Genomic DNA, 61,165 nt, shown 5'->3' with positions numbered 1-61,165 from the left:
CCATGCAGCAGAAAAGACGATTGCCCTCCTGACATCTCGTCTTCTTAAAGAGGAAACGATGGCGTGGCCTGACGCAAATGATACGGCTTTCTTTTCCCACAATTTTCCATCTCACAATCGTCCTAACAGCTCAAACTTCACACCTGCATTTCGTGGTCGATGTTCTGGAAGAGGTGGTCGATTCAACAATAGACATCAATCGTACACTGTAAGGTTCTGCACATACCATCGATGGAACAACACCCCGGGACACACCATAGAGGTGTGTCGTAAGAAACAACGAGACGAAACCATCTAACACAGATAATGTCTATTTTTCCTATACGTGTTTTATCAGTGGCTGTTAAGATGATTGGTTCGTGGAGTCTGGCGCGACATAACACATGATGGACCAGTGCACCTTCTTTACCACATTCACTGAAATGTCATCCGGCAGCTGGAGTGTAAAGGGGATTGGCTCATCCAATCTTCACGTATGCGGCTATGGAGACATCGCATTCTTTGCTACGATCAATGAAACGCAGCAAACGGCTACGATCGAAAGAGTCCTATACGTACCTGGTTTAGGAACAAATTTAATATCGATCGCGGCAGTTACAAATGTTGGTCTATCAGTTCATTTTATTGAGACACAAGTTACTTTTGCAAAGGGCCAAGCTGTCATCATGGTTGGTGAGCGTATAGGAGAGAGCCTATACCATCTGGCAATTCAACCAAGAATTTCTGCTGCCAACTCAATTAAGGATTCGGCGTGCCTGGCGATACCATCACCTCCATCAATAGCTGTCTGGCATAAGCGTTTGGCACACACCAGCCACAATACCATCTCAAAGATGATCAGAAATCGCGCGGTAGATGGCCTACTTGTGGGACAGCTGATTCACTCGGACGTATGTAGTCCGATGCACGTAGTAACACCAAGTGGTTCACGATTCTTCGTACTCTTCACCGACGACTACAGCGGATGGCGCTGCGTCTACTTTCTGAAGCAAAAATCTGAGGTAGCTGAGACCTTCAAGGAATACACAAGCATGCACCGCCGTAAAACTGGTCACCTGATTCACACTCTTAGGTCCGACAATGGCGGAGAGTTCACAAGCCACTCATTCAAGAGTAGGCTACCCAAAAAAAGGAATCCGTCTTGAATCTTCCACCCCACACACGCCGGAACAAAATGGTGTGTCTGAAAGGACCAACCGGACTGTCCTTGAAGAATGTCGGGGTTTCTTACATGAAAAAATCTGCCCCTGGAGGTTTAGGGAGAAGCAATAGCCAATGCAGTATACACGTTGAATCGTGTAAGCAACAGCACTTCATCTATAACTCCATTTCAAATGTGGCATCATGAAAAGCTGAACGAGTCGCACCTGCGGATCTTCGGGTTCATATCTTTCATGCATATTCCGAAATCTGAGAGGCGGAAGTTGGACTCAAAAAGCCTGAAATGTTTTTTTTTGTATTCTCTTACCCAAAAGGCATACAGATTTTGAGACCCTGTTAGCAGAAGGATCAAGATAAGTTACACCACGTTCCAGATATTCCCTCCAATCATGAAACGGCTGATCCCTTTGAAATTTTATTTAGACCACCAACAGAAAGCCAGTCATTTAACAACAACGAAGAAAGAGGTGTAATGCCTCAGGCTGAAGGAGAATTCGATGTAAATGTCCAACCTGAAACATGACACACACCTTCCTCATCAGACATATCAACAAGGATGGTTGCCCCAACTGCTCCAACTCTAGGTCCGTCATGCGATCCAGAACCAGTCATCATTGACAACGGGCCATCAACATCTACAGGAATAACGCGTATATCTCCTTACCTGCATTCGTGAGCCTAAACGTCAGTGGCAATCTATGCAATCAATAACTGAAAGCCAAGATATTTACGAACCTATCAGTTATTCTGACACCATGACTTCTCCCAATGCTAATTTATGGAAAGCCGCAATAAAGGACGAGTATAATTCCCTTATGGTTGACAAAACTTGGTCCATCTCACAGCTACCCACTGGTCGTACCCCCATCAAATCCCGTTGAGTATTCAAGATTAAACCTGGTGGTCAAGGATCACCACCACGCTACAAAGCCAGGCTAGTGGCGAAAAGTTATTCCCAAATCAGGGTATTGATTACGAAGAGACGTTCTCTCCCGTCGTCAAGTACGACACCCTTTGAGTGATCCTGTCTTTTGTCGCAGTCAACGACCTGGAGATGTCAGACTAGACCTTCCTCTACGGCCAACTGGATGAGGAAATTTATTTAGAACAACCGGAAGGCTTCATCTTATCTGGACAAGAGGATTCAGTATGTCACCTGCACAAATGCCTTTACGGCCTGAAACAGGCTTCTCGGGTGTGGAACCAGACCTTCGCCACTTTTCTGAAGAAATTTTGCCTTCTCCCTAGCACTTCCGATCCCTGTCTCTATCTGCGTTATCTTCAAGGAGAGTTCCTGGCAGTCGTTATCTGGGTAGACGAGGGTCTAGTCTGCAGCAACAACGGCAACAACAACATCTAGTCAAATCCATCATCGACGATCTGAATATGTATTTTGACATGCGTTGTGCCCCAGCTAATCATTTTGTTGGGATCTTCTTCACCGCTTTCATATGTTCGATTGCAACCCAGAATGCTGCCTGCTGATCATGGAAATCGTCTGAGTAAAAAGAGTGATGAAGTTTGCACAGAAGAAGTACCGTTCAGGGAAGCTTTAGGAAGTCTCCTGTACCTCACCATCGCCTCAAGCCCGGATATTGCTTTTGGTAGAGATTTCCCAATTTTGCGAAGACCCCGGAAGAGAGCATTGGTTGGCTGCCTGGAGGATTTTCGCTTATTTGAAAGGGACTCTTCAACACGGGATTCGATATGGCCCAAAAACTGATGGACTCCAAGGCTTCTCCGACTCCGACTACGCAGGAGATCCAGTTTTTCGCCGTTCGACATCCGGATTTGGTTTTGTCCTACATGGAAGGCCCGTATCATAGAGAAGTCACCGCCAGTCTTGGTGTTATCCACGATGGAAGCAGAGCTTGTAGCTACATGCGAGGCCAGCAAAGAGTGTGTCTGGCTTGGACGGCTTATGGCAGAAATCTTACCGAAACGGTTCAACCCTTTGATGTGCGATAACCAATCAACCATCGATTTAATCAAGAATCCAATATTTCATCAGAGGACCAAGCATATTGAAGTCCGGAATTACTGTGTATGAGCGTCAGGAGGCAGGCGACATTGATGTCTTGCATATTTCGACAGATTATCAGCTGGCTGATCCTTTAACCAAGCCACTTCCGAATCCCCTTTCCTCTATCTTGCGAGATTTTATGGGCATTGTTTGCGTTAAAAATGTTTTTTTTGTTTGCTTATCTATCCATCCCATTACTGATTGTGTGTTTGAGAGGGAGTGTTGTTTTTGAGGCTTTTGGTGCAAACTCACACCACTAGATGGATATTTCAGTACCCACCGGCCTAGAATGTAGTGAAGGTCTCTCTCTTGTGGTTACTGTTTAGCCAACCTCTCTCTTTCTCTCTGTCTGCCTGTCATTCGGTAACGACGCTATAGTCACTTGTCAAACTTAAACTATCGTTCTTTCTTTTTCGTTCCAAATAAACTCTTTGGAAACTGCATACACCAGTATTGTGCTTGTTCGATTCTGGTGAGTATTTTGTAATGTAATAATAATGTGTAACTTATGTATATTCTACTCGTTGGGATTTCGTATCCTGTTAGAGTTAATACAGATGCCTCATGTGACTCGAATAACCTTGTGTATATATTTAACAGTTTGTAAACCTTTTCCATGTAATTTATGAAAACGAAAGAAATAAAAAGACAAGGTTGAAATAGGATCAGAAAACAAAATATTTTAGTCCAACAAAAAGTCTGTCGTTTTGATCTTTCCCATCTAATGGGTGAAAATCGAGGAGGTCATTAACTCGGTGTAAGCATTGTAAAGAAGGGTATAAGGGTTCAATAACGAAAGAAAAGGAATGGTTATCGAAATGTTTGGTATAATATAAACTAACCAACAAAACGGGGTCATCAATAGGAGAAACCGTTTCCATATTGAACACTGTCCCATGTTAGACAGTGTCCTAAAAAATAGATGAAATCGTGATAATTTTTTTTTCTTATTTAATTGTGATTCTATTCACTTTCCGCACATGGTGCAGAACTTTGAAACACCTATTTCAATTACATTTCTGGTAGTGAATAAAATAAGAATCTGTGCGAAAAATTCGCAATTTTTTCTCTCTTATTGCTAAATTTATTCATATTTTTTACTATACTATTTACGTTTAGTTATTTTAAGCTGACTTATTTAAGAATGTAATCTGAAAAGAAAAAGAAATTTTATTCCTTCTAGTTTATTAGATATAAAAATTTTCCCAAATCTCTTTTTTAGGGTCATATTGTACAAAAACCATGGGTAAGATTAGAAAATTAGTGGGAGTGTTTTGGGAGGGACCAAATCAACGCGCTGAAAAACTAACACATAGTTTTGCTATAAATTGTTCAATTTTTTAACAATTAAATTTAGTAAGCGTTTTTTAAAAAAGGTTTTCATTTTCTGGGCTATTTATTTGAGCATTACAACATTCAAAACCTATCTAAGTTAATTTAATTAAATTAACTGACACAATTTCTGGTTAACAAGTTATCGATATTACTTAGCTCCACCTCCCCCTATACTTCATTTATCGAAATCTTCTATCATAAGAAAACTTTTTTCCTTACTTTTTTTTCTTAAATTAATCTTACCTTAATTGTTCATTACATTAAGAGCTATGTTTGACATTTTTTCTGAAATTTAAGGCCAACCCTTGACCATTTTAGAACCACTTCTAAAGTGGGACAGGCGACCGTCCAATGCAACCCTGGTACAGGCAAAAACACAAAAAATTTTGAATCCCAATATCTTCTATAATTACCATTGTACAGTTTTAAAAAAATCAGTGGTTGGGAGAAAGGAAAAAACTTTCTTTGCAAAAAAAAAAAAAAAAAAAACTAAAAATCGGTTTAAAGGGATGGGAAAATAATATGGAAAACCTGGACCTGTCCAAGGTGGGAAGGGTCTCCCCTACTCATAAAGATAATTTTTTCAATTTTTCCAAATGTGATCAGATTTCTTTATGATCACAAAGCTTCCAACATTGTAAGCTTCCAACACTGTATTCAGTGCTATTAATTTTTAAAGAATCTGTTAGACTAATAATATCTTCTGCTGAAGAATAAAAAAATGATTCAGTGTCAACGTGAAGAAAGTTAGAAACGCATAATTGCATCGTTGATTTTACACACACAGAATCTTTCAAACAAAGACTTTTGTTGAAGTTGCGCAATGGCGTCAATAAGCTAGTGTGAATTGGGGATTAAGCAAATTATTAATTATATGGGAAGACGCCTTTATTTTTTCGTTTAATCTTTCAAAATTTATCGTTCATCCCAAATGTTCTCATGGATCCATATTTTCTCAAAATTGTTGGTAAATGTACCAAAAAGTGCATTTTTGGCCGCAGAGAAGCAGATGGATATAATCTTTTAAATTGTATCAGAAAAGAAGTGTAAATGATTTCAAAATAACATAACATTGATTCTGACGGTTTTGGAGCCATCGCAATGTCAATTATTTCAGATAAACTAAGTAAGTGCCAATATTGATTGTCAACCGGTATACAATCACCAAATGACAAAGGGAAAAATCTCAATAAAGCCCACATCTGTGCAGCGTACATTTAAATGATATGCCCTCTTTCCCATTATTTTTTATCAAACTGGGCTTGTTTTTTATCAATTTTTACCTTTGAAAACATTTTAGAAATTTCGTCATTAATTTCGTCCAGGTCAAGAAATTTCTGGGATATTAACCTTTGTATAATCATACCGCACACATACGGAATAAACCCTTGGATACATGTATGCATGCAATCATTGATCCAGTTTGCCATTATACAAAAAAAATTTAACCGATTCAGAATTCAAAATTTCTTAACTCCTCTAACGTGTACTTGATGTCTTTTAACGGTAAGGCTTCAACGTCTAGTTTATAAGATTCTGGGGTCCTACAGCGGAAATCTTTTTCTTTGAAACAATTCTGACTCTTTTTCGAGTACAATAGCACAACTGACAAAAATAATCATGTGCAAAACTTTCTGTTAAGCCAAATATTTGATTCATTGCCAAGTTGTCTCCGATAAATTGACTAAGCACAGCCTTCACTTAAAAAGTTCCCCTGGAAGGAATATTAATCTCAAAGCAATCGGTTTCCAAACTAAGCAAATCATCAACAATCGCTTCTAACAAAATGTCTTGCCCGTCATCATATTTCAGATCCGCGGAATTACAGATTGCAGCTAGATGAAGGTTTGAAAGAAATGCATAAAATTTTGGATTTTAATTATTAACAAGAAAATAAAACATTGTGCTGTTATGTTCCGTCACTGCTGAAGCAAGAGGATTAGTTAACCCGATGCCGTCTGCGTACAACTGAATGAAAACAAGGGTGTTTCTCCCGTCCAATTAAAAAAGAAAATTTTTATACTTCGACCCATCTTGAAATTTGGGATAAATTCCAGATTCCCCTTGTTGGTTGTAAATTTCGATTATGATACTCAAGAATAGAGGGTTATTCAACAGGAGTTATTTCAACGTTTTGTAATAGGAATATATTGAGCAACATTGGGTTTAGAAATTGAATTTGATAACTCCTTGCGATGTCATTTCGCTAACTATTCTGGCACTCAGAGGAACAGACTGAGGGGTAATAAACTGAGGATGGTCTTCGTACACTTTGCGGATGCAATGTTCAGATCTGAAATAATAAAAAACAGTGGAAACACTACTCAATGCACTAGCAATATTATCATTAGAATTAAAATCATCAAGAAGTGATTTTAGTTCTCCAACCAACAAATCAGTAAAAGACTTCATACATGTGACAAATTCTAACGTAACTGAATACGGCACATTTTACCTACCTCGAAAAAGCATGATTACATCAAGAATTTAGCCGGAAAGAATTTTTTACAAATTTTCGGTTGAAAAATTCCCTTGAGGGTCTTCTAGTACGAAAACTCAGTTTCCATTTCTTCAGCGTGTTTTTCCCCTGCGAGCACCACCCCAAAATCAACTCGATTACCTTGAGTGTCTTCGTTCTCGCCAACCTCATGATCCACATCAGCATCAGCGTGTACAGTCCTGATCTGACGTATATAAATTGAAACCGTTGATAAGCGTTCCTGACATAGGTCGCACAGATAGAGAACTCAAGGATTCCATTGTTGGAATGTACACGCAAATGTTTTCGTAGAGCCGAAATAAGAGCAAAGTTATCGCTGAAAAACTGTATCGGGCAATTAAGCATGATTATGAGCAACTTTTGAAAATAAAACAAATTAGTAATGGCACTGAAACTGGTTTTCCTCTTTCCTTACTAAATATTCGTTTCTAAAAACTCACTTGCAACACTCGTTATTTGTAATAGATGAACAGTAAAATTTTGTTTGTATAAACGTGAAAAAACTATTTTTGATCCAGTGCGGAAATATCGATCAGCGCTTGTGCAGAAGCGAAAACAGAGTAGCTAAAAGAATACAGAATACTAAGGTGGGCATTTATTTAGTTTGTTAGCCCCTTATTAGCCCCCGAAAATCTTACCATTGCACCGAAATTACGGGCAGAGGGCGCGGGGCGCGAGAAATATTTCGACATTCTCAGAAAATGCTGAGTCTTGTGTAAGCGCTTTACTAGTGATTATCGTTTTGAAGTCATTCTCACTCAGTGATTTATACAATGTCAGTTTTTGAATTAAGTCTGTGGATTGACCCTTGTATCGGTAATTCTAATTTTAACTGTAATACGGATATCACATTGGTTGTTGCTTCTACCCTTGAAGAGCCAATTTCTGAAGGTATGTGATAGCTTATGTAATTAAACTACTTGCTCAATTTGTGTAAAAATAGTAATAAGCATTTTTATCATTATTTAAAGATAAGTAAAATAAAATTTTTCCGGACCATGCCAAATTGTCAACTTACGTGGAACCGTCGTAAAGTCTGACAAAATATTGTTTAAGTTGCATTCTGATGGGACTCGCTTATTTGTCAAAGCGCCTAGTATAGTATCGACGGGTGTCGGGGCTGGTTAAGTACAGAGAGGTAGGGAAGTTGGTGTAGTATCAATGCGTGAAAGAGCTGGTGTAGCACAGAGAGATGATGGAGCTGGTGTAGTACAAAGGGGCGAGGTAGCTGGTGTAGTACAAAGGGGGGAGGAAGCTGGTGTAGTACAAAGGGATGCTGTAAGCTGATGGTGTAGTACAGAGGAGTGACGTAGCTGGTGAAGTACAGAGGGACGAGGAAGCTGGTGTAGTTTAGAGGGATGAGGAAGCTGGTGTAGTACAGAGGAATGACGGAGCTAGTGTAGAATTGATAGAAGACCAAAACAATGGTGATGATGCAGAATTGATGGATAGTGACGGGGATAGTCAAAGACTATTGTCTGACGACAAAATGGAAGATCTAGAGAATGAGGCGTTGATGGCATTAAATAATCACGAGTCGATTAACGGAGGTGGAAGAAGAAGCATCGATTGACACCGAAACCGATTCAGATGAGGGAGAAGACATCCTAGACCTCCACCGGGACGAAAACATAAACGTAAGGCCGACATTTTACTTTCAATTAAATTAGAAAGGTGGCCGTTTCTCCTCTATAAATTGATAAAATTATGAATTTATAAATCAATAGTAAAGCTAGTTCAGAAGCTAGCTGCATTACTTATAGTCAATATTTTGAGGGATTACAATGAATGTTTTTTTTGTTATCGGGTTTATTATAAACTAGGACAAATACTATCCGTTGCAGATCATAATTGTAATCATGCGGAAAGGAATCCGAGGATTAAAGGGAGCCGTGTTAATGGAAGTAATCCAAAAATAAAAAAGGCCTTCGGCAATGCATGCTTAATTTTGCTTGCATTAATTATGAACGCCGCTGGCTCATGTTAAACTGCAAAGAATTGGGGATACTAATCATTTACTTTTTTCTTATGATTATTCAAAAATTTTTAAAAAATTATACGGAAAGATAAATTCCCGAGCCCAACGGAATTTGTGAAAATGGCCGACTCCATAACGCATTCTTTCCCCAACACGGGAAATTCGGTACGTAGATTACTTAGTAGCCTAATCATATTTAATCCCACCAGTCTTTAAAATCAAAATTTCCATATAGGGGCCGTTCACATACTACGTAGTGGGATTTTTGCGGATTTTTACCCCCCTCCCTCCCCCTTGTAGTAGATTGAAGTGTTCGGGCTGACTCCCCCCTTAAAATTACTTAGTAGTTCGCTCGACCCCCCCCCATCCTAAAAAATATAGGCCTATATATATTTCGAAACTCAATTATTTTATTCTTTAATTGTTTTACACTTTTTGTTAAACTCTATTTGACATTGTTGTCTGGTCAAATCACTATGAACTTCAGAGTAAGCTTGATATAATTGTTGATATAGGTCCGGTTTTCCCGTAGGATTTTGTTAGACATTCTTAAGTTTCAATCCACTCACAAACGAATTTCAAAATACCATAACAATCGACTGCTCATGAGGAGCTTTCGCAAAAAATAAACAACGACAGCGTTGCCAGCTAAGGAAATTTTTTTTTTTTAAATTGGAAAATTTTTTAAAATTTGTTTCTACTACGTATCAAATCCCCGGGCTCCCCCCTCCCCCCTTAGTATTTTGAAGTAATTTGTCTGACCTCCTCCACCCCCCTAAGCCCACTACGTAGTATGTGAACGGCCCCATATCTCCGATAGAAAATATTTTACGATCCCGTAACGAAAACTGGGACTCAGAGAGATATGTCCGGCAAAAGAGAAGCCGCGAGAAAGGAAAATTCCAACAAACAATCCTCTTTCGCGGCTGACTGAAATAAAGACCTTTTTTCCAAGGGAAGTAAAACAAGCCGAAATATATATGAGAACAAATACGGTAAATAGGGCCAACAAGCCAAAAATGTTGCATTGTCTAACTGTAACTCGCAAAAGCTGACGAAATTTTGTAAAGGATAAACAAATATCCGATATTGGTCACGATAAATGAAGCAGTAGGTTTTTGTTTATGTCTTAATACCATGTCTTTCCACTTGAAATCATAAATGGTATGTTTTTAGGTATTAGAAGAATTTGAAGCTATAACCAGAAAGCCGTTAGATAGAGTTGTTCAAACATGGGATAAGATTTGATAATAGAGGAGGTTGAATCTAAATTTTGAAAAACCGCTTCGTCAGCTAGCGCGATGGAACTTATCTAGTCTGCAAAACAAGCCAAAGAAGATTTTCGTTTGCACCATAATTCATAATAGCGATAAAATATTTTTTAATAGAATTTTCTTCTCTTTCAGGCTCTTCAAATTATTCCCAGATAGTCCTCGAGTTATTACCACACATTTTCTCTAATAATGTCCCTAGAGAAAAGGTTAAAGGGGTCAAAACTTCTGACTGCCTTTCGTTGATGTTTCAGAAATTTGAGGTATATGGAATTATGGACTTATTCTTCTATCTTTCTATCTTTTGTCATAGAATCCATTGTCATTTGAAAAAAATATAAATTTTTTTATTTTAAGGGAGGGATGACTTTCGGTCGGGTTCTTTCTGAAACATCCGATATGATACAACCCGGTGTTATCCAAATCAGAAAAGATTTTTTGATCAAGATCGGGAAAAAAAACATTCGCAGCTAGAAAACACGAATTTGAAATCAGCTCGTTCTTTTCTGCTTGCGTGTTAGAATATTTTGTCCATCAAATATCCCCTTCCTATCAAATTTGGTTTTTGTGTTTTTTGAAGCTCTTGCTGATTTATCTTTATCCATAAAATCGGTTGTTGTTGTTCAACGGTTTGTGGATAATCTGTCGATCAATAAATAAACATACTGAAAGCCTGATAATTCCAAATTCTTTCTCACCCGCATTTTTGTAATTATTTTAAATTTTGAATCATGAACCCAATATAAACTATACGGGTATAATTAAATAGTCTTGAAATAATTTGTTCACAAAATAAATACTACATAAGGTTTAAATCAATCAAACAAACCGAACGGTATATGGCATACATGATGTAACACGTGTGTCATTGAACGATATAGTAACCTTGGTATACTAATAATGGCCTTGGTCAAATTTTTTAAAAGAGGAGGAGTATTTTTTTTCTTAAGAATTTTTGAAAGGAAGAAAAATATCCTTGAACTTTTCATACATCGCTTTGCTTTTTTTTGCGTACTTTTTGTATGGCACATTTTCTAAACACAACTGTATGAGCTCCATTCGTCATACCAAAAAAATGATGCCAGTAGACATTTTTTTTTCAGAGAAAGCGGCAAGAGGCGCTCTAATAGTTTCCATTTCGTCGATGCCCTGACACCAGGGGTCGAATTCCGAACAATTTGTTTGGGCTAGTCGAAATTTTAAGTTAGTGTAAGTTGCCTAGAGTGCAAGTTTAGTCTTTAAGCAGCCTAAAGTCTAAACTATTGTTATGTTCATTTCCGAACAATAAACTAGCCAAAACTTTGCTACACTTCATAAAACTATACTAAACTACACTTTGATTTTTGACTAGACTAGGGCAAATGAAAGGACCAATGAGAGACGTTCTTAAAAATATTTCTAGACAAAAATACAGCAGACGCTTCTACAGACACTTCTAAATTTAAAGTCTAAAAGTATTGTTGATCGTTTCTTAAAAAAATGAGTGGTAAATTTGGTCTACCCCTATCTCGTACCATTTTTATCTCGTACCATCTATCTCGTACCGGTACGAGATCATCGGTACGAGATTGGAGCTTCTAAGCGGTCAGTACGAGATCATCGGCTCTTGACAGAAGATATATTAAAAAATTTCTTCGTCGTAGAAGAGCCACTACTCTAACCAACCGCCCGGCATTGCTCCAAGCCGCTTAATGAAATCTGAGGGAAACTGGGCCGCCTTATATACGGTCGCAGGGGGTGAGCGCTGCGCCACCAAGCGGGGTTCGTCCCCTTTGGGTACGAGATTGTCGGTACGAGATTGCTTGTACGAGATTGTCGGTACCAGAGACTTAAGTAAGAACGATTTAATAAATAAATATATCAGGTTTAGCTCTACGTCCCCTCTTGTAAAATTTAATATTGCTTATTTTTTATTTTCTTGTTAAAATTTAATTTCCCGAAGTGATTTAGGGAGAGGCATTTTCCATTTTGGGGCGGAGGAAACGAATGAAATTTGCTTGTAGATTGGAGACGAAATTCGCCAATAGATGGATTTAGACTTTGAATAAATAAACTTACGGTAGAACTAATTCTGGAAAGAATCTTATAGATTACCAATTACGGATAAAAATGTTCTGTTAACGTTTTCATTCTATAGCATTCCATTTTTCGGAATTATTAAATTATTTAAAAATTGAAAAAAGAAATAAACGGCAGCAATAATTTTAACTTGGTAAAATAAAAACAAAGCAGACGACTGCGGATATTGATATGTCTTTCCAAGTTTCCAGCATGCTTTACAGAAATTGCAGCTCAAGTTCAGGAAATCCAGCCAAGGAGCAAGGTAGATATATATGAAAAAGATCACATCGGATTTGACGTTTCAGGCTTTTTTTATTCAGAAATCTACGATGAAGTTCAAAGTCGATTTGATGGATATGTAACTTCAATTGCCACAACTGATGAAGTTGAAGGAGAAGATTATGATGGAGCAGTTGCCATTGGAGGCAGGCAAACTTTCACAGCACGAGCTGCGATTCTCAATGATGTGGCAGGAGAAGACTTTGACCCATTTGCTGAACATCGGATATCAACTATTGCTGATAGAGAAGATGAATACAGAGCAATGCGTTGGAAGTTGATTATTTCCCCAGAACGTGTTGATTCATTTGCTGAAGGTAAATTTAATATTTGTTATTCATTTTGTATAATTGTGTGTTGTAATGCAATAGTGGAACACATTATTCAATGTAATCTTATTTTAAAATGAAGAACATCTGTGATTGTGAAGTAAACTCTTTTTGTTTATCTATATTCTCATATCGTGACCCAATGGCAAATTAAAAGAGTGCCATAGCAACCAGTTAAGTTAAAAGCTCTTGGAGGTGAGTAATCTAAGGCTCTCAAAGGGGAATTGTTACAAGAAACTATTAAGCATACTAGAAGCCAATATTAACCTAGAACAAGCTACTTAATTATAGGTGGATTATTCACTTGTGGGCCAGGAGCTGATCTGCTCAAATTCCCCTTCCGTAATCATAATAAATAACATAAGTAAAAAAATAATAATAACCACGTATGTATTTGTAACTTCTTGTGGGCGAAGAAACCGTTTAAGAGTTGTTTCTACTTTCCGTCGCTCACAGGGAGTTTTGGGTCTTGACTGCCAATTTTCCTATAAATTTTGATTACAAGATCTTCCTTACTTTGAATTAAAACCCATTTTTCTTTTTTATATTGCTATTCTGTGCAGGCGGTAAAACCCCAGACGTTGGATCTCGCACTTACGCTCACATTATTCGTGAACAACAATTGCGCGCCGAAATGCAAGAGGTAACAATAATGGATAATTTATGGTGTAGTTGGGATTGTACGTGTAATCATTTGTATTTATTTTTAGGTCCACCGTAAGCTTACCGACAAAGGATGGTACATTAAAAGCTGTATCCGTACCATCGGAATTATCACAAATTCAAATCATGAATTTGTGCTCCGAAGCCGATTGAAAACGAGAAGCCACCAAATCAAGACGGATCAGCAGCTAACACTTTTGACGACGGCGACCCTGGCGATGCTTTTAACGCGGACATCATCCTCGGTCATTTGGGCAAAATGGGATGGTTTCAAATCAAGTATCTTTTTTGCATCGGATATGGCCTGCTCTTTCCAACGTCGTGTATCCTTATTTTCGTCTTTGTGGGAGGCGTGCCTGCTTACAAATAACATTTTAAATTCAAAGAATGTAAATAACAAATGAAATGGGAAATGCCTTGTAGCACATATTTCTGCTGTTCTTTTTTATCCTTGGAATAATGCGTGCTCATTTTATGCGCGGACAGGTGTTTTGTTGATGGTTGCGATGGTCCAATTGATCCAGAGTACAAAGCCGATTGGCTAAACGGAACTGCCCTCAACAGTCTTCTGGCAACTCCTCGTGCATGGCGCTGTAACTACCAGGATTTTGATACCATACCGAATGCTACCACCCCGGAGTGTGCATATAAAAATTACACGGTCAACGCCACTTGCCACAACTGGATTTTCAACAAGTCTGTTTTTACAAGAACAATTGTTACTGACGTAAGATACAGTTGCCCATTTAAATATCCATACATTCTACAAGTTAATTTAGTTTAAATATTTTTTGCCCAGTACCTTCTCGTGTGCGATGAATCATGGAAGATTACCTTTGGTTCGTTCATCACAATGCTGGGAGTTTTGCTGGGTGCTTTTTTCCTCGGGCCTTTGCCGGATTTGTAAGTGCGCAGTTCCACGGAGGAACATCGCGTAGTTTGGACATTTATTCCTCAATTGTGAATCATTTCTAGAATAGGACGACGCACGTCAGTTGTTGCACTGGGGACGTGGATGGCGGCCTTAGGCATAGGTTCGTGTTTCGCTCCTAATTTTGACGCGTTTGCAGGACTTCGATTTCTTACTGGTATGGGAGGTATTGCTGTTTTACAACCCCTCATTATTTGGGGTAAGCCAATAAAGAATTTGAGTGTCTAAGAAAACATTTTCATGTAATATTTATGTTTATGAAGGATTGGAAGCACAGGCTCCAGTAATGCGAATCAAATTTATTTGTCTCATCTATTGCTTTCAATCCATTGGAAATCTTATTAGTGGATTACTGGCATATTTTATCCGTGATTGGATAATATTGCAGTTCTGCCTTTTTGTGCCGATGGGGAAAATGGTAGTTACATATTTGTAAGCTTCATTCACGTTTTGTTACCCTAATTATTTATAGCTCCAGTTGTTTGACGATTTTCTTGATTAGCATTTTGCCTGAATCGACTCGCTGGCTAACAGTTAAGAAGAAATATCCTGAAGCCAAGGGAATCTATGAAAATGCAGCCAAATTAAACAAGAAAATCATTCCTGCTTACTTACTGGTCATTTCTAAGAAAGTTACTGTTGACTTTCCGGTGGCTGTACATGACATGTCGGTAGATGATAGTTGAAGCCTCTCAGAATTCTCTTCGAGTAAGCAAGCGCCATGGGATTGTTACAAGGGTTGCGTCTGGAATGACCAAGGGTTGCGTCTGGAATGACCTTGGCTTGCTTTGCTTTGACGTCTTATATAAGAAGACAAAATTGAGAACTACGACAGTTGTGTTTCATCTTTTGCCAAGAATGGAGTGTCTCGTGTGTAAGATAGCGTTTAAAAAGGGAGATCAGAAAATTAAGTGCAATCAGTGCGAGAAATCGGTTCACCGACGCTGTTTTACATGTAAGTTCAGTCTTTGCTCTTAACTGTTTTGTATTCTACTTATTACTGAAAGATTTGAAAAGTATGAGATTGCAAGAGACTATTTTCTATGTCATTATTTCTTGTTTGCTGAAAACTTGTTTGTGAAATTGATGTCTTCCTATGATTTTTACTAATTTTTTTCATTTACTTCAGCGATTGACAAGGATTGCTACAAGATCGCAAAGCGGGACAATTTGTTTACATGTTTTTCTTGTGAACTGGAGAGTATTCCCTCAGCCGCCGTTGAAGCTAATTCGATTCCGCTCCAGCAATCACGACCTAAACGGAACAGAAAACCGAACCCTCGTTACGACCAAAGTTCTCCGAAAAGGCGAAATGCAGCAGTTATTCCTTTCTCGGATTCAGTTATCGCTTCAACTTCTTCAACTACAAACATAATTGTCAATGAAACATTTACTATTCATAGCTCCTCTAACCACTCAGTCGTCCTTGAAGAAGTTGTCCCTCCAATGCCGTCAATAAATATGGACTTTCCAGATATTCCACAGGAATTACTTGACATGGCAGTTGCCAATATGTCTCTGAATGACTCTGCAATTAATCCTTTTGATTTTTCTTTTAGATTAGACACTTCACTTCACCCGCCAAGCCCAGTTAGACCAGAAGATAATTCCACAGCTAGCAGGTATACAATTAAAAAATGTTTATTGCAAACGAAGTAACTAATAATATTTTGTCTTATCACTTAGATCATCCTTTGAATCAGAGAATGGAGATAGTGTTCATTCGCCTCGTCACGTTACTCCGGTCCCCATCAGAGAGAAAAGCGTGATTTACGAGGAGCCAATCACACCAGCAATCCGGGTGAAACACTTTTATATTGAATTTGGGGCTTCGATAAGGGGAAAGGATCAGTTGTTGGATGGAATAGGTAATCGATATGGGAGAAAAAGCGAGAAACCCACTAAAAGTGGAGTAGTCACTTGGCTTTGTACGAGGCGTGGTTTAAAAGGTGAGCAATCCTGTGCAGCGTTTGTAAAGCAAAAGGGAGAAGAATTTAAGGAAGGTGAAAAGGGTCATAGTCACCTTCCCGATCCCTCTCTGATTTTGAAAGTTCCCTTAGTAAAAAAAATTAAAGAAAATGCACTCTCCAAAAAATTTGAATCTGCTAAAGCTATTGCTGAAGAAGCACTTGTCCCAGCTGCTATGCAGCATCCAGATTTAGATCTACCGCACCCAGATAATTTAGCTAAGGCTGGCAATTACATCAGACAAAAGGACAGGCCTCTACATCCAACCACCCTCCAATTTGAATTGCAACACCATGCTCTGCCGAAGGATTTTTTTGTTGGTGACATCACTGTAGGGGATAGACGGAACATTTTGTTCGCCAGTAAAGAGCAGTTAAGGGATTTGCAAAATATGCGTAGATGGTATGTTGACGGGACTTTTCATGTGGCTAAACTTCCATTTAGCCAGTTGTTCACCATCCATGGGTTTGTCACGAAGAATGGAAAGTCAAAACAGATTCCATTGCTCTATGTGTTGATGTCCGGTCGCGAGCTAAGCGATTATGTCGCGGTCCTTGAAAAATTAAAATCTCTTTTTGATCCCGAGTACGAACCTTGCTTAGAAAAAGTGGTCTTGGATTTCGAAACAGCGACCAAAAGAGCATTTGAAGATGTTTTCCCTGATACGAAGATTTTTGGTTGCAATTTTCATTGGACGCAAAGTGTGTATCGTAATCTAAAAAGACTTGAATTTTCAGTAGCTTACAGGACAGATTCAAAAATCAAAGAGTTAGTGCGGGAAACATTAGCTTTGCCATTCGTTCCATATCAAGAAATTCAAGGTTGTTTCAAACAACTGAAGGATCGATCAGTCCAATTAGTTGATGATTTGATTGCATTAAACGAAGAAAGAACCGACGATAATCTTCCACCATTACCTATTACAGATGTGAGAACGTTCTTTGACTATGTCGAGAAACAGTGGATTACGAGTCGTGTTTGGTCTCCAGATACTTGGAGCGTCTTTTTTCAAGAAGTGCGGACGAATAATGATGCCGAAGGGTGGCATTACCGGATAAACATGCATGCTCCTAAGAAGGGCGATTTGAACCTATATCATCTAATTGAACTTCTCTATAAAGAAACTCAGATGAATTTGATTAATAAAAGATTGTTGTTACAGGGTAAAGACGTCAGGAGTCAGAACAAAGTGTATATGAGGACCAACGAGAGGATTAAAGATATTTGGGAGAAATATCAACACACCAAGGAATATACCGTAGATGACCTTCTGAAGTACTGCTCCAAGACTTATCGCATGCCCTGTGAATATGACCAATCTGATTAAGGTAATTTACAAATTTGATAAAGTCTAAACATCCATTTAAATAATCATTTATTTTATTAGAAGGCTTTCTTCGTCATCTGCAGCACTGGAAGCATCTCGTCTTTACTTGTTAGATGAGTTCAACTGCTTTTCTTGAAAACGAATTGAGAATCTATACAATCGTCAGTCAAGTCGTATAAATGTTCCAATAGTGTATTTTGATTTTTAAATTCAGTTGCTTCTTGCCAAAATACAGATATAACTACAATAAAGCAAGTTTTTTTTCAGAACTATTGTTTGTAATAAAACTAAATCGTTCTTACTTAAGTATCTCGTACCGGCAATCTCGTACTGACAGTCTCGTACCCAAAGGGAACGAACCCCGCTTGGTGGCGCAGCGCTCACCCCCTGCGACCGTATATAAGGCGGCCCAGTTTCCCTCAAATTTCATTAAGCGGCTTGGAGCAATGCCGGGCGGTTGGTTAGAGTAGTGGCTCTTCTACGACGAAGAAATTTTTTAAAATATCTTCTGTCAAGAGCCGATGATCTCGTACCGACTGCTTAGAAGCTCCAATCTCGTACCGATGATCTCGTACCGTTACGAGATATATGGTACGAGAATAAAGTAGTACGAGATCGAAGAACACCGTAAATTTATGAGGAAACCAAAAAGGGATCAATGGCTACAGAAAGAAGTCGATACTCTATTGGATCAAGCAATTATTTATAAGGTAATGGGAAATCCATTGAAGTTATTTCTATTTTATTACATTATTTTGATTGTTGTATAGGAAATATTGGATGGGAAACATGCTCACAATGTAAGCCAAATCGACAAGCAAAACATGTGGAAACAAATAACCATCATTATTCATCAAGAACATCCTGAATGTCCTGAAAAAACAGTTGACTTTGTAAAAAAGAAGTGGCAAAATTTTACAGCGGCAGCAAGGACTGCCATCAGGAATTATAATGCTGGTCTAACAGAAACAGGTAGAAAGAATAATTATTGAAGTCGTTACTCTTTTTTTAATATGTTTCCTTTGCTGTCACAGGTGGTAAGCCGTTAGGAAATAATGGTGTGTTATCTCCCATGTACTACAAATACTATGAGCAAGTTTTACGGCTCGACAACCCATCTGTTGCTGCAACTGCTATTCCAGTATAAAATTTTCTTGTCAACTGAAATTTACTTCTGTAACAGACAAATTTATGTTTATTACAGGGATCTGTGTCTACCGATGATCCAATTCTAAGTGACAAGACCAATCAACTTTTGATTATGGAACACATTCTTGGAAGACCTTCAAACAATAAAGCAGACTTCAATGACGATGAAGGGGACGAAAACCCTCATCAAGACGATACAATTAATTTCATTGAATGTGCTCTAACCAACACAAGTGACGAGTAAAACTCTTTAACAGAATTTTACTCATATTGTTTGTAACGTATTCTATCTTCGTTTTAAGACAGGGTAAAGATTATTTGTCAGCATCGGATAATGAGAGCCGTCCAAATGACATTTCACTCTTAAGGACTCCCACGCCAGGGCAGTTGGCCATTGAAAATGGATTGAACCCCGAACATCAATCAGCAGCTCTCACTAGTAAAAATACTGCTGCTGATAAGGGCAAATCACTAGGAAAGAAAAGCCACGTTGTCGCGAAACGTTCGAATTCCACACCCATTCCATCAATTTCTGCTGACATATCGAAGACAGTTTCCTTAAAATCAATCTCTGTTGATTCTTCTGTTGATTCCGTATCTCCATCACCAACCTCTGCCTTTCTATCGTTTAAGCAAAAAAGAGCGTCATTGACACTAAGGCAAACGGTGAAAAGAGCAAAGTTTTCAGTGTGTAATCTAGCAGACTCGGCGGCCAAGAGTAGGTTGACTGATGCCCGTTTACGTGTTCTCATATCGATCGTGACCGTTAGAGAAATGCTCAACGAACCACTTGAGAAAACCGAAATTCCACCGGATCTTTTGAATTTACTTTACAACGTCGAGGAGAATATCTAGATACATGATGTACATCAAATGCGAGATCAAAGAAGTCGATGTGTATTCGAATCTTTCAATAATACACAATTGACTCAAAACTAAAATGTATTGAATGCTACTTTCTGCCTTTTTTCATTCCCTTGTCTGCGCAATATGGTTTCTCTTTGACTTGCTGTAACTCCAGTTGGTCTTACTTCAAGATCCGCAAGCTCTTCATCCTCTTCAATGTCCAAGTCTTCAACTTCCCAGTCGTCAAGTAGTGGCATTTTCCAATTCAAAGCAAGATTGTGAAGAACACAACAAGCTACCGTTATCCTAAAAGTCGAATAATGAGACTGTTTTGTAAGAAGGGCCTTATTAAAAAACGGATAGTTAACGTAATTTTGAATATACCAAGACACTTTAGTTGGGGTCATCCTAGTTTCAGAATGAAAGACATGAAATCTTTTTTTTAATATGACAAAGCTTCGCTCAATAACGCAACGTGTGGTTTTGTGAGCTACGTTGAATCTAATCTTTATCAAATTCTAGCATTAAAAAACTGAATCAAGTAAGAATAATATAATGAAATTATAAAAAACCTTGTAGTTCTCTACTAGGTCGGTGTATGGGACAAACAAAAAAGGTGTGTTTGCATAACCACTATCACCCAATAAAAACCCCGATCCAAAATGCCCAGCTTCAAATTTCTTTCCAACAGCACTTCCTTTGAAAATGGAAGAATCGTGACAAGAGCCGGGTTTCGTAGCACAGATATTTAAAAATCTGTTGTTGGCATCACAAATCCCCTTTTGAATCAAAAATTAATGTGTGAGTTATGGACAAATGAAATGTTTTTATTTATTTTGTGAACAAGTCTACCTGCACATTAATGGAATGGTAATTCTTGCGATTGACGTACGCTTTCTCAAACAACGTAGGACGTTGTAGTCTGACATGGGTTCCATCTACACATCCTATTATCCCAGGAATGCGAGCAATGTCTGAAAAATCATTTTTGAGCTAAAAGAAAATGCATACTACGTTTAGTGTTAAAAAAACAATATGTTGTTGGCCAATAATTTACCATTGTCAGATTGTCAGAGAAGTAAATATGTTGGCCGGATATCAGCGATAGCGCGAGAGATACTGCGGTAATTGAACGGGAGACTGATGACTGACTGTAACGTAGAACGTTCCCGATCACAGTTTGAAATGTCCCGGTGGCGTAAAATTGCAAGGCTATTAGAACCATGTCAAGTGGTAAAAGATTCCTCTTTGCCTGAGTTTTTCTATTGGGTAAAAGATGTGCTATCAGCTCTGTAGGACATAAATAAGAGATTATTCACTAGTTTTCTAGTTTAAAAAGTTTAAGATAAATCCTGTGATATTTTCAATTGAAGCTCTGTTGAATCGGAAAGTCTTAATCAACTGTTCCTCAGAAAAATATGTCGAGACATCCTTTCTTGTTTGGTAAAAAGGGATGAGAAGTCTTCTTCTTAGATTTCTGCGTTCAATTCTTACCTCTCTTTCACTATCATCGGACGAGAAAATATCACTTCTATCTGTTAAATTCCCCAAATCTTGGAGAAAATCATCGATTTCGTCAATGTGTTCCATTTTGTAAACAAACTGTCAAAATTATCCACTGTTTAGTACCATTTTAGTTCAACTTAGGGAAACTAATTCAAAAACAAACTCAAATAAGTACCTAAAAAGTTATTTTTTAAAGCCAGCACTTTTGCCAACTTTAAGGCAAGACTTTGCTAACATTTCAAGTCGTAGTTCGAAAATAAACTAAGGATTTTCGGGTCGGAAATAGACTTTGCTGAAAGTTTAGCGAAATCCCAAAGTTTAGTCTAAAAAGAGTCTAAGTTTAGTCAAAGTTTAGTCTAAAACCGTTCGGAATTCGACCCCAGGGGCCGAATTCGGAACGTAAGTTCAAGTTTACTGAAAAACTTGACTTGAAAATGAGTAAGCCAATCCCTTTAAAGTTCAAGTAAAATTTCAAGTTTAGAAATGTGAAAGTGCTATTCCCATTTCTAATAATGAGTATACCAAACAAAGCTTGACTTAAATGGCAATATTTTACTCAAGCTTTTTGGCAAGTGGGAGGCACTTTCATCTTCCAATAAACACGAAGCTTACTGATGGTCTTGCAGACGATATTTCGAATAGAACTCTACAAATCTCGTAGTTGCTACGCCATAAAGTGTGCCTTTACTATACGTAAAGTTGTTTTGGTTGTTGTTGTGTTAAAAAAATAGGTCCAAAACCAAAAAGACGACCGGGAGAAAAATGAGACGTTTGGTCAGAGCGTGAGACAGAAACTCTTGTTGACCATTACAATCTGAAAAAGGTACGTAATATTATAGCTTTCGTAAGTATATGTGGTCAGTGTTTCTTTGTTTACCTTACATTTGTTCCCTTATCAAACTGTGTAAGACAAAAAATATCTTTAATTTGTTATATAGGGTGGTTCGAGGTTGCCATCTTGGCATGGTATTTTTGGACCCGTAGTGCAGCCGAAAATGAAAAGCATTGGCTTTTCTAAGTTTATGAAATAAAAGGAAGCTGTCAAAATTCCAATTGCTAGTTTTTCCCTGTATTTTACAATTATTAGAATGAGTAGATGTTGCTGCGTGAAAATTGTGCCAGTAAAGAAGTGAAAAAATCAAAGTGGGATTTTTTTCCAAAGTTAATGTTCGCTCTAATGCGAATTCTTTAGCTGCTGTCAAAACACAGCAAAAACGAAATAAGTGGCTTGCAGTTATCGACCCTTCAAACAGACTTGATTTATCATGTGAGAATTTAGTTTGCTCGAAACATTTTGTCTCAGGTAAAGCTACCAAAAGCATGCCTAGGGAAATACATCCTAACATTTATTATTTATTAGGTACACCATCAGACAATTGTGAAGATGTAGACTGGGTTCCTTCGTTGTTGATCAATAATGCTGATCCGGAATCTGATGGAATCATTGTAGAATGTAACCTGAATAATTCCGAAAGCAACATGAGTAATATGGGTAAGAAAATCTATTTCTGTTACACAGCCAACTACCATCACAGTAGTAATTAAAATTTCCGTACTATTTTGAGATCAAAATGTTCACTCTTCTGATCCCTTGAATGTCGAAGAAAGTAATTTGGAATGTAACATTAGTGACGTTCAAGAAGGTATTCTTTGCAAAATGTTTCATAATCAACGTCACACTATGAATTATAAATTATTTTTCTCTTTAAGGTAAAAATGAACACTGTTCTGATTCACTTGATTTCATGAAAAGTGAAATACTGAAACTGAAAATGGAGTGTGAAATGTGAAAGACCGATAAACAATAAATAGTCTTTAAGTTTTTGCCAAGTTACTGGTGGAATATCTGTGAGAGCGTCACGGGGTTTCTTCCACAGATCGTCGTCAATTCAATTTGGATTGTCAATTTGTAAATAGGGATAACTGTTCCAATAACCTACCCCAGAAAACACTCCGCGTTTTATTTTGGGACAAAAATCGTGCACAAAACCATTAAAAACACCCGGAAAAAGACGGCTTATTCTCGATCGCATACTGGTCTTCCCCTTTCATAATACAACCCGTTTAAAAAACGTCTTTAAATTGGTCAATTCTTTTTTTTTGAACGTCTGGTATTTTTTACTGTGAGTGAAAATTTGGTAATTGAAATTCCCAAGATAAGCCATCATATAGATGGCTTTTTCCGGTCTTAATCTGGGATTTTTTTTACCGAATGTTACGGTATTAATAAGCGCCTTTAATTGGGCTTTAATTTTTATATTAGATAACGTCGCAATCGCATATTCATAAAAACAAAACTATTTTTCTTTCTTTATGAAAATTTACAGCAAAAATAGACTTGGCAACTTAAGTTTTGTCGTAGTAGTCTCATCGTCGGTACATTTTGTCGGTGCTTCGTGAAAAATTTGATTTTTTAAATCTGATTTCATCGTTTAATATTAAAAAAATGGAAAGTGTTGGACCGAGACAGAAAAGAAGAAGAGTTGAAACTGCACTTAAAGATATTGAATTGTCTATAGAAGCAGAATCTTCTTTTACTGGAGTTCGAACGGAAGAATACAATCGATTGCCTGAAACTGCTGTAAGTGAAGAAATAGCCGACGAGCCAACAGATGTTGATACACAAGGAGATTTGATTACTAATCATCTAGTTACAGATGGTGCTGGTGCATTTCAGTGCCGAATGGATTTCTCTGAGACTTTAACAATAATTGATTTTGATTACGAGAGCGATGCGGAACCGCTCGATAGTTCCTGTGACGAATGTGAAATTTCAAGTGATGACGACTTTGACGACGATTCTATTTTTCAAAATTTGCTTAACGACGATTTACAAAGTAATGATAGTGATTCTGTTGTTTGTGATCCGCTTCCACACACATTTACAACTAAACTTGCGTCATTGGCTGTGGATTTTAAAATAAAACAAAATGCCGTTGACTCTTTACTAAGTCATGTATTACCAGCGCTACCAGAATACGAAGAGCTGGATCTACCTAAAACATGCAGGACACTGCTTAATACTGTGAAAAAAAACGGTCCTTAAATGTGTTGAACCAGGGCATTATTTTCATTTCGGTCTTTCTCGTGGCATAAGATTTATGCTCCAAAAATATGGCTTTCTTTTAAAAAATGTTTTGCTAGAAGTGTTCCGCTTCATTTTCAACACCGATGGACTTCCAGTAGCAAAAGCATCGGGAAGTCAAGTGTGGCCAATTCAATGTAAATTCTTTGATGCTCCAATGTCGAACTGGCCTCCGTTCGTTCTTGGGATTTTTCATGCAAATAGTAAACCAAAAAACGCAAATGACTACCTTAAAGATTTTGTCAAGGAACTAGTGAAACTCCAACAAACCGGATTTTTTCATAATGGAAAAGTTATAAAAATAGTGGTATTTGGCTTCAGTTGTGATGCCCCCGCAAATGCCCTTATCAAGTTTATTAAAATTCACACAGGATACGAAAGCTGTCCAAAATGTGAAGTTCACGGTAAATATGCGGGGCGCGTAGTAATTTTAGAGACATCGGCACCACTTAGAAGTCACGAAAATTTTATAAACAAAACTCAAGATGGGCACCATAACGGAACATCATTATTGGAACTTTTGGACATCGATATGGTTACCTCATTCGCTGTAGATTACATGCATTGTGTGTGTCTCGGAGTAATGAGGAAACTATTGTGGCTTTGGATTCGTGGCCCTCTTTCTACTAGAATAGGTTGCCAAAATATTGAGGGGATATCAGCTGCATTAGTGATGATCAAAAATTTTGTTCCTTGTTATTTCGCAAGAAAACCACGAGTATTGGCTGAACTACCCCGCTGGAAAGCTACTGAGCTGCGCCAATTTCTGCTGTACACCGGGCCAGCAATTTTAAAAGCACTTTTTAAAGGAAAGCCCCTGGAAGATTTTTATGATAATTTTATGCTTCTGCATACAGCTATCAAAATTCTTTCTCAACCACATCTGTGCCAGGAACCTGTAAACAACCGTTATGCAAAAGATTTGTTAGTTGCTTTTGTTGAAGAGTGCAAAATTATTTATGGCGAAAGGTTCATCTCATATAATGTTCACTGCCTCATACATTTGCCAGATGATGTGATGAGATTTGGTCATTTGGACAACTTCAGCTCATTCTCTTTCGAAAATAATATGAAGAAAATTAAATCAATGATCAGAAAACATGAACGTGTTCTAAGTCAGATGGTGAGACGAATTGCCGAAGAAGAACGTAATTTTATAGAATTCAACAAAATCGATACGGGAAAAACAGTTTTGAAAAAAAAACACACCAATGGACCAGTTCTGAGCACAGGCGCTGGAAAACAATATAACATTGCATTACAAATCTATAACTTTAAAATGTGATGAAGCTAACAGCTATTTTATTTTAAAAGATGAAACGGTTGTTAAAATGTTAAACATTATCGAGCAAGAAAACGTTATCACAATAATTGGCAAAGAATTAAACAATCGTGGGAAAAACGATCTCTTTTAAAACCACTTCAATCTTCAAAACTCGGCATTTATACAGTGAAAATTTCGAGTTTATCATCTCAAAAATCATGGCCCATAACAGAAATCAAATGCAAAGCCTTTGGCATTCCCTATTCTTCAAAAAACGAATTGGCAATTTTCCCGCTTATGCTCAAAGAAGACTAATTCTGGCGATCTGGCAAGTGGCAACGCTGAAAGAGCAGAAGAGGTATGGAAACAAAAGATGGGAGATAACGTCACGAGAGCCACAACTAAAAATTGGAATAAGTGTTTCATTGTTACCGTAAGAAACTGTTATATCGTGGTGGTGCTACTCTTTCATCAAATTGTATTGTGTGCCTTTATTCCCTATCTTTTAAAATCTGTGTCCCGTCGAGTTCCTAAAGTTATCTGATAAATGATGGCAACGAAGAGGCGTGGTTTGCCTTCAACTCTTGCTGCAACGCACGTACGTAAGTAATAAACTGATTGTTTCATTCTTCATTTTCACTAATTCATCTTCGTTGTAGTCTTTTGCCATAGTCAAATTTCATTTACCTGCTAACACGAGTCAGTTTGATATTGCCCCTTTGGAGTGGACCAAGAAGACGGGGAATAAAACCACATGTTATTGGTCAAATGAAGATGCAGCAGAGAATGCTACTGCATTGGTAAATTTGATAACAAAGAAAGCTGTTGTTGATAAAGAAAATTGGACGGTCTTCAATGTAACAATAATTGCTAAGTTTGGTAAGTTTATTTCTTTATGAGAACTTTTTTTTTTAATTTATCCATATTTTTCAGATTTATTTGTTTACGTAAACTTTTTGAGGAATTAATCCTTTTTTTCAAGTTTCTTTCTTTACGTAAACTTTTTGAGAAATGTATCCATATTTTGCAAGATTCTTACTTTACGAATAACTTTTTGAGAAAGTTATCCTTTTTTCAAGTTTCTTTCTTTACGAATAACTTTTTGAGAAAGTTATCCTTTTTCAAATTTCTTTCTTTACGACTAACTTTTTTAGAAATTTATCCTTATTTTTCATTTATTTTCAGACACTTCCAAAGGAGCACAAGACCGATTGAAGAATGCAATTAATGGTGAACAGGTGGTTAGCACTGATCTTGAAAAAAGAGGAAGAGATGGGCGCACTGAAGCAAAGAAACGTAGGGCAGCTGTTGTTGATGCTGTGTCTTCCCCTCTCCTCATTGTAAAGCCGTCGGATTCCAGGGATGCTGCGAGTACTGCGGTTTGCACTGTGGCAAATTATGGAACATCAGATCAGAGTGATGCACCCAGTCGTCATTCATCAGTGAATTCGTCAACAGAACGTATCGAAATACTTGGTGATGGCTCTAGCTCGTCTTCAGCACCATCTTCTGATGAAGGAGTTATGAGATACGTTGAACAGCCAAACCCACTGTCCCCAAGAAGGAAACCATGACCGAATAATCCGTTAGCAAATTTTTTTCCAATCACGCTGGCTTTGAATATCGTAGAGTCCTGACAGGCCAGGCTTCGTTGCGTTGATCGATAAATAACGGCAGTCGGCATCACAAATTCCCTGTTTCAAATGGAAAAAAATTTGACAATTGATACAATACAATGATATTTCTTTTACTTGAACATTGATAGAGTGGTAATTTTTCCTGTTGACATAGGCCTTTTTAAAATTGACCGGTCGCACAATGCGTACGTGAGTCCCATCAATACATCCTATCACACCTGGCATTCTGCCGACATTTTGAAAATCTCGTTTTACCTAGTAAACATTAAGGTAAAGTTTTCCATCAAACTTGGTGTGATATTACGCTGCACTTGCCTTAACAAGATCATCTGGAAACGATACATAGTTTCTAGATATAATAGAGAGTGCCAATGAAACATTGTGGACAGCCCTTGAAACAGAAGACTGGCTTATTCTTAAAACGTTTCCGACTACCATTTGAAAACAGTCATGGGGGAAATCGTCTGTCGTTGTGTCTAATTTCGGAAATAGCGGATCAATTTAGTCAGAGCCTCCAGCAAGTGTGTGATAAGTGCACAAATCAGGAAACAAGTTGGAAAACTTCCACAGCCAATTACAACAGTGATAAAGGAAACGAAAAGAGCAGACGATACCAGAAAAATTTAATTTCGAATAGAAACACTGACAATGGCCGTTGTATAACTCAGTTTCTCTCGATAGATGACTCTGATTCTAGTTTCCACCACTGTGCCCCGCCCCAAAACCGTCAAAATTTTAGACATTCAGACCAACGAAACGCGGTATAGGGATTCCTCTCAGCGTGAACCAACCAGTGTTCTATGACTCGGATTAAAGCAATTCAGTTAAATATAAGAAAAAAAAGTTTTGCAACGCTGGAGTGGAAACATAGGCAGCCATTAATGATAAAGCCCGGCAGACGCCCATTTTTATCAGTGACGTTCTACGTTCAAGTGTGTCATGTTGTTATTTTTTCCCTAAAAGAATCCAAGGGCAGGTATATATATAAAATTCAAGTCAAGTTATCGAAAAGTCAGGCATGAAAATCAAACCAAATTTAGTATTTTAATTTTATAGGCATTTATCTATGATGTTGTGAACAATCTTGGATCTATGGCAGCTCGATTTATTTTTCTCTCAATTGAGGAGAGCAGCTATTTTTCTTTTGCCCAGATGTTAGACAGACAAATCCCAATTGACCAGCAGCCACGCCAGGTAAACGAACAACTTGCTTGAATTCTGTGCAGATTTTTAAGAGCTCTTAGGCTTATAGGTTCCATTATTGTTGCCTTTTGACAATACAATCAAGACAATGTAATCTGGCTGGATGGATCTAGGAAGAAACCGGATGCATGTTTTGTTATGGTATTCCATAAGAGCCCTGGCTATGGCACTGCGTCCCTCCAAAGCTAAATATTTGGTTTTACGAACAGGGCTTTATGAAATTGATGGGAATGAAAGCTTACTGAAGGATGCAGAAATGACGTCAGGAATAACAGCATTCGGCCAACGGTAATTACGACCGATGATTGCATTTAAAAGCTGTTTGATCGACTGGATACCGGAAATATCGCCTTCAAACATATCGGTTGCGTAACGAGGTGCTACCCAATTCGAACTCAAGAATCATCCACAGGTAATGGCTTATTGATTTTAGAAAGCCATTGCCAAATACACTGTCTAATTTATTTTCCTCAGCTTGTGGTTTATTAATGGCCAATATCAGAATTTGTGAGCCAAGCTGTTGTGTGGAATGAAACCTACCATGCTTGAAGATGGATATGACGATAGACGGATGCGGTTAACATGAAACATCTACCAACACATACTTCATCTTCCTCCTCACTTGGGTTGAGTATTTAATGTTAACGCCAGATTTTCGTCTTCCCGTGCGTGGTCAAAGACCCGACGGGTTGGCCGAAGGCCCCAACACTCCTGACAAAATCCTTCCCTAAGTCCACCTTTTTACCTAACCCCGTGAGTTTAACCCATATTCGAGAGGCGAGCATCTGGCCTAATATATCATATATTTCATAGTATAAGTTTTTGCGTGTTTATTTTAAATGTGATTATTTTTCTAATTTTGTTAATATGATTAAACAAGTACAAAGTAAAGTTAAGAGTAAATTAATATTATTAGGAAAAAGGGTAATTTCATTACACACCATTTAAAAAGAAAAATTCAAAAATTAATTAGATAATTAGATAAAAAAATTGTAAATTGAATATTTGTCATTGTCAAATGAATAACGTAATATAAAAAAATTAGTCTTTAAAATAACATTGTCAATTGAAACCATAGAATAACATAACGCAACATTACATAAAATTAAAATAGAAAAATTTAGTAACATAAAAAAATGAGTCTGTAAAAAAACATGGTCAAATGAATAACGCAATATAATAAAAATTAGTCTGTAAAAAAACATTGTCAAATAAATACACACTCTATACAAAAACAATTAAATATCATCACTATCATCTAAAGACATGTCGTATGCATCAAATTACCATCGTTGATGTTCATTGGGTGGTCAGAAACTACAGAGGGGAAAGAACCTCAGCAACTCCAGGACAATTTCTTCTAGTAGCTGGTTTGTAGATAACTGAAAATTGGGGCAATGTTTAATTATATTTAAGTTTCATAATATAAATAGCTGTAAATACCTCAGTAGCTTGATAGCAAGACCAGAGCGTAAATAAGATTGAGTTCTTCATGCTGGTTTCTTTCTTCCGATGCGCCATAATCTTCTTGTGGGAAAGTAACTTTAGTGTCAATGTGACGTCGTCGCAGAGTTGCTGCACTACCATGGTCATCTTGTAAAAGGGTAGATAAGGGCCACCTGCCAACTACAGCATTGAAGTACAAAGTAGATATTAATTAATACTACAATTTTGTATAATATTATTAATATCTACGAGCCTTGTTTGCGACGACGAAGATGACCCACCTCCCAAAGATTTTGGAGATGCTTACAACCACGATTCAAAACTTAGAATTACGGATTCAATTTTAGAGCAGGTTTTGCAGCGCTGGGGCAGTAGTTTTACCAAAGATCCCTTCGAGCATGGCACACTTCTGTTGGAGGGCAAGGATTCAGGATTATCGAAGGCCGAAAAACGAATGGCACAGCACCTCTACGAGAAAGCCAAACTGGACGGCAGTATGCAATACAGACGTCAGAACTACTCGTCATACTATCCCAAAATGCCAGTTCCCATTCCATCGATGGACAATAGTAACGGTGCTTACGGTCGCCCAAATCCGATGTACTTGTCTGGCCGCACATCTAATATTCCGATCAAGCACACCACCAGCTCGCCTCTCCAAGGGATGGGTATGGATTTATTGGCTGAAGCGCTGGCTCAAGGCAAATTAATCTGCAAAGAAATGGTACTCACAAAAGACGTGACGATCGCTAGAAATCAGATATCTGGAGGAACAGGCGAAACGTCGCCAATAGTTTTATCTTCCGGAACCAGGGTGAAATTGATAAAAACGCCGAAAGGTATCTACATGCAAACGCCGGAAGGAAAAATTTTTCGTATTCATTCAGCCGCACCTGCTACGCCAGCATCTCCTTCAGCAATTGCTGCAGCCCTCGGCTTGAATCTTAAAACTCCCTACTCTTCTATCGGTGTTCAGGATACACCAGCAGTATTGCCCTCATACCGTGGAGGGTCCAAATCTTCTCTGATGGAACAGTCGATGTTGAAACGGATACGGGGTAACAATAACATAAAGTTATTTATATTTTCCATGAATTTATTATTCTAATATCTTGTCATGTGTCGCAGAAATGCAGCAAAAATCTTCAATTGCCGAAAGCGCTAAGCAAGTGATATCGTTTAACGATAAAAGCGCACTCTTGGCTCAGATCCGGCAGAATCTAGCTGGAAATAAGGGGCTCGGAAATACCCTGGGCAACATAACTACGAAAATGAGTAGAAGTTCATCTACCACCTCAAAAGATCTTCCTTCGGTTGCCAATAATTCGAGTCTCACTCACTTCGCTAAACAGCTAGCCAGTTTGGCTCAAAAATCAGCCGCGGACTTGTTGACTGATGTAGGAGTCGGTTGTAGTCAGTCAGACTTTGATAGCACTAGCAATAGTGGCATGTCTCCGAAAAGAACTTCGAGTCTGTTAGATCCCAAAGCAAGGGCACTGCCAAGTGCTTCACTGCCCAAGAAGGTGGCTACAGTTACCCCCAACGTGTCGAAAGCTCGAATTTTTACACCACGCCGTCCTACGGCCACGGTGGAACCTCTTTCAAAAATACCTCCTATCGTAGAACATTCGTCACCGATGGATTCATCCCTGGTTTCCAGGACTATTTCTTCTACCCCGATGGCTCTCTCGGCCCTGTCTACTTTATCTGCATCTCCTTTATCTGCAGTGAAGTCTCCAAACTTTAATCGACCTTCTGAATTTTCATCTGATCTCGTTGATTTTGCCACGAAAAACGCAGAGGAGCGTCAGCCTGCTCTGGACAGCAGTGCAAGTACTCGGAATGGAAGTGGTATTTTTGATAATCTCTCTTTGGCTTCCCAGTTGGAGGGTTTTGCTTCATGCACATCTGCTGCAGCGAGACCAACTGCCGAAAGTCTGAAGGACTTGCTGAAACCTGTAAGCAATGCAGCTGGCGAAACCATTGTGACTGGTTTACAGTGGAGTGGTGACCAAACAACAGTTGGTGGAATACCTTCGTGGTCAGATTCTCAACAATTTTCTGCCAGCCAACAGCAATGGAACAATACGGGGCAGTGGAACGATGCTGCATCAACCAGCAGTCAAGTAAACTGGCCCTGGTCATCGCAACAGCTACAGCCTCAACAATGCCAAGCAAATTTCGCCAGCGCAAGTCGTATTGGGATTTCTTCATCATCTGGTCCTTCAACCCCATCAACAGATTCATACAATCAGTATTCCAACAACTTCGACACAGATAACCAGTGGGTGAGCTACAATAATATGACTACTGCAGCTAACGCTACCTATCCCTCACATTCCCTACCACCACCCAATGGACATTATTCTACACCTCCTTACTTCCCTACTTCGTACTTCGGCTCAAATGCGCCCGTAACTCCGGCTTATGCGCCCTATCCACAAAATTCACAACCAGGATATAATACATTGGACGGTAGCAATTTCAACAACCAGTATAATAATCACGGGGGTAACGATTTCACAACAAACTACTCTCAACCCTACCCCGGTAGCTATTCGCAGTGAAGGCGCTGTGCATCACATAAGAAGTCACACTGAAATTTTGCTTAGGCATTCAATTTTTGGTTTATTTGCCGTTATTTAATTGGTCAAGGGAAAACTTGTTGGCTGATGTTATGACTTAAGATTTAGCTATGCTTTCGCTTGCCGCGCAGTAAGTGGCAAACATCAGCTATAGTAAAGATGATCAAATTGCATTATAACTGCTGTCTATATTCGTACGGTTTTCTCTGTATAAAAGGTGAATGTGTGGCGAACATTTGAGATTCTTCTATTGAAAGCTGCCGTATTTGTACGATGTTTCCCATTTGGCCTCGGTGTCGCCTGTCCTTCATACCTCCTCTTTCTGAACCTTTAATTGTTTGTTATTTTGCCGTGAACGAGGGAAGTGGAGCAAATTTAGTGTTAACGTGACGACTAGTTATGAATAAATTTGAAACACTGTGAAGACCTTGATTTCGGAAAATTTTCCTCCCTTTTCCTTTTAAATAGATTATTCTTTTTGGAATTTACTTGGTGACGTAAGATTGCCAAGACTGAACGATATTACCAGTGTAATTACCAATTAGTCAGTCATGATGGTATGTATATTAATTCGCTAGATGCATTGATAGATGTCACTGATTTGTGTTTATCATTGGGTGACCCGCGAGACGTGGCGAGCCAAAGTTCAAATTGATAAACCCTAGAGAAAACTTAGATGGAAACTGCTAGTTATCGCGTAGCCCTACCCGGAAATGGACTTGGTAATTCTTCTCTTTCTTTTTGCTTGCTAAGAATTACTACTCTTAATCATAATTGTTACAACGTAGAATTTTCCCCCATTGAAAAATGATCGAATTTTGCGAGCAGCTCGTGGAGAAGAAACTGACAAAGTACCAGTCTTGGTCATGAGACAAGCCGGGCGATATTTACCAGGTTTTTTTCATATTTATTAGTTTGTGGTGATTGATTCATTGTTCATGACATGTTATTTAGAGTTTCGGGCTACAAGGGTGAACCATGATTTTTTCTCAATGTGCCGAACACCAGAAGTTGCATGTGAAATAACCCTATAACCCATCAGAAGGTTCCCTCTAGATGCAGCTATAATCTTCTCAGATATTCTAGTGGTTCCACAGGCATTAGGCATGGAAGTTCTTATGAAAGCAGGCGAAGGGCCAGATTTTACATCACCCCTGGTTACACCAGAAGATCTAAACATGTTGGAAACCCCCGTGAATGTAGATGACAAATTAGGCTATGTTTTTAAAGCCATAAATCTAACTTGTCACAAATTGGAAGGAAAAGTTCCTTTAATTGGGTTTGCAGGTGCACCTGTAAGTGAGCTAAATGCTATTTGTGGAAAGTGTAGTTTATAACTCATTTTTTTGTTAATTAGTGGACGCTTATGAGCTACATGAATTCCACTCGTTGGGATTTCGTATCCTGTTAGAGTTAATACAGATGCCTCATGTGACTCGAATAACCTTGTGTATATATTTAACAGTTTGTAAACCTTTTCCATGTAATTTATGAAAACGAAAGAAATAAAAAGACAAGGTTGAAATAGGATCAGAAAAAAAAAATTTAGTCCAACAAAAATTCTGTCGTTTTTATCTATCCCATCTAATGGGTGAAAATCGAGGAGGTCATTAACTCGGTGTAAGCATTGTAAAGAAGGGTATGAGGGTTCAATAACGAAAGAAAAGGAATGGTTATCGAAATGTTCGGTATAATATAAACTAACCAACAAAACGGGGTCATCAATAGGGGAAACCGTTCCCATATTGAACACTGTCCCATGTTAGACAGTGTCCTAAAAAATAGATGGAATCGTGATAAAATTTTTCTTTTCTTATTTAATTGTGATTCTATTCACTTTCCGCACATGGTGCAGAACTTTGAAACACCTATTTCAATTACATTTCTGGTAGTGAATAAAATAAGAATCTGTGCGAAAAATTCGCAATTTTTTCTCTCTTATTGCTACATTTATTCATAATTTTTACTATACTATTTACGTTTAGTTATTTTAGCTGACTTATTCAAGAATGTAATCTGAAAAGAAAAAGAAATTTTATTCCTTCTAGTTTATTAGATATAAAAATTTTCCCAAATCTCTTTTTTAGGGTCATATTGTACAAAAACCATGGGTAAGATTAGACAATTAGTGGGAGTGTTTTGGGAGGGACCAAATCAACGCGCTGAAAGACTAACACATAGTTTTGCTATAAATTGTTCAATTTTTTAACAATTAAATTTAGTAGGCGTTTTTTAAAAAAGGTTTTCATTTTCTAGTAAAGTAAACTTTTTTCCTTACTTTTTTTTCTTAAATTAATCTTACCTAAATTGTTCATTACATTAAAAGCTATGTTTGACATTTTTTCTGAAATTTAAGGCCAACCCTTGACCATTTTAGAACCACTTCTTAAGTGGGACAGGCGACCGTCCAATGCAACCCTGGTACAGGCAAAAACACAAAACATTTTGAATCCCAATGTCTTCTATAATTACCATTGTACAGTTTTAAAAAAATCAGTGATTGGGAGAAAGGAAAAAACTTTCTTTGCAAAAAAAAAAAAAAAAACTAAAAATCGGTTTAAAGGGATGGGAAATAATATAGAAAACCCGGACCTGTCCAAGGTGGGAAGGGTCTCCCCTACTCATAAAGATAATTTTTTCAATTTTTCCAAATGTGAAGCCTCGATCAGATTTCTTTATGATCACAAAGCTTCCAACATTGTAAGCTTCCAACACTGTATTCAGTGCTATTAATTTTAAAAGAATCTGTTAGACTAATAATATCTTCTGCTGAAGAATAAAAAAATGATTCAGTGTCAACGTGAAGAAAGTTAGAAACGCATAATTGCACCGTTGATTTTACACACACAGAATCTTTCAAACAAAGACTTTTGTTGAAGTTGCGCAATGGCGTCAATAAGCTAGTGTGAATTGGGGATTAAGCAAATTATTAATTATATGGGAAAATGCCTTTATTTTTTCGTTTAATCTTTCAAAATTTATCGTTCATCCCAAATGTTCTCATGGGTCCATATTTTCTCAAAATTGTTGGTAAATGCACCAAAAAGTGCATTTTTGGCCGCAGAGAAGCAGATGGATATAATCTTTTAAATTGTATCAGAAAAGAAGTGTAAATGATTTCAAAATAACACAACATTGATTCTGACGGTTTTGGAGCCATCACAATGTCAATTATTTCAGATAAACTAAGTAAGTGCCAATATTGATTGTCAACCGGTATACAATCACCAAATGACAAAGGGAAAAATCGCAATAAAGCCCACATCTGTGCAGCGTACATTTAAATGATATGCCCTCTTTCCCATTATTTTTTATCAAACTGGGCTTGTTTTTTATCAATTTTTACCTTTGAAAACATTTTAGAAATTTCGTCATTAATTTCGTCCAGGTCAAGAAATTTCTGGGATATTAACCTTTGTATAATCATACCGCACACATACGGAATAAACCCTTGGATACATGTATGCATGCAATCGTTGATCCAGTTTGCCATTATACAAAAAAAATTTAACCGATTCAGAATTCAAAATTTCTTAACTCCTCTAACGTGTACTTGATGTCTTTTAACGGTAAGGCTTCAACATCTAGTTTATAAGATTCTGGGGTCCTACAGCGGAAATCTTTTTCTTTGAAACAATTCTGACTTTTTCTCGAGTACAATAGCACAACTGACAAAAATAATCATGTGCAAAACTTTCTGTTAAGCCAAATATTTGATTCATTGCCAAGTTGTCTCCGATAAATTGACTAAGCACAGCCTTCACTTAAAAAGTTCCCCTGGAAGGAATATTAATCTCAAAGCAATCGGTTTCCAAATTAAGCAAATCATCAACAATCGCTTCTAACAAAATGTCTTGCCCGTCATCATATTTCAGATCCGCGGAATTACAGATTGCAACTAGATGAAGGTTTGAAAGAAATGCATAAAATTTGGGATTTTAATTATTAACAAGAAAATAAAACATTGTGCTGTGATGTTCCGTCACTGCTGAAGCAAGAGGATTAGTTAACCCGATGCCGTCTGCGTACAACTGAATGAAAACAAGGGTGTTTCTCCCGTCCAATTAAAAAAGAAAATTTTTATACTTCGACCCATCTTGAAATTTGGGATAAATTCCAGATTCCCCTTGTTGGTTGTAAATTTCGATTATGATACTCAAGAATAGAGGGTTATTCAACAGGAGTTATTTCAACGTTTTGTTATAGGAATATATTGAGCAACATTGGGTTTAGAAATTGAATTTGATAACTCCTTGCGATGTCATTTCGCTAACTATTCTGGCACTCAGAGGAACAGACTGAGGGGTAATAAACTGAGGATGGTCTTTGTACACTTTGCGGATGCAATGTTCAGATCTGAAATAATAAAAAACAGTGGAAACACTACTCAATGCACTAGCAATATTATCATTAGAATTAAAATCATTAAGAAGTGATTTTAGTTCTCCAACCAACAAATCAGTAAAAGACTTCATACATGTGACAAATTCTAACGTAACTGAATACGGCACATTTTATATACCTCGAAAAAGCATGATTACATCAAGAATTTAGCCGGAAAGAATTTTTTACAAATTTTCGGTTGAAAAATTCCCTTGAGGGTCTTCTAGTACGAAAACTCAGTTTCCATTTCTTCAGCGTGTTTTTCCCCTGCGAGCACCACCCTCAAATCAACTCGATTACCTTGAGTGTCTTCGTTCTCGCCAACCTCATGATCCACATCAGCATCAGCGTGTACAGTCCTGATCTGACGTATATAAATTGAAACCGTTGATAAGCGTTCCTGACATAGGTCGCACAGATAGAGAACTCAAGGATTTCATTGTTGGAATGTACACGCAAATGTTTTCGTAGAGCCGAAATAAGAGCAAAGTTATCGCTGAAAAACTGTATCGGGCAACTAAGCATGATTATGAGCACCTTTTGAAAATAAAAAAAATTAGTAATAGCACTGAAACTGGTTTTCCTCTTTCCTTACTAAATATTCGCTTCTAAAAACTCACTTGCAACACTCGTTATTTGTAATAGATGAACAGTAAAATTTTGTTTGTATAAACGTGAAAAAACTATTTTTGATCCAGTGCGGAAATATCGATCAGCGCTTGTGCAGAAGCGAAAACAGAGTAGCTAAAAGAATACAGAATACTAAGGTGGGCATTTATTTAGTTTGTTAGCCCCTTATTAGCCCCCGAAAATCTTACCATTGCACCGAAATTACGGGCAGAGGGCGCGGGGCGCGAGAAATATTTCGACATTCTCAGAAAATTCTGAGTCTTGTGTAAGCGCTTTACTAGTGATTATCGTTTTGAAGTAATTCTCACTCAGTGATTTATACAATGTCAGTTTTTGAATTAAGTCTGTGGATTGACCCTTGTATCGGTAATTCTAATTTTAACTGTAATACGGATATCACATTGGTTGTTGCTTCTACCCTTGAAGAGCCAATTTCTGAAGGTATGTGATAGCTTATGTAATTAAACTACTTGCTCAATTTGTGTAAAAATAGTAATAAGCATTTTTATCATTATTTAAGGATAAGTAAAATAAAATTTTTCCGGACCATGCCAAATTGTCAACTTACGTGGAACCGTCGTAAAGTCTGACAAAATATTGTTTAAGTTGCATTCTGATGGGACTCGCTTATTTGTCAAAGCGCCTAGTATAGTATCGACGGGTGTCGGGGCTGGTTAAGTACAGAGGGGTAGGGAAGTTGGTGTAGTATCTATGAGTGAAAGAGCTGGTGTAGCACAGAGAGATGATGGAGCTGGTGTAGTACAAAGGGGCGAGGTAGCTGGTGTAGTACAAAGGGGGGAGGAAGCTGGTGTAGTACAAAGGGATGCTGTAACTGATGGTGTAGTACAGAGGAGTGACGTAGCTGGTGAAGTACAGAGGGACGAGGAAGCTGGTGTAGTTTAGAGGGATGAGGAAGCTGGTGTAGTACAGAGGAATGACGGAGCTAGTGTAGAATTGATAGAAGACCAAAACAATGGTGATGATGCAGAATTGATGGATAGTGACGGGGATAGTCAAAGACTATTGTCTGACGACAAAATGGAAGATCTAGAGAATGAGGCGTTGATGGCATTAAATAATCATGAGTCGATTAACGGAGGTGGAAGAAGAAGCATCGATTGACATCGAAACCGATTCAGATGAGGGAGAAGACATCCTAGACCTCCACCGGGACGAAAACATAAACGTAAGGCCGACATTTTACTTTCAATTAAATTAGAAAGGTGGCCGTTTCTCCTCTATAAATTGATAAAATTATGAATTTATAAATCAATAGTAAAGCTAGTTCAGAAGCTAGCTGCATTACTTATAGTCAATATTTTGAGGGATTACAATGTATGTTTTTTTGTTATCGGGTTTATTATAAACTAGGACAAATACTATCCGTTGCAGATCATAATTGTAATCATGCGGAAAGGAATCCGAGGATTAAAGGGAGCCGTGTTAATGGAAGTAATCCAAAAATAAAAAGGCCTTCGGCAATGCATGCTTAATTTTGCTTGCATTAATTATGAACGCCGCTGGCTCATGTTAAACTGCAAAGAATTGGGGATACTAATCATTTACTTTTTTCTTATGATTATTCAAAAATTTTTAAAAAATTATACGGAAAGATAAATTCCCGAGCCCAACGGAATTTGTGAAAATGGCCGACTCCATAACGCATTCTTTCCCCAACACGGGAAATTCGGTACGTAGATTACTTAGTAGCCTAATCATATTTAATCCCACCAGTCTTTAAAATCAAAATTTCCATATAGGGGCCGTTCACATACTACGTAGTAGGATTTTTGCGGATTTTTACCCCCCTCCCTCCCCCTTGTAGTAGATTGAAGTGTTCGGGCTGACTCCCCCCTTAAAATTACTTAGTAGTTCGCTCGACCCCCCCATCCTAAAAAATATAGGCCTATATATATTTCGAAACTCAATTATTTTATTCTTTAATTGTTTTACACTTTTTGTTAAACTCTATTTGACATTGTTGTCTGGTCAAATCACTATGAACTTCAGAGTAAGCTTGATATAACTGTTGATATAGGTCCGGTTTTCCCGTAGGATTTTGTTAGACATTCTTAAGTTTCAATCCACTCACAAACGAATTTCAAAATACCATAACAATCGACTGCTCATGAGGAGCTTTCGCAAAAAATAAACAACGACAGCGTTGCCAGCTAAGGAAATTTTTTTTTTTAAATTGGAAAATTTTTAAAATTTGTTTCTACTACGTATCAAATCCCCGGGCTCCCCCTCCCCCTTAGTATTTTGAAGTAATTTGTCTGACCTCCTCCACCCCCCTAAGCCCACTACGTAGTATGTGAACGGCCCCATATCTCCGATAGAAAATATTTTACGATCCCGTAACGAAAACTGGGACTCAGAGAGATATGTCCGGCAAAAGAGAAGCCGCGAGAAAGGAAAATTCCAACAAACAATCCTCTTTCGCGGCTGACTGAAATAAAGACATTTTTTCCAAGGGAAGTAAAACAAGCCGAAATATATATGAGAACAAATACGGTAAATAGGGCCAACAAGCCAAACATGTTGCATTGTCTAACTGTAACTCGCAAAAGCTGACGAAATTTTGTAAAGGATAAACAAATATCCGATATTGGTCACGATAAATGAAGCAGTAGGTTTTTGTTTATGTCTTAATACCATGTCTTTCCACTTGAAATCATAAATGGTATGTTTTTAGGTATTAGAAGAATTTGAAGCTATAACCAGAAAGCCGTTAGATAGAGTTGTTCAAACATGGGATAAGATTTGATAATAGAGGAGGTTGAATCTAAATTTTGAAAAACCGCTTCATCAGCTAGCGCGATGGAACTTATCTAGTCTGCAAAACAAGCCAAAGAAGATTTTCGTTTGCACCATAATTCATAAAAGCGATAAAATATTTTTTAATAGAATTTCCTTCTCTTTCAGGCTCTTTAAATTATTCCCAGATAGTCCTCGAGTTATTACCACACATTTTCTCTAATAATGTCCCTAGAGAAAAGGTAAAAGGGGTCAAAACTTCTGACTGCCTTTCGTTGATGTTTCGGAAATTTGAGGTATATGGAATTATGGACATATTCTTCTATCTTTCTATCTTTTGTCATAGAATCCATTGTCATTTGAAAAAAATATAAATTTTTTAATTTTAAGGGAGGGATGACTTTCGGTCGGGTTCTTTCTGAAACATCCGATATGATACAACCCGGTGTTATCCAAATCAGAAAAGATTTTTTGATCAAGATCGGGAAAAAAAACATTCGCAACTAGAAAACGCGAATTTGAAATCAGCTCGTTCTTTTCTGCTTGCGTGTTAGAATATTTTGTCCATCAAATATCCCCTTCCTATCAAATTTGGTTTTTGTGTTTTTTGAAGCTCTTGCTGATTTATCTTTATCCATAAAATCGGTTGTTGTTCAACGGTTTGTGGATAATCTGTCGATCAATAAATAAACATACTGAAAGCTTGATAATTCCAAATTCTGTTGCGGGATAAAGGCCCACAAGCCTATTTTATTCAGACGCTAGTGAATTAACGAGGGTTTGTCTTTCTAGACACACAACCCAGACTTTCACACAATCGAAATACAAACAATCTACAGGACAATCAAATGTACTTCTTAATCAATCTTAGTACCTTTTTTACACGACGGGGCCTAGCACGACACCCGTATTACACAATATCCCAGCAAAAGAAGGGGGGAAATGTTCCCAGCTTGACAGTTCGAACCAGTCTGTCCGAGAGAGGGTGAGGGCAGAAGATAAGGGGTGTCACCAGTCATGAGATCTAGCAGGGGGAAAAGGGACTCGTCGTAATGCCAGCGGGGTATCTGGGATATCCCCGCCACAATTCTTTCTCACCCGCATTTTTGTAATTATTTTATATTTTGAATCATGAACCCAATATAAACTATACGGGTATAATTAAATAGTCTTGAAATAATTTTTTCACTAAATAAATACTACATCAGGTTTAAATCAATCAAACAAACCGAACGGTACAACAACAATACATAACACCAACAATAATTTTACCCGTTCTAAAAGGCACTTATCACTCATAACACGTCCCACACGAAATAAATGTTTCTTACTAAAAAAATCTTCGATCTTGAAAAAAAAAAATAAAAAAATAATAATCTGCTAAACTAAACTAAACTTATAACCAAGCTATACCCAACCCATTCAACACATAAACTTTTACCATTCCCTTCTCATGCATTCAATTCCTCCTTCTGGGTGGGAGATTTAAAATCAAGATCAAACAAAACTAAACAAAATAGCTCACGAATGGGGGAAACTATGGGTGGTTGGAGCAAAGCCCTATTTAAATTCAACAAAAAAAAAAAAAAAAAAAAAAAAAAAACTAACAAAAAACAACAAAAACAAACAAAACAAAACAAAACAAATCGAATAGTTAATTCCGAAAACAGATGACACAACATTAATTCAAATCAAAACCTTCGAGGATAGTGGGGAGACGGGAAGTTCGTCCGCTTCTTGTCCTCACTGGCGGACGATTTGGGAATTCATGGGCAGGTACATGCTGGGCCGGAATTTCTTACATGACTGGATCAACGGTAACTTGAGACATTTCATTTTCACTTCTATTTTCATTGTCGTTTTCACTTTCGGTTGGTTCGTCGAGTTCGCTCACATGCCACTCGTCACTTCTCGCTCAAAATGGCTTTAATTGCACAACATGAGCGTTAAACCTTCGTACCACTTTCCTCTTTCTTCTAGATGGCAACTCTTCCACTAGATAAGTGGTTTCTGCCACTTTCTTTACAATCTGGAATGGCCCGATATATTTTGGCAAGAACTTCTTTGTCAATCCTTTTTTTTTTAACATCCGACGCACTAGCACAAGGTCACCTTGATAATACGGCTTTGATGCCTTTCTGCGAGCGTCACAAAGCATTTTTGTTCTGTCCTGACGGCGGATAATGTTAAATCTGGCCTTCTTTCTCAATTGTTCCACACGTTTGATGAACTTTCTCCTTGACACTGGTCCATCTTCTGGCCACTCAAACAGGTTGTTATCCGGTCTATTGGGGAGTCGTCCATAGACAAGCTGAAACGGCGAATGCTTCGTTGTTGACTGTTTAGCAGAGTTAATGGCGAATACAGCATCCGACAGCCGCTCGTCCCAATCTCGATGGGTAGGGGAAATAAATCCAGCAATGGCTCTGGCGGCTGTGCGGTTAAGCCTCTCCACCAACCCGTTCGTTTGGGGATGCTCTGCAGTGGCGATGACGTGGCGAATCTTCCATTTGTCCAGCTCCGTGGCTAGCTCAACGCTAGTAAACACCGATCCGGGGTCAGAAATCATTCTGCTCGGCACCCCATGTCGATTTATGATCTGCTCCTTAAGTAGCTTTATCATGTGACACGTGGCTGTACTTGGCACAGCAACCGCCTCCACCCATTTGGTGAGATAGTCAATGGCGAATAGAATATGACGATTCCCAGATTGAGTTTTCAGCAACGGGCCTTGATGATCGATTCCGATGGTCTCGAATGGTCTAGTAGGTGGGGGGATGGGATTCAGAAAGCCAACAGGGGCTCCAGGAGGAACATTGTGAAATTGACAATGGATACATGATAATACATATGCGCGCACACTCGACTCCATCCGTGGCCACCAATAATTTTCTACTACTCGAGCCAAAGTTTTCTCTATACCAAAATGATTAGCTTGCGGCTCATCATGACATTTACTTATTAAATCTCCACGTAAAATTGAGGGGACCAGCAAAAGCAATTTCCTACCCACGTTACTTTTACTCTTTTTATACACTACCCCCTTTCTTAAAGCAAAATCAGGATCTTTTTTGTTAGTTAGGATTCTGTCAGTAATTGGACGTAATTCTTTGTCCACTTGCTGCAAAAATGCAAGTTCTTTGGCTGTATATTCATCAGATTTTAATATACAGCTAACGCGATGTTCTGTCGAGGATGTCCGGCATTCCTCTTTTCCGCCAAGATTCCTCGAGAGAGCATCAGCGACCACATTGTTTTACCTTTAACATGCTCAATTTTAAAATCATATTCTTGAATGCTCAACATCCACCTTGAAAATTTCCCCGACAACTCTTTCTTGTCCCACAACCATTTTACTCCGGAGTTGTCTGTACGGACGGTAAAAGGTCGTCCATACACATAACACTTCGAAATTTTTTCAATGACCATACTAAGGCCAAGCATTCCAGCTCATTTGAATGATACCTGGATTCAGCATTAGACAACGCTCTACTAAGAAAAGCAACCGGTTTTACCTCTCCGTCCACTTTTTGAGCAAGGACGGTTCCTAATCCGAAATGACTTGCGTCCGTATGGATCTCAGTTGGAAGGTTTTCGTCGAAATGCACCAACACTGGTTCTGCCGATAATAGACGGACAAGGGCACGAACGGCCTTCTTCTGCCTCTCCTCCCAATTCCACTTGGTGTTCTTTTTCAGCAGAGTCACGAGCGGAGCAGTCAGATGTGAAAATTCAGGGATAAATTTTCGATAGTATGATGCAAGGCCCAGGAAGGCCCTTAGTGACTTCACCGAATTTACTTCCATCCTTTCCAAGGCACTTACTTTCTCCGGATCCGGCCTTATTCCATCCGCTTTGACGATGTGACCTAAATGATTAACTTCATCTACTGCAAAAAGACACTTTTTCATATTAAGGATTAAGTTGGCCTCGCCCATGGCTTTTCAAGTTTAACCTACTCTGATGCTCTTCAAAAGTTTTACCAAAAACAAGAATGTCATCTAGATAGACGAGACATACCGTCCATTTGAGCCTGTTTAACACCTGATCCATTAATCTCTGGATTTTGGCCGGCGCATTGGCCAAGCCAAACGGCATTCTTTTAAACTCAAATAGCCCATCGGGCGTTACAAAAGCAGTTTTTTGGCGGTCCTTCTCCGCAACTGGTACCTGCCAGTGTCCACTAGCAAGATCTAACGTGGAAAAATATTTTGCGCCGGCGAGCCTATCAAAAACATCGTCTATCCGTGGTAGCGGATAAACATCCCTTTTAGAAACAGCATTTAACCTCCTGTAATCAATACAAAATCTATACTCGCCGGATTTCTTTTTTACAAGAACTACAGGTGATGACCACGGGCTATTGGAGGGCTGAATTACTCCACCCTTTAGCATCTCATTCACCTTTTCTGAGATTACCTTTCTTTCAAACTGTGAAATCCTATACGGGCGGCTAGTGATTGGACGAGAGTTACCGGTATCGATGTTGTGCTGGATCTCCATCGCTCTGCCTAGCTGGGTCTCTTCAGAAGGGAGACAGCGACGATGCTGGTCCAGCAATTCGAAGACTTTTTCCTTCTCGGCTCCCGATAGATTAGGTCCCGTATTGACGTCCTCACGAATGGTCGCTCGTAAATATCCTCTAACCACAGCGCAACTCATTCGCACTGGCCTTGCAACTCCGTCATTTGAATCCTTTTCCTCTTTCTGTTCCGTTGGAACGACGGCAATTTGAGCGTCTAAATCGATATCAATGAAAATTACACAATTTCTCCGCTTTATTATTACCGGCTTTGTTTCCAAATTCAACAATGAGACCCTGGCCCTCCCATTCTTGAACGAAACTAAGGCGGAAGATACCACCCAGGTTTTTGAGGGCTCTGCTGAAAATCCGAACCGCACGATGCCCGTTCCGGTGAAATCAATTGGGACTGATCCTTTTAACATCCGGAGCGATTCGCCCGGATTTTCAACGGCTTTCTTCACGCTAAATCTAACGGATCCTTTCCGTCGCACCGCCGGCAAATCTTTAGCCAAATCCTGAAAAAATTCTTCTGACGGCAGTGATCTTTTTACTTCTTCCGGAATCGATGTGTTGGTCTTGTCAATATCAGCTTCCTCTTCTACATCTTTTATGAACACTGGAACAATTTGATTATCCTTACAGATAAAATTTATATTGGCTTTCACCAGCCAATCTACGCCCAGAATCAAGGGAAAGGGGGCCATTTCAACAACTGCGACCTTTTCAAGAAATACTCTAGTGTCTTTAAAACAAATTTGTAAAGGAATTTCATCTACTACTCTTACAACCTTATTATCTATTCCCCTTATCCCTGGAAGAATACGAATGCCTTTATTCTTAACAATTCGTCTTACTACTGGTAACCTTACTGTTGTTATGCTGGATCCTGAGTCCAGCAAGGCGTCTGTCTCACCAACTCCTTGGATGTAAACGCGGATGACAGGCAGTTGAGTTGGTCGGGACGACTCATCAATGTGTTCTCCCGTCAGTGCTGGCCTGGGCCAGCCGACGGGGCCTGGCCGTTTCCCGCCCCCCGAGGACAATTTCTCTTGATGTGACCGATCGCTCCACACTGAAAGCAGCTGCGATTATCCGGCTGGCGCTGCATTTGGCGCTGGCCTCCTCCCAGCGTCAATCCATTCAGTCGTTCCGTCAATCCAGCGATCAATGACAGCAGTGCCGATCCGACATCAATGTGTGGTGCTGCAGGAGGAAGGGGTGTCGGAACCGGTGGTGGATGCATCGGCACTGGTGGCAACGTAGATGGCTGAAAAAACGGATTATTTGGGGGGAAGGGGGACACATTTGGCCGCAATGTAGAGAATAACGTCTCGAGGTCTCTTAACCTCGTCATGAACTCGTCGACGTCTGCCGGCGTGTCATTCATCATGGCCGCCACGTGCTGCCAATTCGCCAACCCACCTATCAGATACGAAACCTTCTGCGCATTTGTCAAAACATGGGGGGAAAGATCAAGCAAACGGGATTTTTCCACTGCATACGCGATCCCTGGTTCCCCCGCTTTCTGGACCCTTTCCTCGATCAGTTTATACCACTCCGATGGTGATAAACGTTGTGTAAAGTTAGTCCCCAGCGCATTGGACCAGTTTTGCCGATTCGGATTATTGGCGCCCGATTGCAAATGCCACTGAAGGGCAATTCCTCCTAGACGCCTGACGGCGACTTGTCACTTCTGTGCGTTTGTCCAACCTTTTACATCTCCGGCCTGATTGAGGATACGGACCCAGCGTCTACCGGACTCTCCCAACTTACCCTCAAACATTGGGATTGACTCTACAACTGCATTATTTACATGTGCAAGCGCCGCCCCTGCTTGTTGCTGCTGAGCAGTTACCAGTGCACGCAAAGCTGCGCTTTCTTGTTGCTGGGCCGCTAGAAGATTCATTAATGCATCGGGATGCCCCTGATACTGTGCCCGATCCTGAGCAGCGCCATTTGCAAATTTTGCGAGAGCCTGGGCTAGGTCGGGATCCATGTTTACCGGTACGTTTACTTGCTCCGGCTCTTCTCTAACAGGCGAGATATCAAAATTTAATCGTCGCGAAGGCCTCTCTTCACTTTCTGAATCGCTATGGGGGATCAATGCAACTACTCGAGGCGTAACGACTACTGGGATCAAATTTCTCGAGGCATTTCGCGTCCTAATATGATAATCTACTGGAGCAACTACAGCAACCCGTTTCGGCGGCATAAATACAAAAAAAAATAAAATAAAAAAAACATAAAATAAAATGAATCGAAAGCAGGGACGAATAAATGCGGAAGATAGAAAAAAAAGAGAAAAAAAAGTGTCTGGGCGACCACGCTATCACCTTAGCAAAAAGAGAAATGACGTAAGACCACGCTATAGCCACCGGCAACAAAATGATTTTACGGAAGACCACGCTATCGCCCCCGGCGACTAGACAAAATTAGCGAACCCGAAAATCAAATATTAGCAAGAGAAAAAAATAAGAAGAAAAAAACAATACAAAAAAAACAATTTTTTAAAATACGATTTGAGCAAAGAACAAAAATATAATTAACCCACGACGATGGTTCTGCGAGCAGTTCACGAGTGTGAATATTTCTGAGGCCATTATCCCTCTTCTGACACCAATTGTTGCGGGATAAAGGCCCACAAGCCTATTTTATTCAGACGCTAGTGAATTAACGAGGGTTTGTCTTTCTAGACACACAACCCAGACTTTCACACAATCGAAATACAAACAATCTACAGGACAATCAAATGTACTTCTTAATCAATCTTAGTACCTTTTTTACACGACGGGGCCTAGCACGGCACCCGTATTACACAATATCCCAGCAAAAGAAGGGGGGAAATGTTCCCAGCTTGACAGTTCGAACCAGTCTGTCCGAGAGAGGGTGAGGGCAGAAGATAAGGGTTGTCACCAGTCGTGACATCTAGCAGGGGGAAAAGGGACTCGTCGTAATGCCAGCAGGGTATCTGGGATATCCCCGCCACAATTCTTTCTAACCCGCATTTTTGTAATTATTGTAAATTTTGAATCATGAACCCAATATTAACTTTACGGGTATAATTAAATAGTCTTGAAACATTTTTTTCACTAAATAAATACTACATAAGGTTTAAATCAATCAAACAAACCGAACGGTATATGGCATACATGATGTAACACGTGTGTCATTGAACGATATAGTAACCTTGGTATACTAATAATGGCCTTGGTCAAATTTTTTAAAAGAGGAGGAGTATTTTTTTTCTTAAGAATTTTTGAAAGGAAGAAAAATATCCTTGAACTTTTCATACATCGCTTTGCTTTTTTTGCGTACTTTTTGTATGGCACATTTTCTAAACACAACTGTATGAGCTCCATTCGTCATACCAAAAAAATGATGCCAGCAGATATTTTTTTTTCAGAGAAAGTGGCAAGAGGAGCTCTAATAGTTTCCATTTCGTCGATGCCCTGACACCAGGGGTCAAATTCCGAACAATTTGTTTGGGCTAGTCTAAATTTTAAGTTAGTGTAAGTTGCCTAGAGTGCAAGTTTAGTCTTTAAGCAGCCTAAAGTCTAAACTATTGTTATGTTCATTTCCGAACAATAAACTAGCCAAAACTTTGCTACACTTCATAAAACTATACTTAACTACACTTTGATTTTTGACTAGACTAGGGCAAATGAAAGGACCAATGAGAGACGTTCTTAAAAATATTTCTAGACAGAAATACAGCAGACGCTTCTACAGACACTTCTAAATTTAAAGTTTAAAAGTATTGTTGATCGTTTCTTTAAAAAATGAGTGGTAAATTTATGAGGAAACCAAAAAGGGATCAATGGCTACAGAAAGAAGTCGATACTCTATTGGATCAAGCAATTATTTATAAGGTAATGGGAAATCCATTGAAGTTATTTCTATTTTATTACATTATTTTGATTGTTGTATAGGAAATATTGGATGGGAAACATGCTCACAATGTAAGCCAAATCGACAAGCAAAACATATGGAAACAAATAACCATCATTATTCATCAAGAACATCCTGAATGTCCTGAAAAAACAGTTGACATTGTAAAAAAGAAGTGGCAAAATTTTACAGCGGCAGCAAGGACTGCCATCAGGAATTATAATGCTGGTCTAACAGAAACAGGTAGAAAGAATAATTATTGAAGTCGTTACTCTTTCTTTAATATGTTTCCTTTGCTGTCACAGGTGGTGGGCCGTTAGGAAATAATGGTGTGTTATCTCCCATGTACTACAAATACCATGAGCAAGTTTTACGGCTCGACAACCCATCTGTTGCTGCAACTGCTATTCCAGTATAAAATTTTCTTGTCAACTGAAATTTACTTCTGTAACAGACAAATTTATGTTTATTACAGGGATCTGTGTCTACCGATGATCCAATTCTAAGTGACAAGACCAATCAACTTTTGATTATGGAACACATTCTTGGAAGACCTTCAAACAATAAAGCAGAATTCAATGAAGATGAAGGGGACGAAAACCCTCATCAAGACGATACAATTAATTTCATTGAATGTGCTCTAACAAACACAAGTGACGAGTAAAACTCCATAATAGAATTTTACTCATATTGTTTGTAACGTATTCTATCTTCGTTTTAAGACAGGGTAAAGATTATTTGTCAGGATCAGATAATGAGAGCCGTCCAAATGACATTTCACTCTTAAGGAGTCCCACGCCAGGGCAGTTGGCCATTGAAAATGGATTGAACCCCGAACATCAATCAGCAGCTCTCACTAGTAAAAATACTGCTGCTGATAAGGGCAAATCACTAGGAAAGAAAAGCCACGTTGTCGCGAAACGTTCGAATTCCACACCCATTCCATCAATTTCTGCTGACATATCGAAGACAGTTTCCTTAAAATCAATCTCTGTTGATTCTTCTGTTGATTCCGTATCTCCATCACCAACCTCTGCCTTTCTATCGTTTAAGCGAAAAAAGAGCGTCATTGACACTAAGGCAAACGGTGAAAAGAGCAAAGTTTTCAGTGTGTAATCTAGCAGACTCGGCGGCCAAGAGTAGGTTGACTGATGCCCGTTTACGTGTTCTCATATCGATCGTGACCGTTAGAGAAATGCTCAACGAACCACTTGAGAAAACCGAAATTCCACCGGATCTTTTGAATTTACTTTACAACGTCGAGGAGAATATCTAGATACATGATGTACATCAAATGCGAGATCAAAGAAGTCGATGTGTATTCGAATCTTTCAATAATACACAATTGACTCAAAACTAAAATGTATTGAATGCTACTTTCTGCCTTTTTTCATTCCCTTGTCTGCGCAATATGGTTTCTCTTTGACTTGCTGTAACTCCAGTTTGTTTTACTTCAAGATCCGTAAGCTCTTCATCCTCTTCAATGTCCAAGTCTTCAACTTCCCAGTCGTCAAGTAGTGGCATTTTCCAATTCAAAGCAAGATTGTGAAGAACACAACAAGCTACCGTTATCCTAAAAGCCGAATAATGAGACTGTTTTGTAAGAAGGGCCTTATTAAAAAACGGATAATTAACGTAATTTTGAATATACCAAGACACTTTAGTTGGGGTCATCCTAGTTTTAGAATGTAAGACATGAAATCTTTTTTTTAATATGACAAAGCTTCGCTCAATAACGCAACGTGTGGTTTTGTGAGCTACGTTGAATCTAATCTTTATCAAATTCTAGCATTAAAAAAGGAATCAAGTAAGAATAATATAATAAAATTATAAAAAACCTTGTAGTTCTCTACTGGGTCGGTGTATGGGACAAACAAAAAAGGTGTGTTTGCATAACCACTATCACCCAATAAAAACCCCGATCCAAAATGCCCAGTTTCAAATTTCTTTCCAACAGCACTTCCTTTGAAAATGGAAGAATCGTGACAAGAGCCGGGTTTCGTAGCACAGATATTTAAAAATCTGTTGTTGGCATCACAAATCCCCTTTTGAATCAAAAATTAATGTGTGACCCTACTAGCACTCCGCCGTCACAGGTACATCCCTGAGAGGTTCTACTCATCCGAGCTGGACAGCCGTTTCGACGTACGATGGACATCATACAGATTTCCTAATGTCCGCTCTTGAGGACATCATAGAAAGATATCAAATGAATATCATTTTTTGGATGTAAATTGTATGTCCCTGTCTGTATCTCATAGAAATATCAATTAACGGATATCCCAATAACGCCCCGATCACGTATAATAAGGATATGCTGCGAAAATTTACTGACGTACCCACGATATACAATGGATCCCGCATTCGGGATCTTAAATTACATTTAAAAAAATTAAATGTGACGCAAAATAATTAAAAATTACGCAAAACTTGTTTATTATGCACTTCCGTGCTAACGCAAGGAAGCAATACAATGAACGAGAATTTTTAAAATGCAACATTGGGGACATAAGGCATATAATTAGGAGCAATCGTTTTCCCTGAATCCCAGACTCGACAGATTCTTTGTTAGTGTTGAGAAGAGACAAGGGACGATATGGTCCGTGTTCTTGATTTCACGATTCCCAACATTTTCTTGTTTTCACGATTCACAACGGTGTTTCAAACCGCAATCGATCTTGTTGAATTGAAATTGATACGACGTGTTCGAAAACTGATTCTTTTTCGTTCACGGGAAATCCTAGACAGTAAAGGAGACATCAGTAAAAGTTAAAATATATTTTTATTTTAAATGATTACCAACTCGTTAGTTGGGTTGTTCTACTTGAACTGGATCTTCTTCGGCTGGTGGTTCAACGACTGGATTGCCAGCAGCCACTGCTTCTTCTGACCTCACTTGCTCTGGTGCTCTTTTCATGAAGTTTTTGGTCTCCCATTCCAACTCACTCTGCCTTGCATGTCGAAACTGAGGAACTCCTTTCACGCCCTCTATGACATAAACAATGAAACATAGTTCAGTAAATTTTAATTAAATCTTAAACTCACCAAAGATTGCACGAGTGATTGCCGATTTCTCAAGGCCGTGTTTGCGAGTTCCATTGCGCAATTTCCCCTCCCAATTACAACCAGCTCTGACTTTCAGAGATAACACCTTTGTCCAAGCACGTTTCATTGCGTCCGATAAAGATGACCCTCCAATGCCACGAATTAATGAAACCTGAAAGGGTAAATAAAGAAATTCTAATACTACAGCTATACTTTAGAGTTTAGATGTTCTACCACGTACCAGTTTATAATATTTGTCTTTATCCTTTAGGCTTTCTTCAAATGGCTTCATAGCTCCAATGTCCCCTAGAGGAAGCAATAAATGGTCACTTTCGTCATCTTCTTGGTAATTACTAGCACCTCCCAGTTGTTGAACAGACTAGTTTGACTCAATCGCATTTAGTTTAGACACCAACACATTTGTTTCTTGGTGCTTCGCGAACTCTCTCACCATCTTCGCTAGGCAGTCCATAATCTTAACATTTTCAATGGAATTAGCCGCTTCATCTGTTCGTGGAGTAGTCATTGGACTAAATCGTTTAATAGAACGTTGAACTTCTTTCAAATTCTGTTGAGGTGGTGGAGTTTGAAAATTATTGTGATGCTGGTGGTGTTCCAAAATATTGCCCGTAAAAATTTGTCTGTTGAGCTGTTGCTGGTTGGTCTTGGATGGGTTGATGCCCAGCAGAAGACGTCCCAGCGTATAACGCATTCCAGTTACCTTGTTGTGCTGGTGTCGGTGCTTGAGACGGCATGGAATTTGACGCCTGTTGCGAAGGAGGGCCTGCCAAATGAAGTCCAGTGGACTGTCTTGAATTACGATTCACCAGTGCCTCTTGTGGTTGCATTGGTGCATTAGTGTGAAATGTACGCAATGCCGGGGTGCTAGCATAAGACTTATCCAAATTCTCCTGTCCTCCAGTGGCAATAAAGAATGGATGTTGTTCGTTTGGTGCCAATTCTCTATAAGGCAAGTCCATGTGATTTTGCGGTGGAATGGAAACTTGACCACCAGATACTATGAATAAAGGAAAAAAGTAAATTAAAATGTACTAATAAAAAAAATCTCTTAGAAAAGAGAAAAATGAAAGACGTCATAAGTCACAAAAAATATATTTTGGAAAAATAAAGTATTTACCTGGAAAAGAAGTCGCATTCCCAACAAGAGAGGATGGGATTGGGATGAATGGCAACATTTCCTGAGTGGGACCATACATCCCGTCACTGCTCTCACCTGAATCGTCCGATTCCGGAATATTTTCAGATTCAATAGTATGTGAATATCTTCTGTTCCGATATTTCTGGCGGCATCCCTTTCCTGCTTTATTTACAGCAGCACTCTCAGCTTCCGATGCCGTTGTTAATTCATTTTGCTCACAAGCCCGAATTTCTTTTTCTTTGGCAGCTTGATAGGAATCTATGAGATGGGAAAGATTTAATTAGCATGTCGTGTTATATTCTTAAAGATCAAATAATTACTAAATTGTTTTCTAACAATACACTCGTAAACAAGCCACTTGGCGTTCGGTTTATCACGTCTCATTGCTGCTGCCTCACCCCTCCTTTTAGGATACGAACACTTCCCTTCTTGTACCCAGAAATCAGGAACAACTGCTACATAGGGTACCGTAGATGTTTGCAAGTCAACAAGAAGGAAAGTTCCCTGTTGTTTCAAAAACATTGTTAACAAAGTGATGCAATACATATTAAGATTGCACTATGATTACGTTCTGAGATGCCATTTTGAAGTTACAGCAAACCTGTGCTTTTTGTAGACTACAGCCTTGACTTCAAACACACGTAATCAAAATGAGATTAGCTAACAGTTAATCTACAGTGTGACATGATAAAAGGCAACAAAATATATTTTAAAAACTTACTTAGAGCTATATATTTTGTTAATAAAGAAATAACTCACAATCTGATCAAAGAAAAGATCGAGCAGGGATTCACACAAAAAAGTTTTTAGCCACCGAAGGTTGAAAGCACAGCACTTACTCCACAATTTATATAGGGGTTTGCACAATGTGCTTATAACTGAATATAAAAAATAAACAATTTATAACAATGTAATTTAATGGATGAGTGCATACCAATACATGAGTATGCATTCGAAATGCAATCAAGTAATTGCCCATTTTTAGTATCTTCAACTGATTTTACACTTTACAGCATTCATATAACTAATTCGATTTGTCCATTCAGTAGAGTTGAACCATTACAAAATTATAAAGATTTTGGTTATAAATAAAAAGGGAAATTACTTACGTAACCGCGAGATAACCTCACTTTACAGAACACATTAGTAGAACACAGTTCAAACAGGAAAGAAAGTAAAGAAGCCTTTTTCAAGAGCAAACTAAACGGATATCTTATAACGTTGCACGATTGCATTAGTAATATTGAATATTTTTCAAACTTTTTTTTGATATTTTACATGAAGTTGGTATTGTTAATTGATAACAACGTATATTTCTACATGAAAAACATTTTTCAAACGAATTTTAAATCACAAATTGAATAAATAAAAAAATATTTCGTTTACATTACTCTATGATGGCAACGTCATGTTAATGGCACCATTTACTGCCATTTGCTAGCTTGTCATTGTCAGTCTATAATCTATCAGTTGAAAATAGCATCTGTTTCCATAACGATCTTAACAATAAAATATACTGACTTTTGGCAATTTAATATGCCGTACATAGGAAAACAACGTGCTCAAGGTATAAGTGGTGTTCGGCGAAGGAAACCGTTTGTAGGAAAACGTCAAATGCGAAGGAGAGTCAACATTTCCGTTGCAACATTCAACAGAAGAGATGATATGAATACCGTAATTGCTGGTGACATCGTAGAATTGGACAGGTATGCATATTGCAGTACATATTTGGAAGTTGAATTAAAAAAAAAATATTTCTTTTTACAGTGCTGGTCCCCCATTTTCAATTGCCGCCCAATGTAGTGAATTTCCATCACTAGATTGTGATCGTGATCAAACTATAAATACTGGAGAAGGCTTAGCAGTGAATAGGTATGCATGTTTTAATGAAATACTTATCGACAACTTGTAACTATTTGTTTACTTGTTACAGGGATCCTTATCAGTATAATTCAGATTACGAGTCTCAGGAAGAATATGAATCTGATGATGAATTGCAAAGACTTGTATTAGATGCGAGTGATTCGGAGGAGGATCAAGATGATTTTCCTTGGGATTGGAATGACCTTCGTGATGATGTCAATGATGTCCTACATGAACAGAGCAAAAGAGAGAGAAAATTCAAGACAAGTTTGGTAAACTGGGTGGTGGAATGCAATATTCCACGCAGTCACGTGAATAACTTGCTAAGAAGACTCAAAGACGACGCCGGATTGAATTATTTGCCCCTTGATTGGAGGACCCTTATGTCATCGAAAAGAGGGAAGGTCGATGTCATCGACATGAAACCAGGGAAATACCACCATTTTCAAGTAGAACCTGCTATGCATGCTATTTTAGTGGCTATGGAAGCAAAAGGCATTTCCATCCTTGAAGAGGTGTTTATTTTATTTAACATTGATGGCCTTCCATTATCGAACAGTAGCTCCAGTGATTTCTGGCCAATATTATGCAAAGTGCTAGGTAATTCAATATGCTACTTTTACTTGGTTGCATATTTTCAGTCTTTTTTTTTCGTTTTTAGGTTGGGATGATGTATTTGTTGCTGGAATATATCACGGAGCGAAGAAACCGCAGGATATAAATGCCTTTCTTGCCTTTTTTAAGGAAGATATTGTAAAGCTGAATAAAACTGGTGGCATTGTCTTTAATGTTCAAATTGTCAAAGTGTCTATCAGTGGTTTATGTAGCGATGCCCCCGCGACGTCATTTGCATTAAACATTGCTCCTCACAACGCCTATTATGCCTGTAGAAAGTGTACTACAAAAGGCTTGTGGGTTTCCAACTTGATTACATGCCACACCCAACCAAAAACTGGTGGTCGTGTCACGTACCCAGAACTTGATGCTCCCCTCCGCACAGACGTAAGTTTCCGACAGCGATTGCAAATACAGCACCACAACAAAGACAATCGCCGATCAATTATTGAAGACATACTGACCAATGTCGTTGACAACGTGTGCTTAGATTATATGCATATCGTTTGTATTGGCGTTTACAAAAAAAAAAATAATGAATTCTTGAATGGTAAAGGAGACAGAGTTAGACTCTCACCTGACAATATCAATGCAATTTCTCTTTACCGAGTTGGAATTCGAAATTATATTCCACGAGATTTTGTAAGAAAAACTAGGCCTCTTGAAGAACTCCCCCGCTGGAAAGCAACCGAATTAAGGCTGGATCTTCTATACTTATCCCCTGTTTCTTACAAACCTTTTCTGTCACATAGACGGTACAAACACTTAATGTTGTTGCATGTTGGAATCAAACTGTTAGTAAATAGGGATTCGTGTAAAAGTAATGCACCCTACGCAGATAAATTGTTAAGACAGTACGTGATCGTGAGCAAAAAGCTTTATGGTGCCAAGTTTGTTACGTTCAACGTGCACAGCCTAATCCATCTGGCAAACGATGTGCTTAAACACGGCTGTCTTGATGACTTCAGTGCTTTTCCATTCGAAAATAAATTACAAAAAATAAAAAATTTGTTGAGGAAAAGCGGCAGACCTTTGCAACAAATTGTGCGGCGCTTGGAAGAAATTAACAGGTCAAATTTTTATAGAGATCGTTTGAATTTCAATAACGGGCCCCAATTAATAGGGTATCATTGCTCAGGTCCGTTGCTACCAAATCTCCAATTTAGATCTGAACAGTTTAAGAAGTTGATTTTCAAAAATTCATTGTTGACGACCTGCACTCCAGACAATTGCATTTTTGTATCAGGAAAGCCCAATCAAATCGTTGTCGTTGAAAATTTCGTCAAATTTGACGGACAAGTTTATGTATTAGGGGAAAAGTTTCTAAAACATGATAATATGTAAACTTATCCATTACCGTCATCAAACTTGCAAGAAATTTTGGTATCTCAATTGTCTCCTGTTCTCGAATCATTCCGCTTGATTGATGTGATTTGGAAAGCCGTTCGCATACCGATTATTATTCCTGAGAACGGATTCTTTTTTGTCTGCCCTCTGTTCAATCACAGCGTATTTTAATTGTATTCTGTGTGGTTGGATGTGACTAAATAAAAAATTGCTATGTATTGAGCTCAATCCCATTTTATTATTGTACAAAGTGGCGAAAACCATTAAACTTATAACTAGTTCAATTTTTTACGTCCTGATTACCCATTTGTTGTTTGTCTTCGTCTGTACATCCGCTGTATATCCCATTTTGATCCCCCCATCCAAAAACATTTTGTGTCCTTTGCCGAACAACTATCAGATATTCGGTTAAGAATGTCAAAATGACGTCCCAATACTTACGTACATAGGATATCTCTATGAAGTCGAAAAAAGACGAACGTAGATCGGATAGGCCGACATCTTTATGATATCTCTAAGATAAACTGTGCTAGTAGGGGAGTTATGGACAAATGAAATGTTTTTATTTATTTTGTGAACAAGTCTACCTGCACATTAATGGAATGGTAATTCTTGCGATTGACGTACGCTTTCTCAAACAACGTAGGACGTTGTAGTCTGACATGGGTTCCATCTACACATCCTATTATCCCAGGAATGCGAGCAATGTCTTCAAAATCATTTTTGAGCTAAAAAAAAATGCATACTACGTTTAGTGTAAAAAAAACAATATGTTGTTGGCCAATAATTTACCATTGTCAGATTGTCAGGGAAGTAAATATATTGGCCGGATATCAGCGATAGCGCGAGAGATACTGCGGTAATTGAACGGGAGACTGATGACTGACTGTAACGTAGAACGTTCCCGATCACAGTTTGAAATGTCCCGGTGGCGTAAAATTGCAAGGCTATTAGAACCATGTCAAGTGGCAAAAGATTCCTCTTTGCCTGAGTTTTTCTCTTGGGTAAAAGATGTGCTATCAGCTCTGCAGGACATAAATAAGAGATTATTCACTAGTTTTCTAGTTTAAAAAGTTTAAGATAAATCCTGTGATATTTTCAATTGAAGCTCTGTTGAATCAGAAAGTCTTAATCAACTGTTCCTCAGAAAAATATGTCGAGACATCCTTTCTTGTTTGGTAAAAAGGGATGAGACGTCTTCTTCTTAGATTTCTGCGTTCAATTCTTACCTCACTTTCACTATCATCGGACGAGAAAATATCACTTCTATCTGTTAAATTCCCCAAATCTTGGAGAAAATCATCGATTTTGTCAATGTGTTCTATTTTGTAAACAAACTTTCAAAATTATCCGCTGTTTAGTACCATTTTAGTTCAACTTAGGGAAACTAATTCAAAAACAAACTCAAATAAGAACCTAAAAAGGTACTTTTTAAAGCCAGCACTTTTGCCAACTTTAAGGCAAGACTTTGCTAACATTTTAAGTCGTAGTTCGAAAATAAACTAAGGATTTTCGGATCGTAAAAAGACTTTGCTGAAAGTTTAAAGAAATCCAAAAGTTTAGTCTAAAAAGAGTCTAAGTTTAGTCAAAGTTTAGTCTAAAACCACGTTCGGAATTCGACCACAGGGGCCGAATTCGGAACGTAAGTTCAAGTTTACTGAAAAACTTGACTTGAAAATGAGTAAGCCAATCCCTTTAAAGTTCAAGTAAAATTTCAAGTTTAGAAATGTGAAAGTGCTATTCCCATTTCTAATAATGAGTATACCAAACAAAGCTTGACTTAAATGGCAATATTTTACTCAAGCTTTTTGGCAAGTGGGAGGCACTTTCATCTTCCAATAAACACGAAGCTTACTGATGGTCTTGCAGACGATATTTCGAATAGAACTCTACAAATCTCGTAGTTGCTACGCCATAAAGTGTGCCTTTACTATACGTAAAGTTGTTTTGGTTGTTGTTGTGTTAAAAAAATGGGTCCAAAACCAAAAAGACGACCAGGAGAAAAATGAGACGTTTGGTCAGAGCGTGAGACAGAAACTCTTGTTGACCATTACATTCTGAAAAAGGTATGTAATATTATAGCTTTCGTAAGTATATGTGGTCAGTGTTTCTTTGTTTACCTTACATTTGTTCCCTTATCAAACTGTGTAAGACAAAAAATATCTTTAATTTGTTATATAGGGTGGTTCGAGGTTGCCATCTTGGCACGGTATTTTTGGACACGTAGTGCAGCTGAAAATGAAAAGCATTGGCTTTTCTAAGTTTATGAAATAAAAGGAAGCTGTCAAAATTCCAATTGCTATTTTTTCCCTGTATTTTACAGTTATTAAAATGAGTAGGTGTTGCTGCGTGAAAATTGTGCCAGTAAAGAAGTGAAAAAATCCAAGTGGGATTTTTTTTCCAAAGTTAATGTTCGCTCTAAAGCGAATTCTTTAGCTGCTGTCAAAACACAGCAAAAACGAAATAAGTGGCTTGCAGTTATCGACCCTTCAAACAGACTTGATTTATCATGTGAGAATTTAGTTTGCTCGAAACATTTTGTCTCAGGTAAAGCTACCAAAAGCATGCTCAGGGAAATACATCCTAACATTTATTATTTATTAGGTACACCATCAGACAATTGTGAAGATGTAGACTGGGTTCCTTCGTTGTTGATCAATAATGCTGATCCGGAATCTGATGGAATCATTGTAGAATGTAACCTGAATAATTCCGAAAGCAACATGAGTAATATGGGTAAGAAAATCTATTTCTGTTACACAGCCAACTACCATCACAGTAGTAATTAAAATTTCCGTACTATTTTGAGATCAAAATGTTCACTCTTCTGATCCCTTGAATGTCAAAGAAAGTAATTTGGAATGTAACATTAGTGACGTTCAAGAATGTATTCTTTGCAACATGTTTCATAATCAACGTCACACTATGAATTATAAATTATTTTTCTCTTTAACGTAAAAATGAACACTGTTCTGATTCACTTGATTTCATGAAAAGTAAAATACTGAAACTGAAAATGAAGTGTGAAATGTTGAAGACCGATAAACAATAAATAGTCTTTAAGTTTTTGCCAAGTTACTGGTGGAATATCTGTGAGAGCGTCACGGTGTTTCTTCCACAGATCGTCGTCAATCCAATTTGGATTGTCAATTTGTAAATAGGGATAACTGTTCCAATAACCTACCCCAGACAACACTCCGCGTTTTATTTTGGGACAAAAAACGTCAGCACAAAACCATTAAAAACACCCGGAAAAAGACGGCTTATTCTCGATCGTATACTGGTCTTCCCCTTTCATAATACAACCCGTTTAAAAAACGTCTTTAAATTGGTCAATTCTTTTTTTTTGAACGTCTGGTATTTTTTACTGTGAGTGAAAATTTGGTAATCGAAATTCCCAAGATAAGCCATCATATAGATGGCTTTTTCCGGTCTTAATCTGGGATTTATTTTACCGAATGTTACGGTATTATAAGCGCCTTTAATTGGGCTTTAATTTTTAAATTAGATAACGTCGCAATCGCATATTCATAAAAAAACTATTTTCTTTCTTTATGAACATTTACAGCAAAAATAGACTTGGCAACTTAAGTTTTGTCGTAGTAGTCTCATCGTCGGTACATTTTGTCGGTGCTTCGTGAAAAATTTGATTTTTTAAATCTGATTTCATCGTTTAATATTTAAAAAATGGAAAGTGTTTGACCGAGACAGAAAAGAAGTAGAGTTGAAACTGCACTTAAAGATATTGAATTGTCTATAGAAGCAGAATCTTCTTTTACTGGAGTTCGAACGGAAGAATACAATCGATTGCCTGAAACTGCTGTAAGTGAAGAAATAGCCGACGAGCCAACAGATGGTGATACACAAGGAGATTTGATTACTAATCAACTAGTTACAGATGGTGCTGGTGCATTTCAGTGCCGAATGGATTTCTCTGAGACTTTAACAATAATTGATTTTGATTACGAGAGCGATGCGGAACCGCTCGATAGTTTCTGTGACGAATGTGAAATTTCAAGTGATGACGACTTTGACGACGATTCTATTTTTCAAAATTTGCTTAACGACGATTTACAAAGTAATGATAGTGATTCTGTTGTTTGTAATCCGCTTCCACAAACATTTACAACTAAACTTGCGTCATTGGCTGTGGATTTTAAAATAAAACAAAATGCCGTTGACTCTTTACTAAGTCATGTATTACCAGCGCTACCAGAATACGAAGAGCTGGATCTACCTAAAACATGCAGGACACTCCTTAATACTGTGAAAAAAAACGGTCCTTTAATGTGTTGAACCAGGGCATTATTTTCATTTCGGTCTTTCTCGTGGCATAAGATTTATGCTCCAAAAATATGGCTTTCTTTTTAAAAATGTTTTGCTAGAAGTGTTCCGCTTCATTTTCA

The 61,165-nt window shown here is 38.2% G+C and overlaps 8 protein-coding genes, 2 long non-coding RNA genes and 4 pseudogenes across 11 annotated transcripts; 10 read left to right on the top strand and 4 right to left on the bottom strand.

Moving 5' to 3' along the window:
* The first annotated feature begins 7,792 nt into the window (after positions 1 to 7,792).
* LOC123470205 lies at positions 7,793 to 8,735 on the top strand (annotated as a pseudogene).
* Positions 8,736 to 13,571: 4,836 nt separating this feature from the next.
* Positions 13,572 to 18,095, top strand: LOC116922689 (solute carrier family 22 member 4-like). The gene is made up of 11 exons (XM_045169166.1): positions 13,572 to 13,580; positions 13,648 to 13,879; positions 14,080 to 14,327; positions 14,400 to 14,503; positions 14,576 to 14,730; positions 14,795 to 14,963; positions 15,034 to 15,486; positions 15,661 to 16,153; positions 16,218 to 16,332; positions 17,662 to 17,827; positions 17,887 to 18,095. The coding sequence occupies exons 1-7, from the start codon at positions 13,572 to 13,574 to the stop codon at positions 15,215 to 15,217; spliced, it is 1,101 nt and encodes a 366-aa protein (XP_045025101.1). The 3' UTR covers positions 15,218 to 15,486; positions 15,661 to 16,153; positions 16,218 to 16,332; positions 17,662 to 17,827; positions 17,887 to 18,095.
* Positions 18,096 to 18,862: 767 nt separating this feature from the next.
* On the top strand, positions 18,863 to 19,910 carry LOC116917430. The gene is made up of 3 exons (XM_032922904.2): positions 18,863 to 18,967; positions 19,031 to 19,215; positions 19,278 to 19,910. Exons 1-3 carry the CDS (start codon positions 18,899 to 18,901, stop codon positions 19,828 to 19,830), a joined length of 807 nt encoding a protein of 268 aa, XP_032778795.2. The 5' UTR covers positions 18,863 to 18,898; the 3' UTR covers positions 19,831 to 19,910.
* On the bottom strand, positions 19,861 to 21,243 carry LOC123470204 (putative nuclease HARBI1). The gene is made up of 5 exons (XM_045170195.1): positions 20,879 to 21,243; positions 20,674 to 20,814; positions 20,394 to 20,600; positions 20,206 to 20,327; positions 19,861 to 20,127 (listed from the first exon to the last, which is right to left on the bottom strand). The coding sequence occupies exons 1-5, from the start codon at positions 21,044 to 21,046 to the stop codon at positions 19,911 to 19,913; spliced, it is 855 nt and encodes a 284-aa protein (XP_045026130.1). The 5' UTR covers positions 21,047 to 21,243; the 3' UTR covers positions 19,861 to 19,910.
* A 4,780-nt stretch (positions 21,244 to 26,023) lies between these two features.
* On the top strand, positions 26,024 to 27,432 carry LOC116936171 (annotated as a pseudogene).
* Positions 26,834 to 27,912, bottom strand: LOC116936172 (putative nuclease HARBI1). Its single transcript, XM_032943354.2, has 3 exons — positions 27,629 to 27,912; positions 27,428 to 27,568; positions 26,834 to 27,370 (listed from the first exon to the last, which is right to left on the bottom strand). The coding sequence occupies exons 1-3, from the start codon at positions 27,749 to 27,751 to the stop codon at positions 27,263 to 27,265; spliced, it is 372 nt and encodes a 123-aa protein (XP_032799245.2). The 5' UTR covers positions 27,752 to 27,912; the 3' UTR covers positions 26,834 to 27,262.
* Positions 27,913 to 28,144: 232 nt separating this feature from the next.
* Positions 28,145 to 29,718, top strand: LOC116926868. Of its 2 annotated transcripts, none has more exons than XR_006642965.1 (5): positions 28,145 to 28,289; positions 28,370 to 28,507; positions 28,566 to 28,657; positions 28,726 to 28,928; positions 28,991 to 29,718. It is a non-coding gene; the product is annotated as an uncharacterized LOC116926868 (long non-coding RNA). The 2 variants fall into 2 exon arrangements; XR_006642964.1 differs by having other exon boundaries at positions 28,168 to 28,289; positions 28,354 to 28,507.
* A 383-nt stretch (positions 29,719 to 30,101) lies between these two features.
* LOC123469823 (mucin-17-like) lies at positions 30,102 to 32,921 on the top strand. Its single transcript, XM_045169165.1, has 3 exons — positions 30,102 to 30,112; positions 30,215 to 31,020; positions 31,091 to 32,921. The coding sequence occupies exons 1-3, from the start codon at positions 30,102 to 30,104 to the stop codon at positions 32,527 to 32,529; spliced, it is 2,256 nt and encodes a 751-aa protein (XP_045025100.1). The 3' UTR covers positions 32,530 to 32,921.
* A 122-nt stretch (positions 32,922 to 33,043) lies between these two features.
* Positions 33,044 to 34,091, top strand: LOC116934603 (annotated as a pseudogene).
* A 3,792-nt stretch (positions 34,092 to 37,883) lies between these two features.
* LOC116917432 lies at positions 37,884 to 38,825 on the top strand (annotated as a pseudogene).
* Positions 38,826 to 45,827: 7,002 nt separating this feature from the next.
* On the bottom strand, positions 45,828 to 47,054 carry LOC116936768. Its single transcript, XM_032943930.2, has 2 exons — positions 46,698 to 47,054; positions 45,828 to 46,109 (listed from the first exon to the last, which is right to left on the bottom strand). The coding sequence occupies exons 1-2, from the start codon at positions 47,052 to 47,054 to the stop codon at positions 45,828 to 45,830; spliced, it is 639 nt and encodes a 212-aa protein (XP_032799821.2).
* A 5,314-nt stretch (positions 47,055 to 52,368) lies between these two features.
* On the bottom strand, positions 52,369 to 53,107 carry LOC123469821. The gene is made up of 2 exons (XM_045169164.1): positions 52,914 to 53,107; positions 52,369 to 52,793 (listed from the first exon to the last, which is right to left on the bottom strand). Exons 1-2 carry the CDS (start codon positions 52,990 to 52,992, stop codon positions 52,369 to 52,371), a joined length of 504 nt encoding a protein of 167 aa, XP_045025099.1. The 5' UTR covers positions 52,993 to 53,107.
* A 1,262-nt stretch (positions 53,108 to 54,369) lies between these two features.
* On the top strand, positions 54,370 to 56,601 carry LOC123469820. Its single transcript, XM_045169163.1, has 5 exons — positions 54,370 to 54,640; positions 54,702 to 54,806; positions 54,868 to 55,397; positions 55,459 to 55,799; positions 56,536 to 56,601. The coding sequence occupies exons 1-5, from the start codon at positions 54,471 to 54,473 to the stop codon at positions 56,599 to 56,601; spliced, it is 1,212 nt and encodes a 403-aa protein (XP_045025098.1). The 5' UTR covers positions 54,370 to 54,470.
* A 2,343-nt stretch (positions 56,602 to 58,944) lies between these two features.
* On the top strand, positions 58,945 to 59,663 carry LOC116934571. The gene is made up of 2 exons (XR_004400798.2): positions 58,945 to 59,306; positions 59,364 to 59,663. It is a non-coding gene; the product is annotated as an uncharacterized LOC116934571 (long non-coding RNA).
* Positions 59,664 to 61,165: the final 1,502 nt, after the last annotated feature.

The sequence above is a fragment of the Daphnia magna genome, linkage group LG2 (assembly GCF_020631705.1).
Source record: "Daphnia magna isolate NIES linkage group LG2, ASM2063170v1.1, whole genome shotgun sequence".
Classification (NCBI taxonomy): domain Eukaryota; kingdom Metazoa; phylum Arthropoda; class Branchiopoda; order Diplostraca; family Daphniidae; genus Daphnia; species Daphnia magna.
The sequence above is the reverse complement of the archived record's forward strand: the minus strand, read 5'-3'. Positions and strand labels throughout refer to the sequence as shown.

Excerpts from the sequence above, each read along its gene's own strand:
- LOC116922689 (XM_045169166.1), top strand. Across the intron at positions 14,504-14,575 it reads CTCGGGCCTTTGCCGGATTT|AATAGGACGACGCACGTCAG; the intron begins GTAAGTGCGCAG and ends AATCATTTCTAG. Across the intron at positions 14,731-14,794 it reads ACAACCCCTCATTATTTGGG|GATTGGAAGCACAGGCTCCA; the intron begins GTAAGCCAATAA and ends ATGTTTATGAAG.
- LOC116917430 (XM_032922904.2), top strand. The coding sequence starts at position 18,899 with ATGTACTACAAATACTATGAGCAAGTTTTACGGCTCGACAACCCATCT. Across the intron at positions 18,968-19,030 it reads TTGCTGCAACTGCTATTCCA|GGATCTGTGTCTACCGATGA; the intron begins GTATAAAATTTT and ends TGTTTATTACAG. Across the intron at positions 19,216-19,277 it reads CTAACCAACACAAGTGACGA|ACAGGGTAAAGATTATTTGT; the intron begins GTAAAACTCTTT and ends CTTCGTTTTAAG.
- LOC123470204 (XM_045170195.1), bottom strand. The coding sequence starts at position 21,046 with ATGGTTCTAATAGCCTTGCAATTTTACGCCACCGGGACATTTCAAACT. Across the intron at positions 20,601-20,673 it reads ACCATTCCATTAATGTGCAG|GGGATTTGTGATGCCAACAA; the intron begins GTAGACTTGTTC and ends TTGATTCAAAAG. Across the intron at positions 20,328-20,393 it reads ACCTAGTAGAGAACTACAAG|ATTAGATTCAACGTAGCTCA; the intron begins GTTTTTTATAAT and ends AATTTGATAAAG.
- LOC116936172 (XM_032943354.2), bottom strand. The coding sequence starts at position 27,751 with ATGGTAGTCGGAAACGTTTTAAGAATAAGCCAGTCTTCTGTTTCAAGG. Across the intron at positions 27,569-27,628 it reads TTCCAGATGATCTTGTTAAG|GTAAAACGAGATTTTCAAAA; the intron begins GCAAGTGCAGCG and ends AATGTTTACTAG. Across the intron at positions 27,371-27,427 it reads ACCACTCTATCAATGTTCAA|GGAATTTGTGATGCCGACTG; the intron begins GTAAAAGAAATA and ends CATTTGAAACAG.
- LOC123469823 (XM_045169165.1), top strand. Across the intron at positions 31,021-31,090 it reads GATGTTGAAACGGATACGGG|AAATGCAGCAAAAATCTTCA; the intron begins GTAACAATAACA and ends CATGTGTCGCAG.
- LOC116936768 (XM_032943930.2), bottom strand. The coding sequence starts at position 47,054 with ATGCCGCCGAAACGGGTTGCTGTAGTTGCTCCAGTAGATTATCATATT. Across the intron at positions 46,110-46,697 it reads GCGCAGCTTTGCGTGCACTG|CCATCTACGTTGCCACCAGT; the intron begins GTAACTGCTCAG and ends CCGTTTTTTCAG.
- LOC123469821 (XM_045169164.1), bottom strand. The coding sequence starts at position 52,992 with ATGTATGGTCCCACTCAGGAAATGTTGCCATTCATCCCAATCCCATCC. Across the intron at positions 52,794-52,913 it reads GAATGCGACTTCTTTTCCAG|TATCTGGTGGTCAAGTTTCC; the intron begins GTAAATACTTTA and ends CTTTATTCATAG.
- LOC123469820 (XM_045169163.1), top strand. The coding sequence starts at position 54,471 with ATGCCGTACATAGGAAAACAACGTGCTCAAGGTATAAGTGGTGTTCGG. Across the intron at positions 54,807-54,867 it reads GAAGGCTTAGCAGTGAATAG|GGATCCTTATCAGTATAATT; the intron begins GTATGCATGTTT and ends TACTTGTTACAG. Across the intron at positions 55,800-56,535 it reads ATGCTCCCCTCCGCACAGAC|GGTATCATTGCTCAGGTCCG; the intron begins GTAAGTTTCCGA and ends CCCAATTAATAG.